The following is a 72,089-nucleotide window of genomic DNA, read 5'->3' as shown; positions in this document are numbered from 1 at the left end:
TTTAAGCTAGTAGGCTTTAAGGAATCATCATTCTATGACCTTGTATACTAAATAATACTTTTTCACTAAGTAACCATGATTCGTGCCTCATTAAGTTTTGAATTCTCACGTCTAAAAGTGAAAGGCTTAATTTAAGTAAGAACTTTTTCACCGAGTAACCGAGATTCTTGCCTTATTAAGTATTAAATTCTCGCATCAAAAAATGAAAGGTTGGGTAATAAGAAGTGGGAGTTGTCTTGATTTGAAGCCTAGTTTTCTTGAGCTTTTAAGTCCTTAGGGGTGTCTTAACACCTAATACCCTAAAGCTGTATAGTTTGGGGGCTATTGACCTAACGCTCGTTGCACAAGTCTTCTAGAGAGCTTAAAAGATCTTTATATTATACCATACTCTCATCTTCGATCCCATTCTTAAAAAAAAAAATTGAATAAAGGTTCATTTATAGTCTTGATGGTTGATATTTGAGATGTATGCTAGTTCGAGGCTGAATTGTGATCTTTACATTGACTATGCTAATATAACAACATATTGGAATGCCGGTTCACTCAAAAATGATGCTAGAATTGATTTTGATAGGCATGGTTAACGTTATTGATGTGTAGGGACCATAATTGCTTGTATGATGTTAAAATATTGAGAATAGCTTAGAAATGGTTGAAAATTTGCATACTTGAGGTAGCCTTCTCTTAACACTTTTTTAAATATGCTTTAATACTTCTTAAGTGAGGATGAACCTTTAATGTTTATAGGTATCATTTTTGGAAACCCTCACGAGATTTAACCCGTCCACTAGGGGAAACTTAGGGGTTTAAAAGGCTTAATGCATCTGCTAAATGAAACCGTGATCCCTACGAAAACGGCGTTATCTTTTTATTGTTTTATTGATTCTAGTTGTATAGTTGTTTCTTTTTATTCCCTTATTTGTCCATTGCTAAGGGACTATCAATATTTAAGTTTAAGGGTGTGATAAGTGCTAAAATATGCACATTTCAGCCCCTAACATTTGTTATAATAGAACCTTAATCTATCTTTATTATTCCGTCTTAATCTTAATTTGTTTTATTTCCGATTTCAGGTACATAAGGTTGAAACGAGCTAAATCTAATGTCTTAAAGCCATTGGGAAAGTCAAACAAAGTCTTGGCGAGGAAAAAGGAGGTTGAGCTGCGAAAAAGTTGAATTTTGATTTTTGTGACTAAGTTGTGTTAAATATTTCTTTTTTATTTTTTAATATAAACTGGATCGTATTCTTTATAAAACATCAAGATCAGGTTTCATTTTGTGTATTTTCAACATTAATATATTTTGTGTTTATCGTTTTATTTTAATAAAAATTTCATACTCTTATAAATTTTTGGTACATGCAAAATCTTTTGTATATAGGACCTTACATTTAAAAGTTCGCCTAAAACCCTTTAAAATTTTGGAAGTCTCAGGGCCAGCCCAGCCGACATGGTTTCAGAGAGCATTGTTTCAATTCATTGGTTTTTGGGTATATAAGATCACAGTGGGTTAATATATTTTGGGGTTGGGCAACACGAAAAGCACAGAGCTTTGAAGGTTAAAGAACAAAGAACTTTGAAGGTGGAAGCATAGACAGAGAGCCTTAAGGGTCGGTGCTTAATTGATATATATATATAGAGAGAGATATACCAAAGAACTTCATTGATAGATCATGACCGACGTTGATCAATAGACCCAACAAAGAGTCTTCAGCCAAGCCTGAAACTCCATAACTACAGGCAGGAATAGTCAATTTAAATTGCTAATATTTTGGAATTAGAAGTATTAAAAAATTAGGGATAAAATTATTTATTCTCACATTTTTAAGTAATTTTTTTAAAGTGTTATTGTGTGGGATTTGTCTAAATGTAAGGAGTGTTAATAAAATAAAATTAAAAATTAAATGCCCACTATCATTGGTCCCCTCTCAATATGTCAACTTTATCAATTGAAAAGGAATCATTAGTGAGAAAAAATAAAAACTGGACATGATAGTTAGGCCATATAGATTGATGTTTTAAAATTGAATTTAAAATAATACTGTTTACACCCTATTTTTCCACTTTCTAGTGGAAGATTGCTCGAGTCAATTTCAATGGAAAGGTACTACGATATTCCAATAGAAAGTCTTGGGACACATGACAATCAAGGAAGCAAGCGGTTACATGCAAAGTCATGGGACACATGGCAGCCTAAGAAGCTGGTTGATTCTAATGAAAATGTACCACGACGTTCCAGTGGAAAGTCTTGGGACACTTAGCAGCCAAGGAAGTGAGCGGTTATAAGCGGTTATATGTAAAGTCATATGACACATGGCAGTCTAGGAAGTGAGCGGTTACAAGCGGTTACATGAAAAGTCATGAGACATGTGGCAACCTAAGAAGCGAGCGGTTACATACAAAATGCGACACATGGCAGCCTAGGAAGCGAGTCGATTCCAATGGAAAGGTACTACGACGTTTTAGTAGAAAGTCTTAGAACACATGGCAGTCAAGGAAGTAAGCGGTTTCAAGAGGTTACATGCAAAATCATCGGACACATGGCAGCCTAGGAAGAAAGCAGTTACATGCAAGCTACCATTACTAAATTCTATAAATAGGGCATGATATTGTAATTTAGAAGGCCTGCTCAATGCCAAACACAGCATTTTAATACAATCTTATTTTACATTGCAATGCACTTTACTTTTCAGTAAATAATTTCACTGTCAATTCTTTTACTTTCATAAGTATCGTAGTTCTTCCTAACCAGTTAACTATCCCGAAGTCCTTGTTCAAATTCCAAGCCTCATCACAGTCGCCTGGTCTCGCAATCTTCCTTCTGGAATATTTTTTGGATCTCTCTTCGGAACTACTGCAGTTCCTGGCACGTCCATCCGGTTCCATCGGAACCAACTACTTTTACAGGCCAAACAAATACTACTAATAATTTAAATCTCGATTAATTTGTTTTCAATTCTACTTTCAATAAATTAATTTCTTACAACTTACGTAATGGTAACAAATAGATGGTCGTATTTGACTCGACACAGCCCACCCCAATAAGTTATTAGCCTTATTGCAAGATTTGAGTAAAATAAAAGAAATATTAAGGTTCCGTTGGTTTGGATGTAAAATATTTTTCAGAATATATATATATATATATTTGATATTTGATTTTTTTAAAATATTTAGTAAGAAAAATATATATATATTAAAATTTAATAAAAATAATTTATTTATAAATTTATTTTCGATGAACTCGATTTTAATTTTAAAATAGACTTTTATCGAACAACGACAAAATAAAAATAAAAAAAAGTTTTACCTTAAAACGAAATATATATATTTTACGGTTGCAACGAAGCCTAAACATTACTTTGAGAATCCAGCTGAAGGGGTACAGATGAACACGTGACAGTTCCATACTGTACAATATTATGCCAATCTAACTCCCGACGAAGACAGAACTGGGGAAATTATTAGGTCCAAGAGTTAGTCCAAGAAAAACAGCTGGCTCGATATGGACTTTTCAGACTGAGAGAAAAGAGCGGGAAACAACACGGGATTAGTTGGACGAGTCCTTCCAGTTGACGCGGTCTTTTGGTCTTTCCCGTATTTTAACATGCAAAGCATTACATTATTTCTATCAGGACTGACACAATACACGACATGTTAAAATACGGGAAAGACCAAAAGTCTTTCCCGTGTCGTTATGCCCAAGAGTCGAGAAAAACAGCTGGACTGATATAGACCTTTTCAGACACAGTACAACAGAGAGACAGTAATCTATAATAATTTGTAAAGCTACATCGACTGATTATTCTCGGAATCAATATGATAAAGAGGAGAGCTAGCAGCTCACACTTGCATACGTGTCAGCTGCCTATTGACTGCTGTTTTTTGGTCACCACACTGGATCCTCTCCTTCCTTCGCGCCCCTCTCTCCAGACCCATTCTACTTACCGGTGGTCTCCCTCGCTCTCCGCTCTCTTTCTCATTCTACTCACCGGCCGTCCAAGCCGCCGACCCTCTCCTCCAACGCCGAGCTCAGATCCAGATTCGTCCACCAAAGGCCGAATCAAGAACTGCAGCTTCAGTAACCCGATCTGTCCACAACCTCTACTCAGACATCAACAAAAACGATGACTATCTGTCATGATGGCTTGATTTCTTACGCGATGACAGCAAGAGGGTTGAAGGTGTGATTTTTCAGCGAAGGTTGCTAGCTATTGGTGTGGTTAGTCACCAAAAAAAACAAAAATGTCAGCAGCCTATTGGCTGCTGATACGTACGCGAGTGTGGAGCGACGCGGCCCTACCAGGATGTAACCTAATTTAAATTTATTGTAAGATTGATTTCTATTAGAACTAACAAAACACGGCAAGTTGGTGGGACCTATCATGATGTCTATCTGATTTAAATTTATTGTAAGATTCTTTTCTATTAGACCGACAAAAGACGGCAAGTTGGTGGGGGCCTACCATGATTCTCTCCTAGTTTAAATTTATTGAAAGATTGACTCCTATTGGAACTAACAAGTTGGTGGGGCCTACCATGATGTCTCTGGTTTAAATTTAACATTGGCTTCGTTTTCTTAGATGGATTTTTTTCAAAATTTAACATTGGTTTCGTTTGGTTGGATGGAATTAATTAGAAAAGAGAGAAAAAAAGATATTTTTTTTTTTTTTTTTCAAAATTTAGATAGACGGACATATAATTGTAATAGAAAAAATACTTTCCCACATTAAGTTACTTTCTCTCAAAACTTTTCTCACACAAAACATGAAAAATAATATTTTCTCGTGAAAACTACTTCTTTTTATTTGAAGTTCTTATTTTATCCAATAATTAAACCATGTAAAATAATTAATTTCTTTATTTTCTAATTGAGTTTCTTTTCTACTAAAGGCAAGTTTTTTAACAATTTATATTTTAGTAGACTCGATCTAGAAGGCAACTTCTCTCTAAATATAATCTCTTGCAATACTATTTGGATGATTTTTTTTTTTTTTTTTTGGTTCCAAATATATACATTGTACCATATATATTATACACCTCTATTATATAGATAAAGAATAATATATATATTTTTCTCTTTTTGTGTTCTTGGTTGAAAATTCATGAGCCCAAATTTTTTTAAATTTTTTATTTTTATTTTTATTTTTGAGCTTCGTTATTTCTCTGAAATGAATAGATAGTTCTGTTTCTACAATTCTACTTAAGAAGTTTAATTTAAACAATATAAATAATTATATTATTAAAATTTAATAATTCATCATTTATTAAAACTTTGAATAAAATAAACATCATTAAAAACAAATTTATTTATTTATTTAGTATTTAAAATCATAAGAATAATTTTGGTATGCATAATTAACTTCTTTTTATTTTCATGCTATCCAAACTAACAAATTAATATTTTCATATAATTTTTCTGAATAAATTTTCATACTAACCAAATATTTCATAGAAAATAATTTTTTTTTATTTTTTATTTTTTTTCTTTTTTTCTCAGTTATTCCTGTCTAATCAAACGGAGACTCGGTAAACATCAACAGGATGTATTTTAAAAGAGAGAAAATTTCCAAATATCTGATTGAAGCAAGTAACATAAGAGAGAACTTTAACTGGAACTTTCTCTCACTATCTTTGGAACGCACTTCTGTCAATTTAGAAAAAGGGCTTTATTGATGGCTGGAGAGAGAAATAAAAAAATTAAAGGTAAAATTATTTTTTGTTATGTTTTTAAGGAAGTTGTGATAAAAAAGTGAAAATAAATTTAAGTAATAATTATTTTTAAAAAATATTTAAAACTGATATTAGACCGTCACTAAAATTAATCCTAAATTTAAGTTAAAAGATACATCTTGGTAGGCCCCGCCAACTTGCCGTGTTTTGTCGGTCCCAATAGAAATCAATGTTACAATAAATTTAAACCGAGAGCGACATCATGGTAGGCCCCACCAACTTGCCCGTGTTCAGAAATCAATCATACAATAAATTTAAACCAGAGACATCATATGCCCCACCAACTTGTTAGTCCTGATAAAATCAATCTTACAGTAAATTTAAATCATTAGAGCCATGGACCTCAATACCTCATGGTAGGCCTCCACCAACTTACCGCGTTTTGTCAGTCCTATCTCTTTCCGCCCATAAAATGCACATCTTTTTCTTCGCATAAAAACAAGTATTTGAGTTTATCCAGATTTATCATCAATGTCATCAAACACACAAATGAATTCACCCAAAATTCATGTCTTTTATTATTATTATTATTTTTATGTATGTACATGAACTTGATTAAATGACTTTAATTACTCACAAAATTATAAAATGTAATGATAAAATTATAAAAAATAAAAAATTATTAATATAATCTCTTACTTAAAATATAAATTGCATCAATGCATATCATTTGGTATTGATGGATCTCATTAGCTAATTCATTGGTAGTCTCTATTCTTTATTTTTAATTTATTATTTAACAACCATTTTTTTAGAAATTTATCATAATAATGTACTTAAGTTTTGAAAAAAATATATATATATTAAAGATGTGGAGTTTGAAAGCTATTATGAGATATAATAATTTCATCCCTCTCTCTTTTTTTTTTCTTTTAAAAACCAAAATTTATTATTATTATTGTTGTTGTTATTGTTATTGTTATTGTTATCATTTCATTTATAAGGTACTGCTTAAATTATCACTTCTATTAAACATTTATATATTTTTTATTAGAATATAATCATTATAATTCTTTTAAAAGTTATTTTTATTTACTTAACTTATGTGGAATTTAAATTTAATTAGTAACAAAGTTATTTCCAAACTTAATAAAAATCAATTCTGACTACCACTAATGATGGCATTAATTGTAAATTTGGAGAAATTTCCACCAAAAAGATGTCATTTATGGAAGAAAAGATTTTTTTGTGAGCATGTGGAGAGAGAGAGAGAAAGAAAAAGAAGAAATGAATCATTTGTGTGCCCATGTGAAGGAAAGAAATAAAAATTGGAAAAAATAAATGAGGTGTGCAGATCAAGGCTGTCAAAGAGAATAGCATAACACGGATTGGAGTCCAGATTTTTCTATATTTTGTTTTTCTTAATAGAGGATTAATGTACGCCATAACTAAGTAATATTTTTTTCGTTGTAATATTTTCTTCGTTCTATATTAGCATGCTTGTGGTTTGAAATTTTAAAGTTGGACTTAAATTCTCTAAGTTAAAGATTCTCTAAGTTATCGTAAATTGAATTTCCTACCGAATGACACATAACATTAAAAACTTATCTACGGCTAGTGTTAAACCACTTCAATTAATTTAAAGAAACTTTGAAAAGTGCACCGTTTTGAAATTTGAAAAACTTACCAAAGTTTAAAAATTATACTGTTTTTAATTAAAGAAAATTAACCATACTCTAACGCTTAACATCGTTATCTTTCCCTTATCTTTTTCAAAAAAAAATCCTCCCTATCTTTCCTCTTTATTCTTTGGCACGTTTTTTGGCGCATAAAAGCTTTTGAAATATTTTGCGTCAAAAATGAATATTTATTGCCACGTTTTTTGGTAGGAATATTTCACACCAAAAATGAATGTTTTTTGCCACGTTTTTTGACGCCTAGAATCACTGGTTCACTCTCTTTTTTTTGAAATATAAATTACAAAATTCCTCTATTTAAATGACATCCAAGAAAAAAAGGGACTGTTACATAAAATAAAAAAAAAAAATCCTCTATTTTTGAAAAAAAAATGGATATTACATGGTTTAAATCTTTTTTCAGCAAAAAAAATCTTAATACAATATGTAGAATGATGGCAATACAAATACATGATATCTTGATCTATGTTACTGCTCCAAAATACTGTTTGTAATGATATTAATGTATCACCCAAATCAAAAAATAAAATGATTAAAAAAATTCTAAAATCTAAAAATTTCGTACAAATAATCCTTTGGAACAGGGGTTGTGTGAGTGATCAGTTGTCAATTATACATCAACCTTTGCAATAGCACAAATCATTGTAAAATAGAGCTATTGGTCAGGTAAGTCGAACCACTGGGACTGCTAGTTTATGGCAATTGAGGTTTTTAAATTACTTTTGGAATGATGAAAAGGGGTATAGAGTTTTGTTTGAGTTGTCACTTAAATTAGGAATTGAAAATTGCATAGAACAATAATTTACAAGAACTTTAGAGAAAAGGAATTTAGATAGAGAGGACTAGGGAAGTGAATCCACTCCAACCCCTTACACATGCTAAATATATGATTGATTTGGGGAAATAATATATATATGTAACCATGATATATAGCAACACATGGTTATTACAATATTTTCAAGAAATTCATTAAATCACAAGGCAAGAATAACCTATCAAAGTTTCACATACTTAAATTACCTAGACTAGGGTGTAGCCTTAGACATGCTCACTAAGCTAGAGATTATCAAGCCCTCAATCAAATGGTAAAAGCACATGGAGTCAAGAGACAAGATTAACCCATCAAAAGGAAGCCCTAAGTTATGGGTTAACAAATTTCTCAAAAACCATGCCATTAAAACCATTTCATAATCTTATTTCCATTGTCACTATGAAAATGATAGTCATACAACCACGAGAACAAATAATCTAAGACAAGACTAATTGATTCAACATGATCATTTATACAAAATAATATTCATTACACACTATAAAGTGCTCTAGATTATGAAACTTGGTCCATACATATATACATTCTCCAAAATAAATCAAACTTTAAACATGCTTACAAGGAATTCATCACCCCCTAGATAGAGAGTTAGTTACCCATGGATGCAAGGAATAAAGGAGAAGAAGAAACTTCACTCTCCATTTTCGCACCTTGAGCAAGCTAGAACTCAAAACCCTCATGAACACTCATTTCTCTCTCTAAAACTTAGTAAAAATATCTATATCCCATAATACAAGCTTCCAACCTCTTATCTAGGCAAAATTCTCCCTCCAACCACTCAATTTCGAGCTTCATCCCACCCTAGAAGCAATTTGGACCACAAAAATTACATAGGAAACAAGATTCAGCACAAAAACAGGAGCAGGTGATCTGCTACCTGCAGATTGGCAGGAGCCCATGAGGTGCTGGCGGGCGCCCGCGGATTCTCAACATCCGAGGGAACTCATTGGACAAAACGGCGGGCGCCCGCGATGGCTCGGCGGGGGCCCGTAGTGGAAAGCTTCTTACTAGGGGTTTTAGCGGGCGCCCGCGGTGGCGCGGTGGGTGCCCGCAGAAGCTTTAGCCGCAAAAACCATCATTCATTTCTTGAGCCACTTTGGGCCGGTCTGTTGACGCGGTTGCCATTCTGAGCAATATGCCACAAACTTCACACATATGATGACTCAAGAAGCTTGGCCCAAAAGACGGTCCCCAGCAACGGCGTGCTTTACTTCTTCAAGAGATTGTCAAAACCATTCCTTTAACCATATTTGGGGGAACCAACCTGAAAGTAAACGAGAATAAATAAATAAAACTAAACTATACATTATTATCAACTAATGGACTTAATTAATGCAAATAAGGGCGCTTGAATATGCAATATTCGGGCTTATCAGTGAATACCAACTAAGAAAAAAAAATCTAAAATTTGTTACTATTTAAAAGAGAAACATAGACGCAACTTATTTCAGATATGAATAAAGAGGAGAGAGATGAAGGATCTTTTTTCGGAAAAGATGAAGGAAAGATAAAGATGTTAAACGTCGTTAGAGTATGGTGAATTTTCCTTAATTCAAAATGGTGCAGTTTTTAAACTTTGGTAAATTTTTCTTATTTCAAAACGGTGCAATTTTCAAAATTTCTTTAAATTAGTTGACGTGGTTTAACACAAGCAGTAGATAGGTTTTTAATGTTACATGTCATTCTGTAAAGAATTCAACTTACGATAATTTAGAGAATCTTTAACTTAAAGGATCTAAGTCCAATTTTAAGACAACATATAATTAATGTATTATCTTCTTATAAATTTATAAATTTATTTTTTTAATTTAAATATGATAGTTACTAAATTTGAATTTTTTTTTGAAAACATAAAAGGTAATGATAGAAAGATAAAATTTATTTACTTTGATTTTTTTAATGTGACAACTAATTTAAAACATGTAAAAATGAAACAATAAATTATTAATATGGGACATGAGTAGTAATTGTTTGATTGTGTTTATTTGTAGAGAAATTTTTGTATATGTGTGATAGTTGTATAGTCCTAAAAATTACATTTGTAGCAGTCTTGTAATTAGTTTTAATGCCATTGATTTCGAGCCTTGTTCTTTCTAGTTTTCTCACCATTTTGGCTTTAGTTTCAACAAAGATTCCCAACTCAGAAAAAATCTTTACATTTCATCATTAGGGTCCTCATTGTCAAAGAACTGAGCGCCTAGAAATTATGAGAAAATCAGTTTTCAATTTAAGGCCTAATGATATCAGATTTCTACTTCTTAAAAAGATGAGGCCCATATGTGTGCAAGTACCAATTTAAAAAAAATCCATACATTTACAAGCATATTTGGAATCAAAACAATGTTAGAACATTGAAATAAATATGCCATGAGTATATATATATATATATATATATATGCAATGAATGTAGCTATTTTTGGTGAGTGTGCATTATATTGTGAAATTACCTTTTCACGTTTATTGATGAAAATTACCATTTTGATATTTATTGTAGCATGAAATCCATCTTCAACACGAAGGCAGTTAAATTTAACTGAATTTTGACAATTTCTCAACTAAACTAGAAATTAAAACGAAAGTGCATTAAACATGTTTTGATATATGAAGTTTGTGAACTTTGTCTTATTAACCTAACACCATGCAATCCTGCAATTGCATACAGCATATATAGTCCAATGTAGGAGTAAACCTAAGTTTTGTGTTCACGGTTCCTTCAAAGAGTTACCCAAGGGCATCTGGCCTTATCATTGAATCTAATGCCACTTAGAAGAGCTAAGGTATTGTGTAACAACCCACTCCACTACATGGTATGATATTGTTCACTTTGAGCCTGAGCACGCACGATTTTGCTCTTGAGCTTTACCCCAAAGGCCTCATACAATTTGGAGATAACACTTCACCTTTCCTTTACCAAGGTGATGTGGGACTGTACACCCGTAGCTCGCTAGTGTGGTAGTCTGACAGTGTCTCTCGCACCCGCCCACGGCACATCCACCCACAAGGTCATCACAATCCACTCCCCCTTGGAGGCCCGGCGTCCCCATTGGCAAATTTCTGGTTGGGTCAGGCTCTGATACTATTTGTAACGACCCACTCTACCACATGGTATGATATTGTCCGCTTTGAGCCTGAGCCTATACGGTTTTGATCTTGGGCTTCACCCCAAAAAGCCTCATACCAATTGGAGATAACACACTTACATATAAGTACTTCACCTTTCCTTTACCCAGGTGATGTGAGACTGTACACCCGTAGCTCGCCAATGTGGTAGCTTGACAGCGTCTCTTGCACCGACCCACGGCATACCCGCCCACAAGGTCATCACAATCCACCCCCCTTGGAGGCCCGACGTCCTCGTCGGCACACTTCCAGTTGGGTCAAGCTCTCATACCATTTGTAACGACCTACTTCACCACATGGTATGATATTGTCCACTTTGGGCCTAAGCTCGCATGGTTTTTCTCTTGGGTTTACCCCAAAAGGCCTTATACCAATTGGAGATAACACCATCACATATAAGCACTTCACCTTTCCTTTACACAGGCAATGTGGGACTGTACACTCATAGCTCGTTAGTGTGGTAGCCTGACAGTGTCTCTCGTAACCACCCAGGGCACACCCACCCACAAAGTCATCACAATCCACCCCCCCTTGGAGGCTCGACATCCTCGTTGGCACACTTTCGGCTAAGTTAGACTCTGATACCATTTGTAACGACCCACTCCACCACATGGTATGATATTGTCCGCTTTGGGCCTGAGCCTGCACAGTTTTGATCTTGGGCTTCACCCCTAAAGGCCTTATACTAATTGGAGATGATACACTTACATATAAGCATTTCACCTTTCCCTACCTAGGCAATGTGGGACTGTGCACCCGTAACTCGCTAGTGTGGTAGTCTGACAGTGTCTCTCGCACCCGCCCACGGCACACCCGCCCATAAGGTCATCATATATTGATCCCACACTACTAGGTATACATAGAAACCCACCTGACAGACGAAAGAAAGCTAGCAAAGAAAAGGGAATGAGCCTAGAACCTCTTAAATGACTAGCGGGGAAAAGTCACATCTAAGTTGTCCAAAATGTGGAACATTAGGTCACAAGAAGAACTTGCAAAACAACTATAACAAGTAGGGCTCCCATATTTGGAAGAGTACAGAGGAGGCAGAATTCTATTAAGGATGCCTACTGTTGGACTTTGTGAGTTGTGCAACAAAAGATATTGTGAAAAGTTTGAATTTTTATTTAGAGATGATTCAATCAAGTAGATCTCTATTGAATTGACTATTATAATATTATCGATTAATTAAACAATCACATGCAAAATAAAAGAAAGTAAAGTTTAGAGTGACACCGGATTTTAGCGAGATCAATTAAAAAATCTCGAGGTTTTGTGCGCTATCCTAAGCATAAAAAGATTCACTATGTATGAAGTAAAGTACACCGAATTTTGACTCGAACAGAAACTCCTTCGCTCTACCAAGACCCAATTTGTTGAATGCCTCTGATCTTACGACTTCCCGTCCAATAGCTCAGGACTTCAAACTTATGCATCGAACCTTGTAGAAGGATTGCTGGTAAATCAACAACACACTGCAAGTGTCTTGATCCCTTCAAAGCGTGATCTGAAATTCTTCTTATCTGAATCTGAATTTGATGTAGAAGAAGTAGATCTGGTTTCTCTAATCGTTGTAGATGCAATATTCAATAGACTTGAACACGATTAGGATTTGAACAACACCCTAAAATCACTCGTGTGTATATAGTGTGTGCTCTTAAAAATATCTTACAAAAGACTTTTAATGAAAATCAGAAATTTAATGCAAAAGGCCACACAAACATAGGTGAGAAAACATGTTTATATAGACTTTTAAAAACTTAGATATACTTGGAAAAGAAGTTAAATTCGTGCATAGGTTTTTGGTAAGAAGTCTTTACTAAATAGGAAGTTAAAACAGATCAGGAAACAAAGTTTACCAAAACTATCTGAAGACCTTGAACCGATTTAAGTTGGCTAGTGTTTGAAAAATTCGAAGTAATGAATCTTGAATCGGTTCAGCTATATGGAACTGGTTCAAGTTGGCCAATCTTGAACTAAAGGTTTAACACTTTAAAATTTTACAATTTTGAAAAACAACTCATGTATGCAAGTATCCTATCTTTCTAACTCAATTTCCTAGAGTGTTGTTCTTACCTTTTTGCAGGCTTCAAGCTATTGAACTTGAATAACTCTTCAATTTCACAACCGATCTCGATCTTGAATTTTAAACTTAAAAATACAACTCGATTGGATTGTTTTGATATTAAAATTAGCCAATTACAAAATATACATCTCACAGACCTAATGGTTGGGTTTATTGCAGTGGTCTTGCTATATTTGGAAAAGGTGGTGGAAGGGGTAGCAAGGATGGTAGGGCTAGCAATTTTAGTGGGCAACAAAAGCAAAAGCATAAGTAATTTTCTATAACAAAGTATTAATGTATTAAGTATTTTCAAGGTTTTGATTATATGTTATTTGGTGTAATAGGTGAGCATCAATTGGAAATGTTGGGCAATTATGTGAGGTAAAGTGATGAGCGCTGAATGTTGTACATTCAAGCCCTTAAAGTTGTATATAATAGTTCTTTAGTAGTGTTTATATAGTCATACTTGTACAATTTTCTTGGTTTCTAGTACTTTCAGGTGTTTGCCTTCAAAATCGATCAATTCAAGATTTTTCGGGATCTTAATGATGTTTCCAAGGATTGAGGAAAGTACTGACTTGTTTGGGACCAAGTTCGAGCTTAAATGAACCAAAAGTCACAATTTAAGGTCTGGGCGATTGATAACGCCCGAAAGAAATAAAAAATTATTATATTTGAAAGCTTGGGCAATCGATCTCATAGAGGAGGGATCGAGTGCCCGACACTTGATACCTCTCCGATTTTGTGCGGGATTACCGATTTATTGCTTTCTTCTAATCCTAATTGGGCCAGACTTCCTCCAAAAGGTGGAGCACAAGTTTATGGCATATCTTTGGCTAATATAGGTCATAATTAATGTTTATTGAAAGTGGAGGACATATAAGAGAAAGATTGGTGGCTTGAAGCAATTCTCTATTGTTGAAGCTTGAAGAAGGTGATTCCGATCAGATTTGTAATACATGGAGATGGCGTTCATTACACCATTGAAGTTTTTTACCTTCTCTATGAGTAGCTAAATCATCTCTTAGGAAATTGATGTAACCTTAGCCAAGTAACATGGTTTAATTGTTTATATTTTTGGGGATTTTTATATAAATGTGTATTGGTTGTATAATTGTGAGAATTGGATTAGTTGGACCAATGTTATTGAATTTTAAAGTTTAAAATCAGTTTTAATGAAATTATTTTCTTGTCTTAGAAATTTATTTTGTTTTAATTGAATTCAAATCATTCTTATTTTATGTGATTATTTGGATGATAATTATGCAATAGCTTTAATTGCTTGCACAAACAAGTATTTTGATAATTCATGATTAGGGAAGATGGGTAGATTAGAATGTTAGGTAAACAATTCGTTCTGAGCGAAGATGAGTTGTGTAAATCTTCTTGATGAGATCATTGTGTGCTTGTAGCCACATGACTTATAAAATACACATGATGATAATTTTTCCAAATTTATGATAATTGGCCATGATTATAGTGGTGAAATCAATCCCCTAAGTTCATTTCTCCCGGAAAACTCTCACCATTTAATTTAATTTTAATTTCAATTTAGTTTTCGTTATAATTTAGTGGTAGAAAAATACAAAATTTATCTTTCCATTTAATTTACTTGTATTTTTCTGCTACTAAATTATAACGAAAATTAAACTGAAATTAAATATAACGAAAATTAAACTGAAATTAAAAGTAAATTAAATGGTGAGAGTTTTCGAGGAGAAATGAACTTAGGGGATTGATTTCACTACTATAATCATGGCCAATTATCATAAATTTGGAAAAATTATCATCATGTGTATTTTATGAGTCATGCGGCTACAAGCACACAATGATCTCATCAAGAAGATTTATACAACTCATCTTCGCTCAGAACAATGGAAAACTCTCACCATTTAATTTACTTTTAATTTTAGTTTAATTTTCGTTATAATTTAGTAGTAGAAAAATACAAAATTCATCTTTCCATTAAATGAAATTAGGACTAATTTCAGAATAATTAACATTTATATAACGGTCTTCGACACCCTCAAAATAATCATATCCTACAAGAATTCATCCTCCTATTAGTGATTTTATCATTGAAAACACACACTTAACAAATTTTGAAGTATTGATACATGCATAGTTTTCTAGGTTGGTAATGGGTTATATTCATTTTTTATGTGGGCAAATGCATGTCAATTTGACCTTAGTATGCTGTCAATTTGACAAAACTCACGTTGACTATGCTGAATGTTGACTACGTTTATGTTGACTTTGATGTACATTACATTGGAAATTGTTACTGGTTCACCCTTGTAATTAACGTATTGGATTATGTCTTGAGTTGTAAACCAACGGTAAGGGGTTCGAAACTATTAGACTATGTTAGGTGTGAGTGAATGAAATTAAATGAAGGTAGAATGGATTGCATTCGTTTCCATTTTTTTATTTGGTGTGTCACATTAAAAGTGAAATGGCCATTCCTTATACATGTGTTTCCATTCTCTTGTTTGGTGTGTCACATTAAAAGTGGAATGGTCATTTCTAGGGAATGTCCATTCTATCAAAAAAGTGAAATGCTCATTCCACTTCTTGAGAGGTGGAATGACCATTCCATTCCCACTAAGAATTAATAAAATAATAAAATAATTTAAAGAGATAATTCACGCATACACACATTATATAAAATATAATATATATATATATATATATATATATATATAATATGTATCTATATGCTTGTTTATTCCCCCTCTCTCTATCTCGTTTATTTTTCTCTCTATTATCTCTTTTCCTTTTATTTTTGCAAATTAATTTTTTTAGTTAATTTTTTTTATTAATAATAAAATGTAATTTAAAGAAACAATATAAATTCATTCTATTCTAACTTTCTTACCAAACATAGGAATGAGAATGAGATTCCATTTTTACGCATTTCATATTTACAACTAAACGGTGGAATGAGAATTATTATTCTCATTCTCACCTTCATTCTCACCTCCATTCTCATTCTATTCCAATGACAATGTTTGACAAAACAGTGTTGATACAGCTGGCTGTGTTGGTGGCAAAGATCTGAAAATGAATTCTGGTGGATAGTAGAGCTTGGTGTCATGGTTTTCGGTGGGTAGCTTATGCCGCTTTAGTTGACTAGCAAGTAGGGCTTTTGGTTGCTGTTTTGTGACTGCAAACGTGTAAACCATGCATATTTGACTTGTATATATTAGTTCACTGAATGTATATTTCCATATGTACGTGGATTCTTGGAGACATGTCATATTTTGTTGGTCGAATGTATGCACACTGTTATTCAATGACAACGGATGTAGAATAGAATGTTGCTCATTTAATATCATGGAATGAATGCAGTGTCATTATTGAATGCGTTCTTTTATTTTGGTAGAATGGATGTTGAATGTAATGGGTTATATGTTAGTAATAAAGGAGTGTAACATTTTTTACTAGTTAGCAAATATATATATATATATATATATATAAAATGGGTTCAGAAGTTACATTCGAAACAAAACCTTACTATACTAAATCCATTTTCATACACTTGGTTCAAAATTACATTCTCATCCAAAACACATTATGTTAAACTCAAACATAAAGACAACCCAATAAACACTTCGAAATTTCACGTTCCTTGCAATATTTTAGGTTTCCACCTCCACGAAGCTGACATCCTCATCAAAAGTAGGTACCACCTCCAAATTCCTATCCACATTTTGCCACACTAAGTTGCTCTATTAATGTATGTTATGTTTTTTTCTCAAAGCCTTTCTTGTTGGAAACCCCGAATATATCAGAATCCACCACTAACCTTAAGATAGCTTTCACATCCATAGAACCTTTGTCCTAGGTTATCTATATATGTCATCGCTCTCCTCACTGGGGCTTTGATTACATAGTGACAATATGCATCCTGATACAGTCTAGCACGACGTGACATATTACTTGAGTTTCTTGAGCTTGGGAACAATCGTCCAGTCCTCTGATGGTATTGAGATCTCTGGAGCTTTGCAGGCAATGTGCTTGCATCTATTTGAAATTCGAATTAATACCAAACCAAAAGCTAAGAAAAATTCAAAAAACTAAATTTGAAAGATAAAATAACAATAATAGAGGGAATTGCAGAGAAGCTTGCTTACACTCAAGTAGTTGCCGACGAAAATTCCTATTCAAGCAATTGCTATGTCAACAGGATGTTCTGAGAACAAAAAACAATGACCAGTGTCTTAGTAACACATGAAATGGCCTAAGTAAAATTCAATGGCAAATGAATTTAATCGTCCATGTAGCCATCTCCAAGCTTGAAGTTAGATAATGCCTTGTTGTGTATCTTGTGGTCATGTAGATGCTCATACCACATGCAAGCATGTGCACATACTCACACCCACAGTCACATACTTAAGTACGATAAAAAGCAAATAAAAACTTGATATAAATGAATAGGCATTCTAATTAGAATCCATAAATGGGAGAGAAATTCAAACTTACATGTGCGCTGCCAAAGATTTTGAACTTGCATTAAAACATTCTTCTGCTTCAGCATCCTACCTCACTGAGGGTTGTCTTCTATATTCTTTTAGCATCGATCCCTTGTACCTCTTATAAATGGTGGCCGATTATTATACACCGGATATGAGCTATCATGGGCCAGTCCTCACCTGTTTCCTTTTGCAGTCTTCGTTCCAATTGAGGACATCCAGTAATCAACAAAAATTGGAGCTCATATGTGACTTCCAGTCCTTGGGGCAGCTTTGACAATTTCTGGCATCTTTTAATAATCAACTTTTGAAGTCTGGTGAGTTTAGGCAGATCTGTCGGCAATGATTCCAGCCCAGGACAATCATCGATGATCAACTCTCGAAGTGATGTAAGGGACTCCATAATCTCTGGAATAAATTTCAAATCCGAGCACTCTACAATATCCAACTTTTGAAGGGAAGTGAGATATCTGAAGCCCATTGGCAAATACATCAATTCAGAACAACGCAGAATACCCAAATGTTCAAGAGAAGTAAATTCCCGCATACCATCATCGTCCAACTTATTATCCAGAATACGAGAGTTGTATATCATAAGTTTCTTGACAGAATTGAAGTTTCCTTGGTTGTAAAAAGAACACCCTTCTGTGAATTCATTGATAACAAGGGATGAAAGTGATGTTAAGTGGGCCAGGGAGCAAGGTAGCTTCTCATTGCTGTTCCACATAACTAAGTCCTTGAGAACCGGAAGAATGGGGATGCGTTGGAGTTGGGGGCAACCTTCCACTGTGAGCGTGTTAAGGCAGGGAAAAACTTGTTTTGTGGTTGAGCTACTAGTTGATGCCTCCATATGGGTCTCCAACCATTCCTTCAAATTGAGCATATCGGAAAGTTCGAATTTTTCAAGTGAAGGGAATCCATTAACAGACTCCTTGCCATAGAATTCTTGGCCAATGGATTTTAATTCCGGCATCCCTTTGACACATAGCTCCTTAAGGTAGGGTAGCTGCCCCAGTGGTGGAAGTTCCTCACAGCTGCAATTCCTCATGGAAAGTTTAACCAGATTGCGGATGGTCGAATCTTTCATCCATGAAGGAAATTTGATATCTCCATTCCCTGTTATATCCAGAACTTTAAGTTTTGGGTGCGGGCATAGGTTTTCCAACAGCAGGGCACTCGATATTTTGGAACATTGGTCAACATTATCATGGCCCCATGATAATCCCAAATGGTGAAGTTTTTCTTTGTGGTACAGCTTCGCCTGGTGTGCTTCTTCGAGCCTATTCTCATTTTGAAGATTTTTAATCTCTAATTTGCCTGTAAGGTTTAGCCTACGCAGCTCTCCTAGGTGGGCACAACCGCGATTCTTGCCCAGAACAAATACCGGCATTGATTGAAGAGAAGTTAGTAGCCCAATTCCAGATGGCATATGAGATAATGAATGGCACAACACAATATCCAGATGCCTGAGGTTGGTCAAGTTATGAATTCTTTTGGGTAACACCTCAAGACGATAGCAGCCAAATAGCTTCAAAGTTTGCAAGTGTGTGAGGCTGGCTATGGAGCTGGGAAGTTTTTTAATGAATGTATGAGAGAGATCAAGATATCTTAAATGTTGTAAATTTCGAATGTGACTTGATAACTTCCCAATGCCACTACAACTTAAATCTAGAACTCGCAAACCCTTAAATCTGAAAAATGAATGATCTAGGGTGCCTGAGAAATTACCAGATAATAAAAGCAAAGTCCGCACGTATTTTGGAATATCCAGTGCTCTCGGGATGGTTGATAATCCACAACTAAAAGCCAAAGACACCTGACGCATATCTCTGGATTGCCTACATTCAACTCCAGCCTCTTTCTCCATCATTGACCCCGCAACAACTTGTGCAAAATAGTGGATTATGCCATGCATACGGCACTCTATTATGTCACCAGAATCGTTGCTGCTTAATTCGGTGAAGAATGACCTGCTCACAAGTTCCCGAAAATAATCGTTGCCAATATCCTCCAACGTTCTCTTTCCATCAAATGACTGAATGAGACCTTCAGCAATCCACATGTGAATCAGCTTCTCTTTGCTCAGTGCATGGCCCTTGGTGAAAATCGAACAATACGCAAAACATTTCTTCAAATGCGAAGGTAGGTGAGTATAGCTCAGCACAAGAGGATTACCGATTTCACAACTTACTGATGCCTTTCGAGGAATGAGAAGACCAAAATAAAGGAATTTTTCAAAAGAAGCCAAGTCCCTTTTCTCTTTCTCTATTCTCAGAAGCCGTCCTATAAGATCCAGCAGAAGAGGGAGGCCTCTGCAGCTTTGTAGAATTCGGATAACCATGGACATTTTTGGATTGCTTATAGCATTTGAGGAATCAGATGCTAGATAGTTGAACATATACCAGCTATTGACATAGGATAATTTTTTCAGTTCGTAGTGCTCAACATTGGCTGCTATATGATCATCTTCAACATGGAGGGTGGGAGTTGTTACTATAACTTTGGATCCCAAAGCAGATGCAGCGGAAAGACTTTTCAGTATTTCAAGGCAACCCTCAATATCCTTGTTATCTCCAATTTTGATGTCATCTAGCACAATTAAGGATCTTTTTGACCCCAAGGCAGCTATGACAAGATCAGATAGTTCACCCATCTCTTCTGGCTCGAGAGGAAACCCCGTCACAGATTCTATGATCCCTTTTGCAATCTTCACTTCATCAAAATCTTGAGCATCGAAGGACACCCAAACCCTGAGATCGAAATGCTTCAATACTTTCTCATCATCGTAAAGCATACGAGCCAGAGTGGTCTTTCCAATTCCATCCACACCCAAGATGGAAATGACGGAAAGCTGCATCTGGTTATTGTCTTGGATCAACAAACCCAACATCTTTTTCTTGTCTTTATCCCTTCCGAAAACCTTCTTTGATTGCAAGAGTTCATCAACCGCCGAAAGATTAGGAGATGAACGGCAATGGAAATGCTCCCTAATCACCGGGGCGGAGCTAGTCATATCTTTATCATGAATCTTGTAGATGTTTTCGATACGTAGAAAATCTTGGAGGATCAGATACAGCACAGAATGGAGTGGATCTGACATGCTGACGTTCATCATCATGCTTACCTCGTTCTTGGAAACACCATCCAGCATATCATCTGCAACGTAAGCTGCTTTTTGAACATCTGCTAGAAACAGAAGGGTTGTAATTCCCGTCTTACTTTCCCGTTCCACTATCAGAACTTCGGCTAAGATTTCTTCAATTACCCGCCGAAGCTGTCTCGTCTGTTTAGCTCGCGAAGACCGGTTACCAGCACCATCAAAAAGTGAATCCAATTTGCCTAACAAGTCATCCAGAATAGGAGACACAACAAAACCTTCCGAAAAAAAATAAAAAATAGGAGACACAACAATGTTATCACTCAAACTCTCCATTACAGCAGCTGATTCAAAATTCGATCCGTCTCCGGTAATCGCCTTATAATTCAAAATAACAATATCACGGCCAAACCCACCAATAATAATAATAATTCTACTAACGTTTCCGTCCGATCCAGTTAGTCGAAAAGTCAACTTAGGGTAGGTTGTTGGTCTTTAAGGTCCTTGTGAGTTTACGTGGACAGTTCCAGACTTTAGGGGCAGCGAGCCTGCATTATTTGCCACTCATGTTTTTTTTACCATTGCCACCAACAGGTCCCGCCTCCACAGTTGAGTTTTATTTTATTTATTTTCTTTTAAAAGCCAAGTAACATATACATACTTTTATTCCTAATCAGATTTGAATAGACTATCTTAGAATCATCTAAAGAAAAATGCACAAAATTGAAAATTAAATATGTCATTTTAATTATCTTCAAAGATTCAAATTAATTAATAAATTTTTTTTTCAAAAATAAATAATTAAATGTTCAAGTTTCTTTGATCTGTGATTTTTGTCAAAGCAAATAGAAATATATATATTCATTTTTAAAATCGATTCCATTTATAAAATAGAAAGATTATGACAAGAGGAGAATCACGGCGAATAACCCTTTCTTTTTTATCCTATGCCCTTTGAAAATAGGTGGCAGCACTTTATTTTAAAAAATATTTTTTTCTTTTGATAAAAGGTAAATATTTAAAAAATAAAATTAGAATATGAATGGATTTTACAGCAGCCGCCTACAAGGAACATCATGATGTATTATGCATAGGATTGGTGGTTGGGCCTTCCCAATCGCGGAAAATATTGCTATAACTTGCAAATAACCCAACCTTTACGTGTGGGGTGGAGAAGACTTATCTGATCTAGTTGAGAAACACAATATTGTTTTAGTGGAATATTTAATTTAAATTTTATTACAGTACCTTTAAAATATATATATAACTTAGTATTTATATCTTAAATAATAATTAAAAATTTTAAAATAGGAGAACTCGAACCATTTATGTAAATATGTGATGTCAAGAGAAATGTTCTACTCACACAAAATTAATCAAAATTTGCCATACCTATATGTACAAAGTATATTTTATCCCCCATTCACCGATTGAATCGGACGACCAAGTTGGTAACTTTTGCGTGTTTAAAATGTTTTGGACATACCTTTTTCTTCTGTTTTTCTGATGTCCACATTTGTCAATTGACTGACTGGTTCGCCAATTCCTAGCAATTTCCTTGTGTGTCATTTCCTCTTAATAATAAGCCAACTCCTCTCCCGATCGGTGTTGATCCAGCTGGAAAAATGGAAGTCGTCGGTAGAACTTCGTCTTCTTAGGTGGTGAGCTTTTTTATGTTTCTTTCCTTGCCTGTCTTCTGAAATTCAGCAATTGCAGAGAAAAATTGGCATTAGAGACGACATTTTAATTCACTTTGCAGTACAAGTAGATGACATTATGTGTCTGAAAAGTGAAAACTTACCATGTCGAGAAGTGCCTTTGTTTCTTTCTTTATGTTAAGAGATGTTTTTGTTTTGAAAATTGTATTGCTAATCTTTCCCGTAATAAAACTGAAATCCAACTGATTTGGTGCCTTTCGTCTCTGATTGGAAGAAACGTGGTCTTTAATGATGCTTATTCCTAATTGTTCTTCGTTTTTTTGATCTCTGGACAGGCATCCTGGAGCCCAAGCAACATGGTTGATGTTGAAGCAAGGACAACATTAGGCGCATCTGGTACAATTGTTCATATCTGCACTTGAATTTGGCAGTAGCTTGTGCGTGTTTTGGCAATAGGTACAGTCACTTGCACATTTGTAAAGGAATATAATCTAATTCTGGCCCTCTACCGCAGGATCTTGGGAAAGGACTCGAGACAAATTTAATCTTTGGTATTTCACAATCTCTGAGCACTCAAAACTCTTTTTTGTGCACATCTCATACAGACACACACACACATATAATCTGTTTGTGGCTTTATGTACTTCATATATTTATATTCAATCCGTGATAGCATGTGTGTATGCTCAATATACATGTATGTATAATATGTACATATACTAGTAAGTGATCTTAAAGCAAATGGTGGAAAACCGAAAAATTCTCAAAGTATATAACTACATAATGATAGATATGCCCACTATCCATTGTACCGGCATTAATAGCTAGGTGCGAGATCTTATTTTGGCGCATTAGAAGGCGAGCAAAATAAAGAATTTGAGTTAGGCGCTATTCAAGCAGCTAGACGTTCTTTGGAAGAGTTACTCCATTGTAGCATGTATTTCAAACCATATGTGCTTCACAACCATACGTGGAGGGATGATTAACTTTGGTAGGTTGCCTACGGTCATCTATGATTCGACCTTAACGGACATTGCTAGAAAATTGGTTAGTTAGCTAAGTGGCATGAGGGCGAAAGGAAGATCATCTAAGCCACGTCTCTGCCTTATATTCAATATAGACCATTTATGTTGCCTCAAGTGAGTTGCAATGTAAGTGTCGGTTTATTGTTAGATTTTGAACTGTTAAGCATAATTCTTTGAGGGATTAGAGATGCTTAAAATGTGACTTGATGGATCTTTGAGAGATTACAGATGCTTAAACAATGTAACTAGATGGATCTGAAGTATAACGAGACACTATATATTATCTTTGAGGGTTGATGTCTTAGTATTGTCTCTATATGAGTTGCTTGTTTAGAGCTCCCACATATTGATGTTCTCATCAATCACAAATTCCATTAGCTTGTATCACTTGTCTAAAAAATTAGGCATATTTGAGAAAGAGATATTGTAGCGTCGTGTACACTATGTGCGAGTAGGAGTTGTTGGATTTTGGGTTTGGACTAAAATCTGAGGAGCCCATGGGTCAGCCCGACCTGGTTAGGAAAATCAAGGTTATATCTGGTAGCTTTTTGATATCTGATATCTCTTCTTAGAGTTTAAAAATCAATACAATATTAATATATTATGTTGTTCAGTTATGAGATAGAGAAGATACGACAGAAAAACCCTAGCAAAGAAATCCTTCTCTTTTTCTGTTCATTGTTTGAAGACAAAGAAGAAGCTTTTGGATTGTGAATTTAAGGATTACACTCATATTCGTAGTTTAATTCCACTGCGAGATCAAAGGGAGGCTATGAAGGCATGTGAAGCATCCAGTTCATTTTCGTTTTGGGTAGAGATAATCTTGAGGTAACCTGATTACGCTGCCGCATTCACTAGTTTAATTTTTCTTACAATAACGATAAAATTATTGAACCCGCAACAACTTGTGCAAAATCGTGGATTAAGCCATGCATACTGCACTCTCTTATGTCACCAGAATCGTTGCTGCTTAATTCGGTGAAGAATGACCTGCTCACAAGTTCCCGAAAATAATCGTTGCCAATATCCTCCAACGTCCTCTTTCCATCAAATGATTGAACGAGACCTTCAGCAATCCACATGTGAATCAGCTTCTCTTTGCTCAGTGCATGGCCCTTGGTGAAAATCGAACAATACACAAAACATTTCTTCAAATGCGACGGTAGGTGAGCATAGCTCAGCACAAGAGGATTACGGATTTCAAAACTCACTGTATCAGCTTCATCAAGGAATTTTTCAAAAGAAGCCAAAACCCTTTTCTCTTTCTCTAATCTCAGAAGCCGTCCTATAAGATCCAGCAGAAGAGGGAGGCCTCTGCAGCTTGCTACAATTGTTTCTATAACTTTGGACATATTTTCTGGATTGCTTCTAGCATTTAAGGAATCAGATGCTAGATAGTTGAACATAGACCGACTATTGTAGTCGGATAATTCTTTCAGTTTGTAGTGCTCAACATTGGCTGCTATATGATCATCTTCAACATGGAGGGCTGGAGTTGTTACTATAACTTTGGATCCCAAAGCAGATGCAGCGGAAAGACTTTCCAGTAATCCAAGGCAACCCGCAATATCCTTGTTATCTCTAATTTGGATGTCATCTAGCACAATTAAGGATCTTTTTGACTCTAAGGCAGCTGTGACAAGATCATATAGCTCACCCATCTCTTCTGGCTGGAGAGGAAACCCCGTCACCGATTCTATGATCCCTTTTGCAATCTTCACTTTATCAAAATCTTGAGCATCGAAGGACACCCAAACCCTGAGATCGAAATGCTCCAATACTTTCTCATCATCGTAAAGCATGCGAGCCAGAGTGGTCTTTCCAATTCCATCCTCACCCAAGATGGGAATGACGGAAAGCTGCATATGGTTATTGTCTTGGATCAACAAATCCAACATCTTCTTCTTGTCTTCATCCCTTCCGAAAACCTTCTTTGATTGCAAGAGTTCATCAACCGCCGGAACATTAGGAGATGAACGGCGATGGAAGTGCTTCCTGATGATCTGGCTGGAGCTAATCATATATTTATCATAATTCCCCACCAGCTTCCCCCGGACCTTTGTCTTATTGAATTCCAGAAACAAACGACGAATCTTGGAGATTTTTTCGAGATGTGGAGAATCTTGGAGAATCCGATACAGCACATAATCGAGTGGATCTGAGCATTTCGAGGAGTAGCTACTTTTGATGCTGACGATCATCATCATGCTTACCTCGTTCTTGGAAACACGATCCAGCATATCATCTGCAACGTAAGCCACTGTTTGAACATCTTCTAGCAACGAACGGGTTGCATATCCCGTCTTAGTTTCCTCCATTACTAGAACTTGGCCTAAGGTTTCTTCAATTACCCGCCGAAGCTCAGTGAGCCGCAGCTGTCTCGCATGTGCAGCGCGCAAAGACGGGTTACCAGCACTATCAAAAAGTGAATCCAATTTGCCTAACAAGGCATCCAGAATAGGAGACACAACAATGCTATCACTCAAACTACCCATTACAACCGCTGATTCAAAATTCGATCTGTCTCCGGTAATTGCCTTATAATTCAAAATACCAATATCACGCCCAAACCCACCAATAATAATAATAATTCTACTTATGTTTCCGTCCGACACAGTTAGTTGGAAAGTCAACTTTTTTTTTTTTTTTTTTATTCAACTTTAAAGAATGTATATATATATATATATTTAGCACTGAAGAGACAGCAGCTTGTTGGTCATTTAAGTCCTTGTGAGTTTACCTGGACAGTTCCAGACTTTAGGGGCAGCGTGCCTGCAATTTTTTTTTCATTTTTTTTTTTTTTTACCATTGCCACCAACAGGTCTCGCCTCCACAGTTAAATTTTATTTTATTTTATTTTTTTTTAAAAGCCAAGTAACTTATAAATTCCTAATCAGATTTTAATAGACTATCTTCAAATCAAGTAAAGAAAAATGCAGAAATTTGAAACTTAAATATGTCATTTTAATTTTCATCAGAGATTCAAATTAATTAATACTTTTTTTTTCAAAAATAAATAATTAAATGTTCAAGTTTCTTTGATCTGTGAATTTTTGTCAAAGCAAATAGAAATATATATATTATTTTTAAAATCGATTTCTTTTATAAAATAGAAAGATTATGACAAGAGGAGAATCACGGCGAATAGCCCTTTCTTTTTTATCCTATGCCCTTTGAAAATAGGTGGCAGCACTTTATTTTAAAAAATATTTTTTTCTTTTGATAAAAGGTAAATATTTAAAAAATATGAATGGATCTTAGAGCAGCCGCCTACAAGGAACATGATGATGTGTTCTGTATAGGATTGGTCGTTGGGCCTTCCCAATCGCGGAAAATATTGCTATAACTTGCAAATTACCCAACCTTTACGTACCTTTCAGAAAACAAAAACCCAACCTTTACGTGTGGGGTGGAGAATACTTATCTGATCTAGTTGAGAAACACAATATTGTTTTAGAGGAATATTTAATTTTAATTTTATTACAGTACCTTTTAAAAATATATAAATAACTTAGTATTTATGTCTTAAATAATAATTAAAAATTTTAAAATAAGAGAACTCGTACACATTTATGTAAATATGTGATGTCGAGAAATTTTTGACTCACACAAAATTAATCAAAATTTGCCGTATCTATACGTACAGAGTATATTTTATCCCCCATTCACCGATTGAATCGGCCGACCAAATTGGTCACTTTTGCGTGTTTAAAATGTTTTGAACATACCTTTTTCTTCTGTTTTTCTGATGTCCACATTTGTCAATTGGACTGACTGGTTCGCCAATTCCTAGCAATTTCCTTGTGTCATTTCCTCTTAATAATAAGCCAACTCCTCTCTCGATCGGTGTTGATCCAGCTGGAAAAATGGAAGTCGTCGGTAGAACTTCGTCTTCGTAGGTGAGCGTTTTTATGTTTCTTTCCTTGCACGTCTTCCGAAATTCAGCAATTGTAGAGAAAAATTGGCATTAGAGACGACATTTTAATTCACTTTGCAGTACAAGTAGATGACATTATGTCTCTGAAAAGTGAAATCTTACCATGTAGAGAAGTGCCTTTGTTTCTTTCTTTATGTTAGAGATGTTTTTGTTTTGAAAATTGTATTGCTAATCTTTCCCGTAATAAAACTGAAATCCAACTGATTTGGTGCCTTTCGTCTCTGATTGGAAGAAACGTGGCCTTTAATGATGCTTATTCCTAATTTTTCTTCGTTTTTTTGATCTCTGGACAGGCATCCTGGAGCCCAAGCAACATGGTTGATGTTGAAGCAAGGACAACATTCAGCGCATCTGGTACAATTGTTCATATCTGCACTTGAATTTGGCAGTCGCTAGTGCGTGTTTTGGCAATAGGTACAGTCACTTGCACATTTGTAAAGGAATATCATCGAATTCTGGCCCGCTACAGCAGGAATGGATGTTAAGAGAATCGTTGGTATTTCACAATCTCTGAGCACTCAAAACTATTTTTTGTGCACATCTCATACACACAGACACACACATATATATAAAATCTGTTTGTGGCTTTATGTACTTCATATATTTATATTTAATCTGTGATAGCGTGTGTGTATGCTCAATATACATATATGTATGATATGTACATATACTAGTAAGTGATCTTAAAGCAAATGGTGGAAAACCGAAAAAGTCTCAAAGTACATAATTACATAATGATAGATATGCCCACTATCCATTGTACCAGCATTAATAGCTAGATGTGAGATCAAAGCACATTAGATAACGAGCAAAATAAAGAATTTGAGTTAGGCGCTATTCAAGCGCCTAGACATTCTTTGGAAGAGTTACTCCATTGTAGCATGTATTTCCAACCATATGTGCTTCACAACCATATGTGGAGGGATGATTAACTTTGGTAGGTTGCCTACGGTCATCTATGATTCGACCTTAAGGGACATTGCTAGAAAAATGGTTAGTTAGCTAAGTGGCATGAGGCGAAAGGAAGATCATCTAAGCCACATCTCTGCCGTATATTCAATAAAGACCATTTATGTTACCTCAAGTGAGTTGCAATGTAAGTGTCGGTTTATTGTTAGATTTTGAACCGTTAAGCATAATTCTTTGAGGGATTAGAGATGCTTAAAATGTGACTTGATGGATCTTTGAGAGATTACAGATGCTTAAACCAATGTAACTAGATGGATCTGAAGTATAACGAGACACTATATATTATCTTTGAGGGTTGATGTCTTAGTATTGTCTCTATATGAGTTGCTTGTTTAGAGCTCCCACATATTGATGTTCTCATCAATCACAAATTCCATTAGCTTGTATCACTTGTCTCAACAATTAGGCATATTTGAGAAAGAGATATTGTAACGTCGTGTACACTATGTGCGAGTAGGAGTTGTTGGATTTTGGGTTTGGACTAAAATCTGAGGATCCCATGGTTCAGCCTGACCTGGTTAGGAAAATCAAGGTTATATCTGGTAGCTTTTTGATATCTGATATCTCTTCTTAGAGTTTAAAAATCAATACAATATTAATATATTATATTGTTCAGTTATGAGATAGAGAAGATACGACAGAAAAACCCTAGCAAAGAAATCCTTCTCTTTTTCTGTTAATTGTTTGAAGACAAAGAAGAAGCTTTTGGATTGTGAATTTAAGGATTACACTCATATTCGTAGTTTAATTCCACTGCGAGATCAAAGGGAGGCTATGAAGGCATGTGAAGCATCCAGTTCATTTTCGTTTTGGGTAGAGATAATCTTGAGGTAACCCGATTACGCTGCCGCATTCACTAGTTTAATTTTTCTTACAATAACGATAAAATTATTGGCCATATCATCTGTTCTCTTGATAGCCAAGTTGTGGAAAATCTACCATTCTACTATCCTAGGGCTTATGCAATTTTTATTTTTATTTTTGCGCGAAACAACCAATTTTTGGATTCTTATTATACTGCTTTAGGAGAAACCCCAACTATAGGCTTATGTCGTGAACTATAGTTTTGAGAAAAGAAAAAAAGAATTATTATTGCCTGTAGAATATAGCCTACGTTTAGTAGAAATATAGTGAAGTGGGATAGGAAAACCATAGAGCATGTAATGAGAATGGAGCAAGAATAAATGGTCATTTTCATTTCACTTTTTGGTTACAATCTGAGTGATGTATTAAATTGTCAGTCCTATTCTTGTCTTCAAACTATTTTAAAAGCTAGAATGAAATAAGTTGTAAATTAATTTCTCGAAATTATCTCAGTCAATAAAAATTAAACTAATAGAATGACGTATACTTGTGTTATTAGTTAAAATAATGTTATATTTATAATGTGATATATACCGTTTGGTAACCATTTATGTTACAATTTATTGTTTATATAAACAGATTTTGAAGAAAAACATGTTTGTTATTTATTTATTTATTTTTTGTTTATCAATTATATAAATACACTTAAAAACAATTACTGTACACCAAGGCCAGTTTTTTAAATGCCAAAACGACGTCTATGCGTTTATGTTCATGTTTATAAATACTGTAGCGGGATGCGGAAGGCTTGGTATTGTATCGGTAAGTAATCTCACTGTATAGCTTCCTGATGTGAGCTACCTCAGACATTAGCATGTTATTGTTCTTCCTTAGGGATGGCAATTTGTACCGCCCTGCCGGTGCCCCGCCCCGTCCCGCATGGGTATGGTAACCATTTATATACTGTTGGGGCAGGTAGGATTCAATATTGAAACTTGTCACGGCTTACGGGGCGGGTACGAGGTTTGATAAAAATCCGCCCGCCTTATATATAACTTTTATAATATATATATATATATATATATATATATATATATATAACGGCACATCTCACCAAAGACCATGTGTTCCAAACCCTAAAGAAGCCCCACGTCTTCATTCTTAACTTCTTACCGACAATAATTGCTTCTCAATGAAACCCCTGGTTGTATGAGCATCTTTCTGCCATGATTCAAAGGAATTATCTACAAAAAGGGGACGAAGAGAAGAATAGAAGCAAAGTCTGAGGGTTTTGTGACTCGTTCAACACCTTCTTTTCCTTCTATTTCGAATTTTATTGAACTTTTTACATTGCAATAAAAGAATTCCAAGCTATTCTGTACTGTTGCTAGGGTTTTCAGAAGAATTGTCTCTCAATTACTTTTTCATTTAATCCCTTGTCTAATTTTGTTCCTTTTATGAATACCTTCAGTGTGTTTAGTTAATTGTGTTTCAATTTTCACTAAAATTTTAATAATTTTGTTTCCATACCTCAGTTATCTATCCGATGACTGGTGGTGTTGTTTATGGTACCGGCTGTGTAGTTGTTGAGGGTTATGTTTTACTCTGCTGGGATGATCTCAAAAAAATAAAAAAATAAAAAATAAATAATAAAAATTGCTAATGGAGTGGGGTGGGCACGGGTAGATCCATCTCCCAACGGGGCGGGGATAGACTCTGAAAATTCAACCCGTCCCGAGCACGGGGCAGGGATGGATTTGTCAAAACTATAATGTTTCCGATTTTTTGTCTTTTTTCATTTTCTGGAATTTTTTTGATTTTTTTAGGGTATTTTCGTGTTTTCTCATTTTACGTGTCGGATACTGTGGGTTGTGCCGAGTATGTCAGAATGTTGATTGGGACATTTCCTTGAGTTTAGGATTCTTGGAAATGCATCAGTTACCATTTCGGCATTTTTCTGTTTTTCAGACTGGAAAGTCCCAGGTGGGACCGGCTATTAGAGTCGTTGTGCACGGGAGTTGTATCACGGGTTCATTACATTTCGTGCATTGTTTTACTACATAGTTAATTGGTTATAAGATTAATAAGTGGTGGTAAAGTGATGGTGTATAAATGTTTTTATATATATATATATATATATATTAAAAAAAATTTATAAAAAGGAAGATATTTCTTTGGTGGTGGGACCCACCATCCTTTTTCCTTTTAAGGCTATTTAGGCCATCAGTTTTCTCTCTGTCTCGTAATATCTCTCTCCCTCAAATTTCTTTTGTTTTTTTTTTTTTTCTTTTCTTTTTCTCTTCACCTCTTCAAATCAATATTTTGATCAAGCCTTTGGGAATTTGATGTTGCCGCTTAAGGAAAAGTCAGAGAGCTCGTCGAGGGCGATGTTTTGATCGGAGCAAAGTTCAATTTGGTCACCATTTGGGATTTCGAATTTTGGGCCTTTTTTTTTTTGGGCTTTTTTTTCAATTTGAGGTAGGGGTGTTCTAATCCACATTATCTTTAATTTTAGTGAATTTTATTCTTTTAAATTGTTTCTAAGCATGCTTAAATTAATTATTTTGCTTATGGTATTGAGGGCTTTGTGTATCAATGTGTTTTATGTGATTAGTTGGTTAAAAATATATGTTAATTGGATTAATAAGATGAAGCATGTTAAGGTAAAATTTGTGTTTGCCTTGTATGTGCATAAATGCTGAGAATCTATTTTGTCAATACATGAGATGATCCTTTATGAACTTTCTTGAAAGTATGCTATATATATTGTTGTGGTTAATTGCAATTTATGGAAAAATTGTATTTATTGTCATGGTTGAGGATGGCATGAAGCATTCATGCATTTCATTGGGAATGTAAGGGAAATGCTGTTTTAAAAGCAAATGAAATAAATTTTGGGAAAATTGTTTTGAAAAGTGTTTGCGAAAATCGGACATTTAGGAGGTGCCTAGTGGTCCGTGGTGTTAATGTGATCTAGAGGGAACTAGGGAGACCCTAGTGTGGTTGAGTTACTTAGGCCTAGAACGACGCCATGGAGGTGCCACGTGGTCGGGGATAGCTAACTAATCCTTCTCTCGTGGCGTTATAGAGGTGATATGGGTCGGGTTGCATTAACAGTTTGGTACGGTAAAAAGGAATTGTTTCGGAAAACGGGGAGCTACATTGGCATGACATTGCATTTCATTACCATACATTGTGTAGTTTGTAGTTGGATGACCTGTATACATACTTGTCATAGTTGTTATTGCTGTGATATCCCCTATGGCATGATCCCGTTTACTTATATTCTATCCCTTGTATGGATTCAAAGGGTCATTAAGAGACGTGTCTTAGACACTTCCTACTGAGCGGTTGGCTCACCCCATTATTACTATTATCATTTTTCAGGATTCGGAAAAGAAGTGGCGGCTGACGCAGCCTTATCCGTCTGTATTTGTAAGTCTTATGTAATGTTAGTAGTATGATGCACTATAAACCTTGGGATAGCGTATATATAAATTGTATTGACATTGGATAGGACTTGAATGCCTTTAGACGACCTTGGATTCGGGTAAGGACCCGGTTAGCGATTCGGACCCCGGGTCGGGTCGTTACAAATTTGGTATCAGAGCAATGATTCAAAAACCAATAGGACGATGGGTAGAGGCCTACCTAGGTTGTGTGGAAGGTAGATTGCATTATTTATATGCTTATGTGTTAAAGTGTTTATTATTTGAGAAGCATGTTTACTTGCTTAATTGCTTATGTGTTTATGGTTTTAAAAAGGCATGTTTATTTGTTAAGTGTTCACATGCTTACGTGTTTAATTGCTAAAATGCTTGTTATATGGCCATGGCGATGAAATGTATAAATAATTGAAACATATTAATTATGATATGATGACAAGTGTGATTTAGGTGATAACGACAAGTGGTAGGCACGGTGTGTGCAGTTTTATTTTAAATGATAATGTGGCAAATAGTGAGCACGGTATGTGCAAGCATATTTCGTATGGTATTGTAACGGTTATTTAGGCATGGTTTATGCAAGTATTTTTTTTTAAAGGAAAGACGGGGTGTTTAAATTATTAAATGAAGGGATATGATTGTATCATGGTTTGGGGTACGGTTATTATATGTGTGTGTGTGTGTTTATGTGTGTATATACGGCAGAGTACTTGTTGTGACATTGATGGTTGTGCAAGTTTTGACGTGAGTAGGCGAGGAGCTCGGTTACTCAAGGGGTTGTTTGGATGCCAATTCTTATTGAACTAATGGCGTAGGTCTTTAGCTCGTGGATCGAGCTATTCAGTGCATGGTTGCTTCATTTTTCTTGTTATTTTTGGGGCATAGTGCTTGGGGCACAACTTTCGAACGATTATGTATGGGACAGTGCAATGTTTGGGGTGAGACGTACAAGTTTCAGGTGTTAGTGTATAGGTTTTGTGACCGGAAAGGTCAATTGTGTGATGTGAGGTTTTCGTGAGGTATGTATGACTTTTAGGGGTCAGTGTTTGTAACTTAGGTTCACGGTTTGGTACTGAGGTTCTTTTCGAACCAGTTTGTGGTGGGTGTGATAGAGGTTGCTCGAGTCACGAGTGTAGTCTGTGGGTTGTAGATGTGTATTTCGAGTATTCTGGTACGGTCCAAGGAAGCGTTTTGGTTATGATTATTAAAGGGACTTGTTGGGCTCTGTGAGTCTAGGGTGGTGTAAGCATTGACTGGAGTTATGCTAGTGCCTGGTGATCAATTGTTTGATATGATTCAGTTCGTGGGTTGTAAGAATGTCTTAGGGACTGGTTCGTTGAGGAGTGAACCTCATTTCGTACAGCTACAGGAGCATGTTGCAGGTAATTGACTCTCAGTGAGTTGATTGTATAGCTCGGTGGATAAGCGGGGTTATAGGTTGTCACGGTTCGTTGAGAGAGTCTCAAGATGGTGTGTTGTGGTTAGTTTTAGTTGTGTAGTGCAGGGTTACATGATAAGGCAGGTAGTATGGGGTCACTGAAGTGATAGTTGTTTGAGGATTTGAAGAGATAGACTAATGATTAGAATGTTTGGGATGAGAGTGACCTCGTAGGTTTAGCTGGTAGCCCCATTTGACTTTTGTCTGGGTCAAGGGTGTTATGAGGAATGGTGAAGAGGAGAGGTAATGATGTTGAACCTAGAGTGTGAAGTTTTCTTGTTTAGGCACATAGGTTACCTTAGAAAGAGTGGTTTGAGTAGCTGGTTAGGCGTTATTGATTGATTGCATTGTTGATGGTTTTGAGGAAACAATTGGGTGTTAATCATTCTGGTTTTTGTGCTCATTTTTCCTTGGGGATTTGTCGGTATGGCATTGCCGTATAAAGGTTCTTTTCTAGTGGTAAATAGTGGTCGTCATGGGGTGTATCGAAAATAATGTTTATTCTCTTGTTATGATAGCATTATCTTAAGGATGTTTGAGGGAGAATCGCTTACTAGTGGCTTGATGATCTGGTGTGTTGAGAGGTTCGAGTTGTCATTCGGGAAGAATGGTATTAAAGGTATTATGGTGTGATGTTTAGTGCTGATGAGCGGAACGGTTTAAGGTATGATCCAATGGTGGATTAGCGAGTATGAGTTGTTTGTTGTGTGTTGTCAGGTAGGTGATAGAATTGTGCGTTAGTTGAGGCAATGCTTAGTCTTTAGAGCCCGTAAGGATGATGTTGCCAGATAAACACCTTTTTTCTTTTGACGAGTAGTGGGTTCCTGTGATTGAGGTCACGAGTCTTGTGTACACGACGTTTGAGGCAGTGTCGCCTGGAAAGGTAGAGATGGAATGGATGGTCATCTGTCATTGTACATCATAAAGGTTTTCATTTGGGAGTGACTGGTTCTTGATAGAACAGGACGCAGTGTTTGATGGGTTGTGATTGTTTCTAGTGTTAATATGCCGTAACCATTGATATTCTTGTCTGATGGTCGTATTGTGGGATATACCATAGTACTCGATGAATGGGTAGTATGGATCTAATTAGTTTTGGCTAGCATGGGTATTGCGGTGTACCGTATGCGAGGTTTTGGCATTGATAACGTATGACGGTTCGTTAGTGACAAGATCGCCTAGATTCGAGTTCGTAGTTCTGTACGGGTATCCAGTTGGTTCTTCTCCTTATGTGTAAGGAGTTTAGTTCATTTTAGGTGAGGTTGGGTGTCCACGGTTGGACGATTAGTGAGTAGCGTGTGATAGGGTGTCGGGTGCATCCGGGTACGAGTTGTAAGTCTTTGGTGAGTGCGGGGTTCATTACCCTTCCATTTGCTCTGGTCCTGACAAGAACATTGTTTGTCGAATATCTTGTCCTCCATCTTGGAGTTGTGCGCGTTCACGGATGAGCTGACTCGTGCGTGGTTTGTTATACTTTTAAAGTTCACCAGTAAAGGTTTGGTTGAATGGGTCAACTCACTCCCGCGGAGGGAGGTGGAGTCTCTGGTTTTTGTTGCGCTTGTTTTGAGAGTGGTCTTAACTAGTGGTGTGTGAGGCACGAGTTGCCGAATAGGATTGTGTGTTTCCAGTGTCTGGTACTAGCGGTGATGGCTAGGGGACGTGTTCTAAACTGTAAGTTTGAGGATAATTAGGTGATGTGATGTGATGTGAGTCATGCACTCGGATGTTTTTATAGGCGTTTGAAATGTGAATGTATGATTCCTTTGAGTAGTAATTGAATTTGGTTTCGAGATTTCAAGCATGAGATAGCCTTATGAAGTATTTTAATGAGACAAGAATTGGATGGAATGGTATCATGGAGTTAATCTCTAGTATAGGTTGTAAGGAGCAGACTGGGAATATAGTATTTGATGTCGTGTTACTTTTGGCTCGTTACGAGTTGTAAGATTAAGACATGATTGGAATTTTTAGAGCAGGTATGTGATTGTATAGTTGTTAAGGATTACGTAGCGCAATGGATTAATAGTGAACGAATCTCTTGGTTGTTTTGTGGATTGTGTGAAATTTTGTTTGAGGTTTGGACCTAAGGACAGGAACGACGTCTGTGTTGAGACCGGATCGATGAGGAGAGTGGCCTGTCCAACCATTTCTCCTCAATTAGTCCCTCTTTTGCATGATGTCGGGTCAAAGGTCAATGATTGTTTCATTTTGTCAGGCACAGTGAAAGTAGGGTATTGCGCGTGGTGTCGGTGTGACAGTGTGGATTAGGGAAGTTTGTCTCGGGTGACGAGGTGTGTTGGGTAGGACCAAGTGTCCGATAAGGGTTGTGGTCTGATTATTTGATCGTTAAAGTTCTTGTTTTGAGGATTTGTGTCCCGGGTATAGGATGATGCGTCTTATTGTTCAGGTGATTCATGATTATGTAGTTGTTGGGAGATCTGTTGTTTAGTCATCTTGAGGTTGTTATGTATCATGATTGCCGAATGGTGCGAATATGTGATAGGTGTAGCTGTGCGTTAGATAGCGAGTGCTTGGTCTGACAGGGATGTGTAGATTTGAGTTTGAGGTTGATTGTGAGATGGACGGGGTTTCTAGTTTGGGGTTTTGTGTGTCAATTAGAAGATGAGTGGAGTTTAGATGTTGTTATGTTCCGAGGTATTGTGATCGTTCTTCTTTTAGACTTTGGAGTCTTTCGTGGTAGTGTAGAGTGGACCGATGTCTGTTTTAAGCCGGGTGTAAAATCCAGTTGGTTTGTGTTATGATGTTGTGAGTGATTAGTACCCTCATAGGGTGGTGAGCATTATGTTTTAGTGGCAGTGGTGTGCGATTGCCTATTGATGTCTAGCATCAGAGGCAATAGGGTTGATGAGCACTTAGTCTTGCAGTTTTGTGAGGTGTTTATTGGGAAGGTGTGTAGCTGCGGGCCTCTTGCTTTAAGGAGGGAGATTTCGACGAAGAAATCCTTTTAAGGAGGGTAGAATGTAATGTTTTCGATTTTTGTCATTTTCATTTTCTGGAATTTTCTTGATTTTTTTAAGGGTATTTTTATGTTTTCTCATTTTGCGTGTCTGATATCGTAAGATGTGTCGGGTGTGTCAGAATGTTGATTCGGATATTTCCTTGAGTTCAGGACTTTTGGAAATGCATCAGTTGCCATTTCGGTATTTTTCTGTTTTTCGGACCGAAAGGTCCCAAGTGGAACCCGCTATCAAAGTCGTCGTGCACGGGAGTTGTGTCACGGGTTCATTGCATATCGTGCATTGTTTTATTGTGCATATTTAATTGGTTATATGATTAATAAGTGGTGGTAAAGTGACGGTATATAAATGTTTATATATATATATATATATATATATATATTAAAAAAAAATTTATAAAAAAGGAAGATATTTCTTTGGTGGTGGGACCCGCCATCCTTTTTCCTTTTAAATGGCCATAAGGCCATTTAGGCCATTAGTTTTCTCTCTGTCTCGTAATCTCTCTCCCCTTTAAATTTCTTTTTTTTTTTCCTTTTATTTTTCTCTTCACCTCTTCAAATCAAGATTTTGATCAAGCCTTTAGGAATTTGAGATAGCCGCTTAAGGCAAAGTCAGAGAGCTTGTTGAGACTGACGTTTTGATCGAAGCAAAGTTCAATTTGGCCACCGTTTGAGATTTTGAATTTTGGGCATTTTTTTTGGGTTTTTTCTTTAATTTGAGGTAGGGGTGTTCTAATCCACATCATCTTTGATTTTGGTGAATTTTCTTTTTTTAAATTGTTTCTAAGCATGCTTAAATTAATTGTTTTGCTTATGGTATTGAGGGCTTTGTGTATCAATGTGTTTTATGTGATTAGGTGGTTAAAAATATATGTTAATTGGATTAATAAGATGAAACATGTTAAGGTAAAATTTGTGTTTGCCTTGTATATGCATAAATGCTGAGATTCTATTTTGTCAATACATGAGATGATCCTTTATGAACTTTCTTGAAAGTATGCTATATATATTGTTGTGGTTGATTACAATTTATGGAAAAATTGTATTTATTGTCATGGTTGAGGTGGCATGAAGCATTTATGCATTTCATTGGGAATGAAAGGGAAATGCTGTTTTAAAAGCAAATGAAATAAATTTTGAGAAAATTGTTTGCGAAAACCGGACGCCTAGGAAGTGCTTAGTGGTCCGTGGCGTTAATGTGATCTAGAGGGAACTATGGAGAGACCCTAGTATGGTTGAGCTACCTAGGCCTAGAATGACGCCATGGAGGTGCTATGTGGTCGGGGATAGCTAGCCAATCCTTCTCTCGTAGTGCCATAAAGGTGTTATGGGTCGGGTTGCATTAACAGTTTGGTACGGTGAAAAGGAATTGTTTCAGAAAACGGGGAGCGACATTGGTATGACATTGCACTTCATTGGCATACATTATGTAATTTGTAGTTGGATGACCTGTATACATACTTGTTGTAGTTGTTGTTGCTGTGATATCTCCGATGACATGATCTCGTTTACTTGTATTCTATCCCTTGTATGGATTCATAGGGTCATTAAAGGCATGTCTTAGACACTTCCTACTGAGCGGTTGGCTCACCCCATTATTAATATTATCATTTTGCAAGACTCGGAAAAGAAGTGGCAGTTGACGCAGCCTTATCCACCTGTATTTGTAAGTCTTCTGTGATGTTAGTAGTATGATGCACTATAAACCTTAGGATAACGTATATATAAATTGTATTGACATTGGATAGGACTTTAATGCCTTTAGATGACCTCGGGTTCGGGTAAGGACCCGGTTAACGATTCGAACCCCGGGTTTGGGTTGTTACAAAAACTTTGACGGGGCGAGGTGTTTAGGCAAACCCACCCCGTTGCCATTCTTACTCTTCCTCAGCCTCTCTATCCTCGAATAGCACCGTCACAAAGTTGTTATAGACGTCACTGCAACCATTGTTCATCGTTGAAACCCTAATTGTTGGAGATGATAATAGCGGCAAGTCACACCAATTGCCATTCTAGTCCGAGTCAAGCAATGAGACACTGACTCGACCTGTGTAGGAGAAAAGACCTTGTCTGCTTATCGCAGAATGGTGGTTGAGATGGTGGTGGCGGTGGTTGGTGGCCACTTGCAACTAAGATGTTTTCCTTTAGTGAATCTCACACATAAGATGTTTTTCTCCCTTCATGAAGAGCTTATTTGAAAACTCCCGGCAGTGGTACGCAGCTGGCGTTGCTGGCCACCAGGACTTCGTCCTTGACTCTCTCAACCACCGAGCCATCGTCTCCATCTTCGACCCTTCCGTTCACTCAAACTCTACAAGCATGTTCTGGCAAGCTATTGCTAGTGATTTGTACCAAAATTGACTTTATTCCCCTAAGAATTGCCTTCTTTTCTCTTTAGGAAGTTCAAATTTGTTCGTGAGCACTCAAATTAAGGTTGCAATTTTCCTGTTGAAATATCTTTATTATTATTATTTTTACTTTTATTAGCTATTTGTAGCCTTTTATTAGGTGTTTTTATGTAAGATACCTGTAATTATGGGATCACGTAGATAAGATCCCCGTAATCATGGGATCCCATAGATAAGATCCCCATATTTTCTGTTTTTCTTTGATTTTGTTTCCTTTCTTTGTACCCTATTCTTGTATATAAATATAGATCTGGGCTCTCAGTTTGAGTAGCCAAAACCTAAAACTTTTTCTTTTTGGTATCAGAGCAAAACAAAAAACATTCGCCTCCCCATCTTCCTCCCCAACGCCGCCACCTTCTTTCTCCCTCTCTCCATTTTCCTTAACCTCCAGCGCACCTCCATCTCCTCCCAGCCCTTGTGCTGGACCCCTCGGGTAACCCTTTTGTTTTTGACTTATTCTATAGGAGAATTCCCTTAGTTTTTTTTTATGATCTAACTTTCTGGTGATTTTTTTTCTTTGTGGGCTACTATTGTTTGTTCGGTAGCATATTTGGAGGAAAAAGCCGATTTTTCCGACCTTGTTTTTCTCTTTCCTCCCTATTTGATGTGTGGACCAGACTTATTTTAGTACTATGAGTGATTCTAGTAGCCAAAAGGACACTTTATCTTCGGGTCATAGCCGCACTGCCGCAATAGCCGATACTATTGGTGGGTATACTCCACAGATTGTTGTCCCTGCTGCTTCAAACAGTTACAATCTATGGGTATACTACTCCACATATTAGTCAGCTTCAGGAGTAGTTCGGAGCCTTATCTACCAGGGCTAACCCTTTTTCTTGCACGACTACTATGGCTACAGGTACTCCTTCTGCTTATCATGTTAAAACGGGAAAATCTACTTGGGTTCTGGAATCCAGAGCCAATGATCACATGACTGGTGAGTTGTCATTATTTTCTACTCTCGTTACCCTTGTTAATCAGGCTGTTAGTCTAGCCGATGGGTCAACCACCATTATTCGTAACAAAGGAGATGTTCATCTATCCCCTGATATTATTTTGCCATCTGTTCTTTATGTTCCTAACTTTGCATTTAATTTTCTATCGGTTTGCAAACTTGCTAAATCACTAAACTGTGCAGTGATTTTATTTCCTCGTTACTGTGTTATAAAGGACCCGTTCGATGAGGATTTTTGGCAGGGGATATGAACACAATGGCCTCTACTATTTTAGGGTTCCTCCACCGACACCTCTTCCACTTACTTTAAGCCTTCAAGCCTCTGTTCTTCTAGTTTCCAGGTCTTATGATTTTTCTTTTCAAACTTTAAGTTTATGGCAAGCTCGCCTTGGGCATGTAAACTTTCGGTATTTATAATTATGTTTACTTTTCCCTTCATTAATATCGGCTTGTAAAGATAATAAGTTTCAATGTGAGATTTGTGAGCTTTTTAAACATACTAGAACGAGTTATATTTCTCTTATGCATCCACCTAGTATGTTTAATCTCATACATTCTAATGTGTGAGGTCCTTCTCTTGTTACTGTTTTTTTGGGACATCGTTATTATGTCACATTCATTGATGATTATTCCCGTTGTACATGGGTATATTTACTGAAAAAGAAATCTGAAGTTTTTCCCTTGTTCACTCAATTCCTCCAAATGATCAAAACTCAATATAAAACTATTGTTAGGAATATTAGGTCTGACAATGGTCGTGAATATGTTTCCAATGAGTTTCGGTGTCAACTTAACCAACAGGGTATTTTTCATCAGCTTACTTTCCCATATACCCCTGAACAGAATCGTGTTGCAGAGCGTAAATACCGCCAACTAATGTCAGTTGTTCGATGTCTTTTTAAGTGGTATGAAAGTGCCAAAGTCATACTGGCACATGGCAGTTGTTACTGCTACTTTTCTCATTAATCGTACCCTTAGTAGAGTCTTAAATGGTAAGGCCCCCTTACAAGTGCTTCAGGCCGATCTTACTTTTTTTTCCATCATGCCTCAGGTGTTTGGATGTATATGTTTTGTTCAGAATCGTAGCCCTTCTCGTACTAAACTTGATGACAAGGCATTAAATGTATCTTTTTAGGATACTTTTGCATGTCAAAAGGTTACCGGTGTTATGATCCAGTACACAAACACATGTATCACTCTTTTGATGTCACATTTCATGAGCATACCCCTTTTTATGGTTCTAACACTATCTTGCAGGAAACTTCTACTCTCGATTAAGAGGCTTCTCCTCTTACTCGTCCTCTTCTTATTTTTCAAGAAGAGTCTTCTCTTGTGGTTTCCTCACCCCCTTTACAAGTCTATTAATGCCGCCCTCGTGCTTCGCCTCCACTGCCTTCATCCTCCTCAAATTCAGGTTTAGGTACATCTCTTTCTCCCTTACATTGCCCTGACCTTGTTCCTGTTCCCGAGTCTCGGTATCCCACTCGGGACTGCAAACCCCCTACTCGATTTGGATTCGCTTGTAGTACTGATCATCCTATTTCGCAGTATATATCTTTTGATGGTCTTTCAGGGTCTTACTGAGCCTTTCTAAGCAAACTTGATTCCATTTCCATTCCCAGAATGTTGTCTGAGGCTCTCCGAAATCCCAATTGGATGTCTGCTATGAGGGTAGAAATGGATGCTTTGCAGCATAATGAAACATGGAGCTTGTATCTCTCCCTCCTAGTGAAAAGACCGTTGGTTGCAAATGGGTATTCAGTGCTAAATATCTGGCTGATGGCTCTATTGATCGGTATAAAGTCCGTTTGGTGGCCAAAGGGTTTACTCAGATTCCTGGTAAAGACTTTAATGATACCTTCGCTCCAGTGGCTAAATTGACCTCAGTTCGTTTGCTTATCTCCCTGGCTGCCTCTCACAATTAGCCTCTTCATCAGCTTGATGTGAAGAATGCTTTCCTTAACGGTGATCTTCTTGAGACTATTTACATGGATCCTCCACCTTTTTTTCGGGCTGAGGGGGAGTATGTTGGAAAGGTCTGTTGATTGCGGAAGTCTTTGTATGGATTAAAACAATCTCCCAAAGCTTGGTTCAGCCGCTTCTGTGATGTAATTCTATCCATGGAGTTTGTTAGATGCCATTATGAACATACTTGTTTTATCCACCATTCTTCCACCGGGCGATGTATCATTTTGCTTGCCTATGTTGATGATATCATCATTACTGGCAATGAAATCCCTGGGATTGCTCAAGTAAAGCTTTAATTGGCTAAAGCTTTTGATAGGAAAGACATTGGGCAGCTCAAATATTTCTTGGGAATTGAGATTACTAGATCTAAGTAAGGTATCTCTTTATCACAAAGGAAGTATGTCTTGGATCTTCTTCAAGACACAGGTATGCTTGGTTGTAAACCTGCTTCCACTCCTATGGATCCTAATCTAAAGATAATCCCTCACAGTATCAGCGCTTGGTAGGAAGATTGATTTATCTTACCAACACTCGTCCTGATTTGGTTTTTGCGGTTAGTGTTGTGAGCCAGTTTATGCATGCTTCTCATACAGCTCATATAGATATGGTATATCTTATTCTTCAATATCTTAAGTCCTGTCATGGACTTGGATTATTCTATTTTTCTAGCAAGCAGGTTGGGCTATCCTGTTTCAGTGATGCAGATTATGCTGGGTCCAAGATTGACAGACGTTCCACATCTGACTTCTGTACATTCTATGGAGACCATCTTATATCCTGGAAAAGTAAAAAATAACTAGTAGTTTCGAGATCTTCAGTAGAGGCTGACTATCGTGCCATGGCTCAGGGTACTTGTGAGAATCTTTGGCTTCGATCTTTCTTGGAGGAGCTAGGGCTAGGTGAAAAACAGTCCTCAAACTTGTTTTGTGATAATAAGTTAGCCATCATGCTTGCTTCAGATTATGTTCTTCACGAGAGGACTAAACATATAGAGGTGGACATTCATTTTATCAGAGAGAAGGTTCGTTCGGGAATTATCAAGCCGTGCTTTGTTCGTTCCTCTAATTAGTCGGCCGATGTGTTCACCAAATCTGTTGGTCCATCTTTACTTCATTCCTCAATTACCAAGCTGGGGTTGATTGATATCTTCACTCCAGCTTGAGGGGGAGTGTTGAAATTTCTCCATTATTATTTTTTTTTTTACTTTTGTGTTGCCGAGTATCCTATAAACACACCTCTAGATCGTCAATGCTCATGAACAAAGAAGACACATCCAAAAACTCGTGGAGTAATGGAATGAATGACTCTGCGACCTTGAAGTAATTTAATAGGATTATGAAAATCAAGAGCTCGCGGGGGCATCCGGTTAATAAGTATGCATTAGTGAGAATAGCATCACCCCATAAAGTCTTAGGAAGATGCATACTAAATAGTAAAGAGTGAGATACTTCAAGAAGATGACGATTTTTCCTTTCGGCCACACCATTCTGTGCTAGAGTATCAATACAACTTGTTTGATGAACAATTCCATACTCAGCTAGGTATATGCTTAAAAAGCACCCTTAGTACACTTCATTCCAATGATGGTTTGAATGATCTTGATTTTAGCATCAAACTGAGTACATACTATCTTGTGAAATGTTTTAAAACCTGCAAATACTTCACTTTTATGACGTAATAGATATACCTATGTTACCTAAGAAAAATAGTCAATAAAGGTAACAAACCATCGATATCCAGAAAGAGAAACAATCCTGGACGGTTCCTATACATCAGAATGAACAATCATTAAAGGAGTAGTGCTTCTAATATTACTAATAGGATAAAAGTTCCTTTGATGTTTTGCAAACTTAGAAGCATCAGAAACAAAATTCTCTGTATTACACTGCTTAACCAAAAGAAGAAAAAGTTTCTTCAATGCACTAATGGAAGGATCACCCAAATGCCAAGGCCACTGTCATATTTGCTGAAGTGCAGATGAAGCATCAGCATGAAGAGCCACACTAGAAGGTGTGTTGTCACCGGAAGAAGAGGTATCTTGCAGATATAGTGGATTTAGTCAAAAATAAAAATAAAAATAATAATAATGAAAGGGAAAAAGAAAACATTTTTTAAAGGAATGCAAAGCCTTTTTATAGGAAGATGGGGTATAACGGTCATATTGGAGGGTACTTTCGAGATTAATAAGAAAATATCAATCATATGCATCTCAATATGGACAAAAAAGTGGTCAGAGGTGAAATGCAGGGGGTCAAGTTGCTCACTTTTGAAACTACAGGAACTAACTTGCTCACTGTTGAAACTATAGCAACTAACTTGTTCACTTTTATGCCACAAAAGGGTATTGTGTTCATTTGGTGAAACTTCAAGGGTTTTTTTTTTTTTTTGCACTTTTGCCTTAATTATATTTAATTTTTAAGATCTTGGTGATAAAAAGAAAAAAATAATACTTGAGGAAATAAAGAAGGTGAATATTTGAAATTTATTTTTGCTCCACCCCCAACCCCCCCCCCCCCCCCCCCCCCCCCCGCCCCCCCCCGGGCAATAAAATAAAAAAATCCAAAGCACTTATTTATTTGCCCCAATAATTATGAATGTCATCTCAAAACTCATACAAAATTTTAATTTAAGCTCAAATCTTGTCCAACGAAAAAATAAATTCATTGTTTTAAGTTTTTACTACTATATTGTTGTTTTATTTACATTTACACTTACATATACACAACTATAATATTCATTATATGAATTCAAGAGTTAGAAGAAAAAATTTATTAATGTCTCCTCATAATATTTAATAAAAATACATGAACCTTCCTCGTTAGTTGTTTTCATACGGAATAGTAAAAATGAAAGTATGATATTATATATGCTAATATTTTTAGTTGTCACTTGTTTGATGACATATTTTATAGCTATTTCTTGTACAAGTCATTAAAACACTTTTTTTTTTTTTTTAATTGGTACTCACACACACATGCCTTCACGAAGGCTTGAACCCCTAATCTCCCTTATACCGCTAGGCCACTAGTTCGTTGGTTATTAAAACACTTCTATATTTTGTTCTGCTAGCTAATTCTATTTTATTTAGCTAAAATATTATATTTTCTCTTCACATTTCTATATTTAATTCTTGCTAATTTTGTTTTGTTTATTTTAAATATTATATATTTTTCTTAGCATTTCTGTAAATTGTTCATGCTAAGTGTGTTTTGTTTTAGTTAAAATGCTATATTTTTCTCTTAATATTTCACTAAGTTACAATGACATATTTTTCCAAAGGGAAATCAAAGTAATAAAAAAAATATGTATTACTTTCCCAAATTAAAACTGTTGTTGAATAAAATATAATCTTGAACAATGTTTTTTCTTCACAACTTTTTCTTTTATATGTAACTTATCATTTCATCTTCTCTCTCTCCCTCTCTCTCTCTCTCTCTCTCACTCTATATATATATAGTTCATTTCATTTATTACTAACTTTTTAGGCTATTAATTTTATCATTGTAATTTGCTCAATATATTCATTAATAAGAATAATATTGTAAAGGGGAAGGGCAATATTGCCTCCCTTTTTCAAAATCTTTATAAATTAGTTTACAATTAACTAAACCACTTTCAGACATTTAATTGTTTGGGACAATGATACAAATTTATGGATATGTAAATGCTTTGTTTATCAAATATGAATTATAATCATCTGATGTATGGCCATTTTAATAATTTTTTCATTCTGTCTCTAACTTTTGCAGGTATGGAAGTGTTGGCACATATAGTGCCTGACTTCACTAAAGTGCTTTGTCCAACTCGTCAGAGTCGACATGACAAACCCCTTAAAAAGACATTAGAAGTAAAAAGAGAACATTTGCTGAATGTGATAGATTCCGTAAGCAAAGAGATAAACAAAGCACTTTTGCAAGGGAAAATGCCACCAAGAAAATTGCACAATTGGGTTGAGGAGGCAAAGGATATTGAATTTCAACTGAATGGCATACAATCTGAACACAACACCAAGAGTTCTTCCCTTAAAGTTGAGCAGCTGACGAATATGCAAGGCAAAGTTATTGATCACTTGAAGAAATCCCCATTTAAGCATGGACTGGTCTACGAAGGACCACTAAGTGCTCCGGTGATAGAAATTAGGCATTCCACTAAATATCGAGTACAGATATTGCCCGATCGACAAAAGAATGGTGAAGAGAGTAGGAAAGGTGCACGCACAACAAAAAAACAACGCAGTGAAAAATCCGAGATCATAGACACTTCATTTATTGAAGACGAAAAATCTGAGATCATAAATGCTTCATGTAGTGATGACTCGACGTCAGTACTCAAAGATAATGTGAAATCCAAATCAGATACAGAAGTTGATTTGTGGAACTCTTCATTTTCATATCCAACATTTGAACATCCACCTGTTGCAGTAGTCAAAGAAATGAAATCTGAAATAGAAATTAAAGAATCTGGGGTGCAACATCTACAGAGAAATGAAGGAAAGAGAATTGATGCTGCTGGTTACAAAGAGACGGAACCTTGTCCATCAGTTCAAAATGAAGCCGAACCGGAGGCAATACCATTTCCTGTAACAGAATCTGGTTCATTGCCAGATCCAACATCTGCAATGACAACTGAAACTGAAGCGGAGATTTTACCTGTTAAAAAAATGGGTTTTGAGAATTATGCATCTGAAGGAAAAACTGAAGGGTTGCAATCCATTCATGAAGTAGAAGAAGTTGAGATTAGTCCTTCCGAAGCTGAAAGAGAAACTCACGTGGCTTCTGATTTTTGCGAGGGAACTCTTAGCAAACGCACGACACATGAAGCTGAAATCAAACGTTTGGTTTTAAGCTACGACAGATTGAAGGATTGTGATATAAAGAGATGCTTCTTGCATTGTGCATTAATGATTGAGAAGGATCATGAGATTAAGGTTGATGATTTGATAGATAAATTTATTGAGGAAGACTTAATTCATGGAACTTCATCCAAAGCACGCAAGAAGGGACAAGATATAATTAAGAGTCTTATTGACTCTTTACTATTGGTCAGTAACGATGGTGGGCTGTCTATAAGTATGCGTGGTGTGGTTAAAGATCTGGGGTTATGGATAATGACATCAAAAGAAGAACCATACCAAGGAAGTATCACAAAAGATGTTATCTTGTCAGCAGCTGGTGCAGGACTAACTGAGCCACCGCCTAAGGAGTTATGGGAAGGAAAGAAGATGATCTTCTTGATGAATAATGACTTCTCCAGGCTACACGAGGAACCAGATTGTCACGATCTTTTGACGTTGCTCCTCCAAAATAACACGATTTTGAGATCAATAACTGACACATTCTTCAGTCGTATGGCTGTCCTCCGAGTTTTAAACCTATCAAAAACAGGAATTAGGTCTTTGCCACCTTCTCTATGTGGACTTACTAAACTTCATGATCTTATTTTACGCCACTGTAATTGCTTAGATGAGCTCCCACCCGAGATTGGAAATGTTGGAGCTCTTGAGGTCCTTGATCTCAAAGGCACTGAGCTTTACCACCTTCCTGATGAGGTTGGCAAACTGGGATCTCTCAGGCACCTGCAGGTCTCCTTCTACGAAGCTATTGACCCAAGGGAGTATGCTAATCTGCCGCGTTATTTGGTTTCCCGTGAAACTATATCAAAGCTCCTCAAACTGCAAGAACTACACATTGTTGTTCATCGAGGGGATCAGCGGTGGAATATGAGTGCAGATCATATAGCATTTGATGTGGGCAGCTTGAATGAATTGACCAGTCTTCAGCTCTACTTTCCAAATGTATTTCACTCGGAACCCTCCTCAGACAAAGATGTTCTCAACAAATTTATCGAAAAAAGTCAGCCATGGATAAATAAATCCTTGAGCAAGTTCAAGTTTATTGTTGGCCAGAACATCAAACGCATCAGTTCCCGAGTCCCTGATGATATAGAGTTCGATTTTGATCAACACGATCGATGCTTGAGATTTGTGAACAGTGAGGACAAACGTAAAGCAGTTTTGGAAGTACTTGGGCGTGCCACGGCATTTTATCTAGATCACCATCGCACGATCCGAAGTCTATCAGAATTTGGGATTACTAATATGGAGGAGTTGAAATTTTGTATACTGAGCGAGTGTCCCAATATTCTTGCTGTAATAGACTGTGAGGAAAATAGTGAAAGTGCATTACAAAACCTTGAACACTTGAGCATTCATTATTTGTGGAATTTGAAGAGCATTTCCAAGCGTGCACTGCCCCCTGGATATTTCAATGGGTTGAAATTTTTGTCAGTGCACTCTTGTCCTAAGCTGGAGTTCATTCTTGAGAAGTCCATGCTTCCATGCCTTTCTAACTTGGAGGAGTTGGTGGTCGAAGATTGTGCATCACTGCGGAAGATAATAGAAGCGGAGGAGAAAACGGAAAATGATGATTTTGTCATACTTCCTAGTTTGAGAGACTTATCACTTCTTTATTTGCCTCAATTAGTTAGCATCTGGAATGGAATTCGCTTGTTATCGAAGAACAAGCCCACGATTCATCACTGTCCGAATTTGAAGAATGCTCTCGGTTAGCAATGGAGGAGATAGAAGTATAGAGATCTGCACATGATTCTTCTAATCATAGAGATCTACGCATTGTGATGATCCCAGGGGAGGGTGAAACATTGCCATTCAGAATTTACTCGTTTTCCCAATAAACTTCAATGTAAGTTATAAGAATATTGTTGTGCTGTCTATCTTTTTCAAATTGTAATTTTCCTTGAATGTAAATAAATTACCCTGAAAGAAACCTTCAAAGTTAATTTCTTTCAATTGATTAGGAAATATGATTGGAAAGGCACGCACCACAAGAGCAATATAATTTTCACTGGACCAAAGAAAAGAAAAATCAATTACCTGTTGTAGCAATTCTGTTAGGTGCTGCATGGAGGGATACTAATATAAAATAGAATGTTCATTTATACATATGACACAAAAAGATTCATAAAATAGGTGTTTGGGCAAGTCTAACGAATTTAGTTCTCAAAATGACATCTTTTATTTGCCGTTTGTTTTTTAAAAGGTCCTTGAACATATAAAAGTTGCATTGTGAGGGTTGAAAAGGTTAGCCGTGCAACAGAATGACTTTAGAAGCTCGACTGAATTGATCCTCGTCTTGGATTTGAATATGGTGACGAGCATGAGATGCATCACTCAAATATAGAGGCAGGCAGGTTCCGTTCACTCAAATGTTCCAACTCTAGTGTCTTAACAATTTGGGCAAAACAATTCTTCAATGTGATCATCACTGTAATAAGCTTGAGAGTGTGGTCACGGACAAGTGTACTCAATTTGTAGTCTCCATCCGTGGCCACAGCAGCAGCAATGTCGCACCAGACATACCATGTCATTGCCACGCCCACTCAATAAAAATGCATCATATTAGCTTGTTATAATTTTTACGCAAAAAATTGCTATGGTGCGTTTTTATTGTGTAAACATAACAATGACGTACCAAAGGTGTGTAACCTAATGGTATTTTTCGGTCTTCCAAAGGAGAAGATTGAGGGTTCAAGTCTCTACATGGACATCGTAAGTATTGTAAGTGTGCGAGTTTTTCTTCCCAATTAAAAACAAAAACATAACAATGGTGTGGTATGGGTGGCGCAACCAAAATCTTCTGATAGACCACTTCCAATTCCATTCTTCTCCTAACCTTGAGGTGGTTGATGAACTTATGTTGCTCTTGCAAACAAAAATGGTTTTCGGAAGGAATGATGACAAGAAGAGGATGTTGTATTTGCTGATCAAAAACAATAACCAGATGAAGCCTTCCGTCACGCCAATCTTCGGTGAGGATGGAATTAGTGTGTTTTAGTGTGTGTTCCGCATATGGCACACGCAACAATTTAAGTTTGAGTTTCAAGGGTCATTTATGCAATTAGGACTAGACTTAGTGGGAAGATCTTAACTCGAGTTTAATTTGAATTGCACTACGAGCTCCAAATCCTATTTTTCTAGTTAAAATTTTCATAAGCTACATTAAAATAAATAAATATTTAAAAATAAAAAATGAAGAAGAAGAAAGAGGTGTTGGTGTATAAGTTTGTCAGGGTTGATTCAGGTTATTGTTTCGAAGGTATGGTGGCAATATTTCAAATTACCTGTCAACATTAATCAACCTATTCATTAAGTAAACTAGTTGAACCTAAACTTGTGTTTTAGACTCATTTGGTAAACAAACTAAGCTTGTATAAAGCTTATACATGTTTACTCCATAGTTTTGAAGCTTATTATACTGTATAATTTTATGAGCACATAATCAGCCCATGTCACATAAAGTATATGTCTGATGAGCCCATTAAGTCGGACAACCACCCATTCTTACTAAGAAACTGAAAGAAACCTCAAAAACGAAAGAAAAGAGATACTTGTTCCAAAGAAAATTAACAAAACAAACTGGCAAACTTTCTCCCTTTTAAACAATAGAGATTAGCATAAAAGGCTGTAGCCAAAGTACCAAAAGGTGGAGGATCCAAGTTTCCAATATAGGTGTGTGTGGGGGGGTATATTTCTTCCCAGAAAAATAATGGACATTAATTTAGATGGTATGATTTTTACTCTGCAAATGAGAAGTTGAGTGTTCAAATCATGTTTGAGACTATTGTGATTTTGTGTACGTTTGCTTGTACTTTTGATAGGGGGGCTAAACAAGAGGAGCTTTTGTGGGTAGCATCATATATCTAAATTTGATTCACTTAATCTCAAGTTTATTAGTTAGGGGAAGCTAAACAAGAGGAGTGTTTATGGTTAACATCATATATCTAAATCTGATTTGCTTAATTTCGAGTTTAGTTTTTTTTCCTGAATGAAGGATTTTATAAAAATATAAACAATATGATACATGAAGAAATGAGGGCATACCCTCATCGAAAAACAGTGGAAAAATTGCACTCCCTACAAGGGAAAAACATAACAAACTCCGAAAAAGAAAAATAAATAAAGTTAAAGAATGTCCTAAAGGCATACCCCCATGACATCTAAAACCTCAAACAAAATACTCTTTGCTAGCTCTTTGGACTCTTTGAATTTATCATTATGTAACCTGTCATTCCTTTCCATTCAAATGAAATAAAGTGTAGCAGTGAACAAAATTCTTGCCATCTTATTTTTTCCCTTTCCTTGGAATTTTTGTTTAAACATCAAAGCAAGCTCATTGACTTCATAGCATCTTTGCAATTTCCCGTCACAAACATATGATAGAGTAAACCACACCTTCCATGTAAACTCACAGCTGCAAAACAGGTGATCAAGAGTTTCTTCACAGCACAAACACAAATAACATCTTGAAGCTAGAGAGAAACCTTTCTTCTTCATATAGGACTGAGTAAGTACAGCATTCTGCATTACCAGAATTGAGTTAATTGACCATCTCGGTCTTCCTCCACTCCAGCACAACTTATACCAACTAACCACCTGAAATTTAGTTCTACATGCCTCCCAAGCCGATTTAAAACTGAAATTATCTTTCCATTTCAAAGTATCTTCCCCACCATGTATTTTCTAATTGTGGAACACCTGCATAACTTCCTGATTTGTATTCAGCAATCTCTCATCATCCCATTGGTTATTAACAATGAACTCACTTAAGCAACTCATCTTATTGCTGCTGAGATATCTCAAAAGCCTGTGACTAAATAAATCACCCAAGAACTGACCTTCACACCAAGGGTCTATAAAGACCTTACTGTTCTGCCCATTCTCGATTTTTATTTTTATTTTTATTTTTTTATTTTTTAATTTCGAGTTTACTTACTACTATATAGGAATGCACACTGTTCGGATTGGACGATTTGGAAATATTTTGGAGCCAACGGTTCCATAAAAATTAGAACCGAACCAAACTATGAAATCGTTGGAAACGAACCAAACCAAACCATACTAAATCGTGAAAAAATAGTTTGATTCGATTCGACTTCACTTTAGATTTTTTTATAATTTAATCTAACATATATACATATATAATTAAAAATATATATCATATATAATATAATTTTTTATTATATATTTTGTATATAATTGAGTAGTTAAAAGGCGAATCATATAATTCTATTACTCCAGCAATCATCTCGGTGCCTCCGTGTGGTCAATGGCTTCATCATGTGCTACTCCTATAAGCAACATAGTCACATTTCACCATGTATGAGTCGTATGACCTCAAAGCCCTTGTTCATTTTTTATTGAAATGATTCAATTATGAACTGGTGTTCTGTTATTTGGTTGAGATTGCAAAATTAGTGATTTGTATTTGGAAGCCTCCCATGTATTTGCAATTTTTTTTTTTTTGGCATTTAACCCCTTGTGCTACCTTTGGGGTAAAACATTTATTATTTGAAAAAATCCACCAGGTAATAAAAAAAAAAAAAAAAAGAGTAAACTACAATGACCTCCCCTTGATGTTTGGCTTAATCGCAACTAAACCTGAGGTTTGTTATTTTTATTTTTTTTTTAAAAGACCCTATCTTACATTTTGTAGTAAATTTATTTATTTACCCTTATTATTATAATGTTAAAAAAAATTATCTAAAAATAGAAAATGACCATTTCGGCCACTAATATTTACCCAATAAATTTTTTTTTTTTTTTGCCTGTTTTCCCACTATTTCTCTCTCTTCTCCATTGCCACCAACTAGGGCTACAACTCGGGCGGGCCTAACCCGAAATAACCCGAGCCCTGCCCGAAATTTTGTGAACTTGGGCAATGTTTTTCTAATTTTGGTTTGGGCCTAGGCTATATATTTTGAGCCCGAAATCGATTCGGGTTGGGCTTAATTGGGTTGATATGGATGAAGCTCGAAGCCCAACCCGAGCCCATATATATATATATATATATATATATATATATATATATATATACTTAAGTTACAAGAATGTAGTAGATAAATTGGTAATGTGCTTGAAATTTATGCTTAAAGTTCTAGGTTCAAGTCATGGGTGCAACATTAATTGATTTATTTTTTACACACAAATTTTTCTGAGGTGGGCTTAGTGCGGGCTCGGGCTGGACATATTACGTATGAGCTGGGCTTGGGCAGCTCGACTTGAGCCTGGGCTGAAGATTTTTTATATAAACCTAACCCGAAATGAGTGCTAAGCCCGCCCGAGTTGCAGGCCTACCACCAGCATCAACTAATATTATACCCAATAAATTCCATTCAATTGCTGCTATTTTAGTACTGTACCCATTTTGTGCAATGATGAGCGCTGAAAAGTGCATATTTTTTAACGACCAAACTAGATACCAAAAGAATAATATTAAAATAGATAAAATTTCGGCATGACCTCCACAGAAAAAGTCCCTCTACAACCTATTGAAATACCAAAAAAAAAAAAAATACAATGGCCTCACTAGGCCCTAAAAATAACCCGTCCTGTCCTAACACACAATACAAGTATTACATCATATTCCCAAAATAATTACATACATATCAAAAATTCCCTTCCTCCATCTCATCCAAACAAGGAACAGTCCTGTTACAACAAGTTACAGACCATAAATGTAGCTAAAGTTTTAAAGTCCATAACTTACAACATTATACTAATTAAACTAAAGTTTTTCAAAATAGTTAAGATTACATTTACAAAATACTAGAGTTTAATACAAAAGATAACAAAATAAAATGAGTCTTCAAACTCGTCTAAAATTGTGGTGGATCGTCGTCCGCCACCTCTTTTCTATGTCCTGAAAAATGTTAAAAAAATAATAGGGTGAGCATAAGCTCAGTAGGAAGTGTCTAAAACACACTTCTTTTGATCCCGTGAATCCACACAAAGAATGGATAAAAGGGACGGGATTGTACCATGGGAAATACATATTCTCAACCACAACAACAAATATGTAGCAAATGTCAACCAATCACAGATTTACTAAAATGCCATAAAGTGCAATGTTATGCAAATGTCGCTCCCCATTTCCGAAACAATTCCGTTTCAACAACTAAATCGTTAGTGTAATCCGACCCAAGGCACCTTCAAAGCGTCACGAATAGAGGGTTGACTAACTATCCACGACTACAAGGCACCTCCAAGGCGTCGCAACCGGCCTAGTTAGCTCAACCATACTCCTTTCTAGACTACACTAACAACACGGACCACTAGGCGCCTCCTAGGCGTCCGGTTTTCGCAAACACCTTTGAAAATATTTTCCCAAAAATAATTTCATTTATTTTAAAACATTTTTCCTTTTTTCTTTCCCAATTGATGCATGAATGCTTCATGCTTCTAATCATCAATTTAACTATAGGCTTTCACACATTCCATTCACATCATTATCACAATTTAATAAAAATTTCTAAACATTAATTTATTTTATTTATTTATAACCATAGCATCAATTTTTCAAAGCAATAAATAAATAATCATAGATCATACAACATATCAACACTAAGCATGTTCATTTACCGCAATGAAAATAGACATATATATGAACTCAAATGACACATAGAACACATTTATCATTTTGATTATACATAACTACAACAACAACAAACTAGATAATCAAAAATTAGCATGCTTAGGATCAAATTTAAGGAGAAAAATTCACAAAAGACCCAAGAAGTTGTAGATTAGAACACTCCTACCTCAAATTGATGAAAACCCCCAATTTGAGCCCAAGAACCCTAGAATTTCGAACTCCCTAGAGTGCACCAAAACTGAAATTGTTGGTACTCACACATAGAGCTAACCGTGCTCTTCGATTTGCCGCAAATGGCACCCAAAAATTCCAAGTATGGAAGGAGGAATCAAAGCTTGAAATTGGAAAAGAGAAAAGAAAAGAAAAGGGAAGCTTCTGGACAGAGATACACAGAGGGAGAAAAATGGATCTGGTTAATGGCCATTAGGCCTTATGTGGTGTTTAAAATGTTAGTGGGGCCCACTACCTTTTTTTTAAAATTAAAAAAACTAAATAACTTTAACATATATATATATATATATATATATATATATATATATATATATATATATATAAAACATTACATTCTCTCTAACTTTAAAAGATTTCGTCCCCGAAATCAAGCCATACCTGAGGGAGAAAACAACTTTGGATACTTGGAGCAAACCTCCTATTCGAGCTCCCAAGTTGCCTCCTCAACTCCGTGATGCCTCCAAAGAACTTTTACCAACGGTATCATTTTTTTTTTTTTTCCTCAACACCTTCTGCTGTGTGTCAAGGATCTGAACTAATCCCTCCTCGTAAGAAACATCCTCATCAAACCGTAGGACTAGGAACTCAACAACCTTATTGCCTTTGACCCGACGCCAATAGGCAATCACACACTGCCGCCAGAAGGACCCAATGCTCACCACCCTATCAGGGTACTCACCGCCCACAACATTATACACAAAACCCACTGGATTCAACACTCAACTTAAAACCAACACTGGTCCCCTTTACACAGCTACACAAGGCTTCGGAGCCCGAAATAAGAATGGTCACTAGTCCCCTGAACATGACAACATCCTAACTCAACTCATCCTTTAAAGGATACATAAAATCCTAGACAAGGAACCCTATCCATCTCATAATCAAGCACAAACTTAAATCTACATGTCACTGTTAAACCAATACTCGCCATCAAACACACATCTACACCATCTCATAATCTTACCAACGACTACTACCCCCAATATACGACAATCATTACACCAATAACCTCAAGATTACTAAATAATGAATCCCCAACAGCTACATAGACATTAGTCACCAAAACAGTACAACACACTATCCCATACCCAGGACACAATCCTCAAAAACAGATCCTCAATAATCAAGTGGTCGCACCACATACCTTTATCGGATACTTGATCCCGCCTAACACACCTCGTCACTTGAGACTAACCACCCGAATCCATACCGTTACGCCAACATAACACATGATACCATGCTCTCACGGCCCCTGGCAAATCGAAACAATCATTGACCTTTGACCCGACATCGTGCTACAGAGGGACTGATTTAGGAGAAATGGTTGGCCAGGCCATTCTCGTCATCAATCTGGTCTCAATACAGACGTCGTTCTTGTCCTCAGGTCCAACCTCAAACACACTCTTACACAGTCCACAAGACAACCATGAGATCCACTCACTATCAATCCATCGTCCTACGTAACCTCAACAACTATACAGTCATATACCTGCTCTAAAAATCCCAATCATACTTTAATCATACAACCATAAAAAAACTAAAAGCAATACGGCACCAAATACCATAGTCATCAACTAGCATAAAAGATCTCTAATCTCCTCTTAACACCCATACCAGGTAAACAACTCCATAGTATTACTCGATTCAATTCTTACCTCATCAAAACACACAATGTAATTATTTCATGCCTGAAATCTCAAAACCAAAGTCAATCATTCCTATTATTCCTCAATAGAATCACACATTCACTTTCTCTAATAACGAAATTATAAGACAACATCGACACTTGTCCTCAAGGCACTGCTCGAATCAAATGGCTATAAAAACTTCCGAGTACATGACTCACATCACATCATCTAATAGTCCTCAAACCGCTGTTCAATACACATTCCCTAGCCATCTTTGCTAGTACCAAACATTGGAAACACAATTTGTATTCGGGAACTCGTACCTCACATTCCACCTATCAAGACCACTTACAAAACAAACGCTACTAAAAACCAACGACTTTATCTCCCTCCGTGGGAGTGAGTCGACCAAACTAACCAAACCTTTATTGATGAACTCTAATAACATAACAACCACACACAGGTCCGTCTACCCACGGACGCGCACAACTCGTAAATGGAGAACAAGACTCATGACAAATGACGTCCTTACCAGGATTAGATCAAATAGAAAGGGTAACGACCCCGCTCTCACAAGAGACTGACCACTCATACTTGAATCTACCTGACACCCTATCACACACTACTTATTAATCGTCCAACCATGGACACCCAATCCCACTTGAGACGAAATAAACTCCCTACACACAAGGAGAAGAACCAACTAGAAACACACATGGGGCTGCAACCTCGATTCCAGGCAACCTCACCACCAAAGGACCGTCACGCTCTATCAACACAGAAACCTCACATACGCTACACTGTAACGCCTACACTAATCAAAACTAACTAGATAAAAGCACCAATGCTCACGGCACACTATCACTAAAACCCTTCGGACACCACGTCTCGTTCTACCTAGAATCAGTCACTTCCAACCAATAACCTCTACGCCATAAAACGACACTTTACCATCCATTCATCTCTACCTACCCAAGCGACACTACCTCGATCACCGTGCACACAAAACCCATGACCTCAGTCACAATAACCCATTGACACTTCAAAAGAAAAAGATGCCTACATAGCAACACCTCTTCATCTGGTTCTAAAGACTAAGCTGACCACAATTGCCTCAACTGGCGCACAACCCCATTACCTACCCGACAACATACAACAAATAATTCATAGTCCCTAAACTACATTCAGATCATACCTTAAACCATTCTGCTCATCATCTTTAAACATCATACCATAACACCTTCACTGCCACTCATCCAAATCAATAGTTTAAACCTATCATCCCACCGGACCATCAAGCTATTACCAAGCAATTCTTCTTCCAACATCCTTAAGATAACACCATCGTAATAAGAAAATAAGCATTACTTTCAATACTTCCCATAATGACCACTATTTACCATTAGAAAAGAACCTTCATACAACAATGTCATGCCGAAAAACCCTCACAAAATGAGCACAAATCTCAAAATGCCCAACACCCAACAGTCTCCTCAAAACCGCCAACTATGTAATCAATCATTAATACTTAACCAGCTACTTAAACCACTCTTTCTAAGGCGATCTACATACCTAAACAAGAAAACTTAATACCCTATGTTCAACACCATTACCTTCCCTCTTCGCCGTTCCTCAAAACACCCTTGGCCCCAACAAGGTCAAATGGGGCTAACAACTAAACCCACAAAATCAAACTCGTCCCATTCATTCGAATCATCTGTCTACCTTTTCGAATCCTCAAACACCAAGCACAACTCCTGATACCTCAGACATAACATAAAATCTAACTCTAGTCCACAACTTTCAAATCCTAGAACACAGTCTATTTGGTAACACCGTACCTACTATCAATCACTTCATCCGTAAACGACCAAGTACTTCAATGACCTTATACAACCTGCCTTATAGTGCAATCCTGCTCTATACAACTAAAACTAACCACTATACACTACCTCGAGACTCTCTCGACAACTGTGACAACTTATAACCCCACTCATCCACCGAACCATGTAATCAACTCACAGAGAGTTAATTACCCGTAACACACTCCTACAATTATCCAAAATGAGAATCACTCATTGATAACCCAGTCTCCAAAATAGACTCTTACAAGACACAAAATGCTCCTCACCCTACAACCGGTCCTATATTACCCCAGACCTACAAAATCCAACAAGTACCCACGACAATCAGAACCAACACGCCTCCTCAGACCGTACCAGATGATACATATCTACATCCCATAGACTACATTTGGACTCAAACAACTTCTGCCACACCTACCATGACTAGTTCGAAAAGAACCTCCGCACCAAACTGTGACCCAAGTCACAAACATTAACTTTCAAGGTCATACCTTTCTCCCTCGAAACCCTCACTCACGCACTCGACCTCTACGGTCACAGGAACCCATCCACCGATGCATGAAACTTACACTCTCTACAGACACAGTGCCATAAAATATGAACCCGTTCTAAAGTCGTGCTCTAAGCACTGCATAAAATGCATCAAGAAATCAAAATGACTACACACCAAATAACTCAATCTATTAGCTAAAAGCCCACGCCATTTGTTCGATAAGAACCGGCACCTAAAAACCCTAGAGCAACCGAGCTCCTCACTTACTCAGGTCAAAACTTACACAACCAACTCTGTTTCATCCAGTATCTAACAACCATGCCAATGCTTAACCGCATATACATATAATTACATTGAGTCATATATATACACACAAAATGACTATATTCCACAATACCATATGAAACATGCTTGCACATACCGTGCTCACCATTTGCCATATTATCACAAAAATGAAACTCCACACACCGTGCCTACCACTTGCCGTCACCACATTCCTCAAACCTGTCATCTTATCACAATTAACATGCTTTCAAATAACATATACACTTCATTTATATATACTGGCATTTAAACACGTAAGCTTGTAAACACTTAGCAAATAAACATGCCTTTTAAAACCGTAAATACATAAGCAATTAAGCAGTTGGACATGCTTTTCAAACAACTAAACACCTTAACTCATAAGCATATAAATATATAATTCAACTTCCCATGCAATCCTAGGTAGGCCTCTACCCGTCGTCCTAATGGTATTCGAACCATCGCTCTGATACCAATTTTGTAACGACCTAACTAGATACCAAAAGAATAATAATAAAATAGATAAATTTTGGCATTACCTCCGCAGAAAAAGTCCCTCTACAACCTGTTGAAATACCAAAAAAAAAATACAATGGCCTCACTAGGCCCTAAAAATAACCTGTCCTGTCCCAACGCACAATACAAGTATTACATCACATTCCCAAAATAATTACATATATATCAAAAATTCCCTTCCTCCATCTCATCCAAACAAGGAACAATCCTGTTACAACAAGTTACAGACCATAAATGTAGCTAAAGTTTTAAAGTCTATAACTTACAACATTATACTGATTAAACTAAAGTTTCTCAAAATAGTTAAGATTACATTTACAAAATACTAAAGTCTAATACAAAAGATAACAAAATAAAACGAGTCTTCAAACTCGTCTAAAATTGTGGTGGATCGTCGTCTGCCACCTCTTTTCCATGTCCTGAAAAATGTTAAAAAAATAATGGGGTGAGCATAAGCTCAGTAGGAAGTGTCTAAGACACACTTCTTATGACCCCATGAATCCACACAAAGAATGGATAAAAGGGACGGGATTGTACCATGGGAAATACATATTCTCAACCACAACAACAAATATGTAACAAATGTCAACCAATCACAGATTTACTAAAATGCCATAAAGTGCAATGTTATGTAAATGTTGCTCCCCATTTTCGAAACAATTCCGTTTCAACAACTAAACCGTTAGTGTAATCCGACCCAAGGCACCTCCAAAGTGTCACGAATGGAGGGTTGACTAACTATCCACGACCACAAGGCACCTCCAAGGCGTCGCATTCGGCCTAGTTAGCTCAACCATACTCCCTTCTAGACTACACTAACAACACGGACCACTAGGCGCCTCCTAGGCGTCTGATTTTCGCAAGCACCTTTGAAAATATTTTTCCAAAAATAATTTCATTTATTTTAAACCATTTTCCCCTTTTTCTTTCCCAATTGATGTATGAATGCTTCATACTTCTAATCATCAATTCAACTATAGGCTTTCGCACATTCCATTCACATCATCATCACAATTTACTAAGAATTTCTAAACATTCATTTAATTTATTTATTTATAACCATAGCATCAATTTTTCAAAGCAATAAATAAATAAATAAATAATCATAGATCATACAACATATCAACACTAAGCATCCTCATTTACCGCAATGAAAATAGACATATATATGAACTCAAATGACACATAGAACACATTTATCATTTTGATTACACATAACTACAACAACAACAAACTAGATAATCAAAAATTAGCATGCTTAGGATCAAATTTAAGGAGAAAAATTCACAAAAGACCCAAGAAGTTGTAGATTAGAACACCCCTACCTCAAATTGATGAAAACCCCCAATTTGAGCCCAAGAACCCTAGAATTTCAAACTCCCTAGAGTGCACCAAAACTGAAATTGTTGGTACTCACACGTAGAGCTAACCGTGCTCTTCGATTTGCCGCAAATGGCAGCCAAAAATTTCAAGTATGGAAGGAGGAATCAAAGCTTGAAATTGGAAAAGAAAAAAGAAAAGAAAAGGAAAGCTTCTGGACAGAGATACGCAGAGGGAGAGAAATGGATCTGGTTAATGGCCATTAGGCCTTACGTGGTGTTTAAAATGCTAGTGGGGCCCACTACCTTTTTTTTTTTTTTTGTTTTATTAAAAAAACTAAATAACTTTAACATATATTTCTATATATATACATTTATATATCCGTAAAACATTACATATTTAAACCCCTTAAGCTTAGGCATTCTAGTACCTTTATCTATCTTACTTTACCGTTTTAGATTGATTTCGTATTATTTCCATTTTCAGGCACTTATCCCGAAAATCGGCTAACTCAGCTACATAAGAGCTTAATTGAAGCAATTCTGGGATTAAACAAAGAAAGGAGCAAAGTGGAGAAAGAAGGAAGCAAATGAAGCCAAAGGTGACAAGCAGCAAAGTTCAATCGATCCAAGTTCAAGGTTCGATCGATCGAACAATGATCGATCTTAGCACTTCATGATAGATCAAAGCTTTGGCCCAAAAGCATAAAGTCCAAAAGTTCGATCGATCCAACACCACTCTTCGATCGATCGAATACTTTTGTCCTTATTCAAATGATTGATCCAATCCATAGCTGTATCATCCTCTAACCACTTTTGTCCTTTTCCCAAAAATATCTCCCAAAATATCTCGAATTTGTCTTTTCCCAAAAAGCTCAACCAGTTAGATCGATCCAGCCTAAGTTCGATGGATCTCAGCTAGTTCGATCGATTCAAGTCCAAGGTTCGATCGATCGAACTTCCTTCAGTGCGAAAAAGTTAAATTTCCATCTCATTGAAAGTTGTCCTTTATCCAATCATTAGGGAATATTGTGTGCACGACCCCAGCTCATTTTGTGTGTCATTTTGACCTACTTATATAAGGATAAGGATTTTTTTTTACAAAGAAAGCCACATATCATTCTCATATTATCTCTTGGAGAGGAAGCTTAGAGGAGGAGGAGGAGGAGGAGGCTAGAGACACCATTGGAGTTCTTCATCAACAAGGAGCAGATTTCAACCATGGAGTTAGCCCTTGAGGGTTAGAACATCATCACCATGAGTGGCTAGACATCCTCTTGGGGCTAGAGTTAGCCCCAAGCATGCTTTCTATATCTTAACTTGTGTATTATTGAGGGATTAGTGTTGTAATTAATGTTTTGACCCTTTGATATATATAGATCTTGTTTATTCAATGATTTATGTGGTTTAATGCTTCCAATTTATCATTTCATTTTATCCATATGTCTATCTATGCTAGAATAGATGTTCATGTGCTTGTCTCTAGATTTTGTGTTATTAGTGCATGTCTATGTGTATTGATGCTATAGATTTGGAGATTGTCAAGACATAGTGCTTAAAAGAATGCTCTTGTGATTTTCTTGATGGTTCATACTTATTCCTTGATGGATTGTGCCTCTCCCCTAGTTTATTTTCATGGTAGTGTTGTAGATGTAGTGTAGTTGTAGTGTGGTGTTAAATGGGAGGACAATCTATGCTTGTTGTTTGATGATCCAAGCTTTTGAATGCAAGTAGCATATGTCTCTATCCTTGTGTTGTATTTGGATTGTGAGCTTAATGAAAGGATTAATAACTTGTTTTGATCTATTATGCCTCTCACATGTTGTTTAGACAATATATGCTTCATTGCTTAGATATATTGTGCCTTTCACATGATGTTTAGACAATACATGCTTAACTAGTCATCCTTGCTTGTTGAATCAACCAAACTCACACACACAAATATTACAACACACCATTTGCCCTCATTAATCACTTGTTAATGATATAGAAATGCATTGCTTAGCGGTGATCTCTAAACCCCAAGATCTCTCTCTCTCTTACTTACTCTTAATTGCATTCTTTGTTATCACTTAGTTTAATTTAGTTGTTCTCTAATCAACCAACCAACCAATTATTTGATCACTAGACCTACTAGCCCAAATAGCGATTCCACGACCTTGCTCGATCTTCATAATCCCTTGGGACGATCCCTACTCGCCCTAGCTATATTTATAGTGAAAGATAGTAGTGGCTTTTATAAATGTAAAACTCTCGGCCCTCGCTTTAGAATCCGCACACTTCCAAACTCGATTGTGGTGTGGTGACCCTCAAGACGACACGCTGCACACCAGTTTTTGGCACCGTTGCCGAGGATTTGATTGATTAGATTTGGGAACGTCGGATTTGTGGAATCAATTAGGATTAGTACTCTTTTGATCTTGTCTTTACTTTATTTTTATTTTTCTTTTTTGTTACTTATTGTGTTGTTCTTAAATAACTAGGTGCATTGTTGGAGAGGAAGCAAGCAAAGGAGCATTTAAGCTAAGCAAAGAAGAAAAAAGCTAAAAATTCTAAAAATTTGCTAAGCTAAGCTATAAATTTGGAGTTGAAGCGCTAAAGGACCTTTGTGAGACTTTCTTTACTCAATCCCTTAGTTAAATCTTCGGCCCGCGTGGAGGCTTATTTTTAATTGTTCTTGCATTATTGTTGTTAAAGCATGGGAGTATTAATTAAGTGTTTGTGGAAGAAGTCTAATTGTAGTGTTATGAAGGCATAATGTTTGTCATTCTTTGTATTTGTTGTGTTTTGGATTGTGTATGCATGGACGTCGTTCATTGAGACCAACTATTGTCCCTCTTGATTTGCATCTTGAATCTATCATTAGAAATCCTAGGGGAAGAGGAAGTTCAAATAGAGCCAATCTATCAATAGATGACCATAATAATGATCATGTTGAGGACCTTGGTCACATAGACCAACAAGGTATCCTTCATCCCAATGTGCACAATGAGAACATACAAGTACCATTAGGCATGCCTAGGCCATTCATTCACCAACCACCACAATAACAAGGCTAAGTTCCATATGGAATGCCAAGGCCAATGTATGCTCCACAACCTCCTATCATCAATTAAGGAATTCAAAACCAAGGTGTTCATGTTGCACCTTAAGTAGCTAATCCACCTCTTGTTTTAAGAGACCATTATGTGCCTAATGAGTATAATGCACCTACATACATCCAATTGCCTTAATTTAGAGCACATCATTATGAAATTAAGCCACAAACCATTCAAATGCTTCCTAACTATCATGGACTTCCAAGTGAAGAACCTTACAAGCATTTGGATGAGTTTCTTGAAGTATGTTCCACTGTAAAATATACGAACATGCCGAAAGAGGTTTTAAGACTCAAACTTTTTCCATTCACCTTAAAAGACAAGGCAAAGTATTGGTTTAACAATCTTAGGCCTTTTTCAATCACTTCTTAGGCAGAATACAACAAGAATTCTTGAAGAAGTACTATCCGGTTTCTAAGACCAATGCCATGAGAACCTCAATTCGAGAATTTTCACATGGAGATGGAGAAATGTTTCATAAGGCATGGGAACGCTTCAATGAATTGCTTAGGAAGTGTCCACATCATGACATGGCCAAATGGCAATTCGTTCAATATTTCTTTGAAAGCTTATCGGACAACTATAAGGGCATGGTTGATGCTTCCATGGGTGGCTCATACATTGATAGGCATGAGGATGATGTGTGGCGTCTCAATGAGAGCATGAGTAAAAATTCTTTGCATAGAACACTATCATCCAAGAATGGTAGAAATTCACAAGGTAGGAAGAGTGTTGGCTTACATCAAGTCAACCATTCAAATAAAATAGTCGCCGAAATGAAGTCTTTAGCTCAAAGGTTTGATCAATTTTTGATTAACCAAAACTCGGCGAACCAAGTATCTTCCTTCCCTAACCATTCTCATCGTGTATCAAATGAAACATGTATGACTTGTTCTAGTGTTCTTCATTTTACTTCTCATTGTCCTCACGGATAAGTCCAAAATGAACCTAATGAACAAGTCAATGCAGCTTTTGTGAACCAAGGGAACAATCCTTATGGTACTCACTATAATCCAACTTAAAGGAATCATCCGAATTTCTCTTGGAAAAACCAAGGAGAGGGCTCAAACTCTTCCTAAGGCGGTTTTCAAGGGAAGTACATTCCACCTCCAATTCAAAACCAAGGATCCTAAGGTTATAGACCTTATCAATCACAAGGGAATCAATTCGCTAATTCTCATTTTCCCAACCAATCTTGTTCCTAAGGTAATACTAGAAGTCCCACCTTTGAAGAAAAAGTTTTGAATGCTTTGGGCACTTCAGAGGCTAACACTCAATTGCTTCATTCTCACTCTCAATCTATTACGAAGCTAGAAACCCAAGTAGGGCAAATAGCAAGCACTCTCAATGCAAGAGAGAAGGGAAAGATGCCTATGAATGCCCCACCTAAGCTACAATGTGTTATGGAAACCCATTCCTCATCGGAAGGCCACACCATTGAACATGTTAATGCGGTGACTACCTTGCGGAGTGGTAGGGTTGTGGACATTTAAGTTGGAATGTCCAATGAAGAGAGTGAATAGGTGTAATCTCAAGTTGTCAACCATCTCATTTTATATCCCATTCCTCCTTCATTGCATATACATGACCTTGTGAATGAGAAAGTTTTGAAAAATGTGTTGGAAAAACAAGTTTTGAAAAATGATGTTGAAAAGGTTTTGTTGAAAAATGATTTGAAAACTTCTTGTGTTGAAGAGAGTTCAAAAGAAAATTTTGAGAAAGTGTTTGAACCAAAAGTTCCATTTCCGGATGCCTTAAAAGGATCCATTTCAAAAGACAAGCGAAAGGCAAAAACTAATGAAATTATGGAAATGTTTAGGCAAGTGAAAGTTAATCTTCCACTATTGGATGCAATCAAGTAAATTCCGGCTTATGCTAAATTCTTGAAAGACTTGTGCACCCAAAAGTAGAAGAACAAGAGCCAAGCACCAAGAAAAGTGGTTTTGACCGAGCAAGTAAGCTCAATTTTGCAACATAATACTCTTCCAAAGTTTAAGGACCCCGATTCACCCACTATATCTTGCATTATTGGTGATCATATCATTAATCGGGCCTTTTTGACTTAGGAGCAATTGTTAACCTTCTTCCATACTCGGTTTATGTCAAATTGGGCTTAGGTGAATTGAAACCGACGTCGGTAGTTTTGCAACTTGCTGACCTATCCATTAAGAAGCCTAGGGGTATAATTGAGGATGTTTTGATAAAGATTGACAAATTCTTCTTCCCGGTTGATTTCGTTGTCATCGACACAGAATCGGTTCCCAATCCTAAGAGCCAAATTCCCATTATCCTTGGCCGTCCTTTCTTGGTAACCGCTAATGCCAACATCAATTGTAGGACAGGGATAATGAAGATCTTATTTGGCCACATGAAGGTGAAGTTGAATATCTTTAATCCCATACCCAATTCATTTGACAAATATGAAGGAGAAGTTAATGTTGTAGATGAATGTCATGATCTTCAATGTCAAGGAAATGAGCTTTTGTGTAAAACCAAAACTTCCAAAGGATCATCTTCAACCTTGCATTCTAAAAATCTTGTTTCAAATTCTTGCTTTGAAAGGGCATGGAAGCCCAAAGGTTGTGATTGCATAGACAAGGGACCAAAGATTTCTTTTGAGCTTAATCCAACAAGTTCTTCAAAGAACCATTTGTTGGGTGAAGTTCAAAGCATCTATCACCCCAACAAGGAGGGGATGCATTATAAGATCTTTGATCCGGGCTAAAAGAGCCCAAGGTCTTGCTAGAAACGTTAAAGACTAGCAACGACATTTCGTAGGGTGTCAAAACCCTATTCCTCCCCCATTTCTATCTTTCATTTCATTTCTTGCGAAGTCTAGATACTTGTTTTTGGTTTTCATATGCATTGAAAGGAACTTTGGTGAGGATTGCATGAGCTTTCATGTCATTATTGAGCATTCCGCATAGTTCGATCGATCTCAAACCTGAGTTCGATCGATCGAACTCCATTCTGCGTCCAACATTTAGAAAAATTTTCGACCTGCAGAAACCTGCATCCAAATCACCTCTCTGTCCCATCGTTCGAACTAACTCTTAGATCGATCAGGAGACCTTCGATCGATTCAACTTCTAAGTTCGATCGATCTCATGATTCACCACTTAGAAAAAATTTGAGCCTGCAAAAACTTGCATATTTTTGCTCTTTGTCTGATTGATCGAACTCTTGTTTCGATCGATCTCAGTTCTTCATTTCATTATTTTGACTTTGCTTTGACTTTTCAAATTTTTTTTTAAAAAAAAAAACCCAAAAATATTTTATTTTACTTTATTTTCCAATTTTTAATTTTAATTCCAATTCTTTATTTTAATTTTTTATTTTCAAAAATTTCAAAAATCCAAAAATACTTTGAAGAGGTTCATCAAAGTTCGATCGATCTCAGTTGAAGTTCGATCGATCGAACTCTGTCGGGAATGTTTTTAACAATAGAATCGAGGGTTCTCAAGATCGATTACTTAGATCGATCTCACCCTCTTTGCAAACCCTAACCTTCATCGCCGCCATATCCAATCTCACCTCTCCTACCTCCGGTGAACCTCTGGCGTCATCAAGCTCACCCCGAATCACTCTCTTTCTTTGTTGCATCTCGGATCTCATCTTCTAGGCATCCTTTCCACTTCTCTCCTTCGTTGAGGTAAGATCTGAGGCACCATGATTGATTTTCGGCTTAGATTTCATGTATCCATGCTTTAGATGTCGAATCCATGCTTATTACATGATCAAATCCACCATTATTGAGCTTCGAAGCACTGTATTTCCATATATATATATATATGTGTCGCTTCGTGTATATATTTTGCATATTTTCGGATTTTGATTTCATATTGGGAGTTTGGGCCTCGTTCAGTGTGGGTATTGTTGATTTGATGTGTTTTTGGGCCCACGAACACGTTCGTGTGGGCCCCGTGCTTCCAAAAGTCATAGATCTGTGACCTTTGAGTTTTCAACGTCGCACAGTTCGATCGATCTAACTTGTATCTTAGATCGATCATGAGAGATCGATCGAATTCATGTCTTAGATCGATCGAAGTTGTGAGATCGATCTCACTTATTTTCGATCGATTCAACTTTTGTGATCGATTATGATCGATCGAACTTCACAGATCTCACACACACACTTCATTCATCATATCTTATGTTCATGCTATCTCATATATGCCCAATGCCTGTGATATTCCACATTGGATGCAATTCATACTCACATTGTTTAGTATGTTTCATATCCTATCACTTGCATAGATTCATGTCACATTTGTTTTCTCTATTTTTACTTGACATACATGTTTCTATATCGTGCTTAAAATTTCTTATTCTGGCACTAACTCCCATTGCAAGTTTTTCTTTTTCTTTTTGCAGGCCATGGTTAAGAGGAAGACCGTTGCCAACATGCAACACAGGCCCACCCGACATATTAGGCCACGAACAGAGGAGCCAGCAGAGCCCTCTAATGCACATCAGGAGCCAGCACAAGCTACCCCACCTCAGTCACCATCTCATGAGGCTGAGGATGACAATATACCGTTCACCTCTGCGGCTCATCCTGCATTCACTCCATCACCATCTCCACCGCATCATGGAGCTGAGTATTCACCTATACCAGCTCAGCCAGCTCCACCAGCTCAGCAAGCTCATCTGGAGCGTGATAGGCCCATGCCTCGATATGCACATATGACAATCAACCATGAGTCAGGGTTCGACACGGCCTTTTTCTTTAGATTAGTGCTGACCCGATCCGCCTACCATGATATCATTCAGAGGGGCTTGGCCGCTTTTCTTGCCCCCGTCACAGAGCCGGTCTACCCATGGCTGATACGGTTGTTCTACCAGAACCTTTGACCATCGCTGCGTACCACTGCAGAACTAGTCACTTCTGTCGATGGCCATCCGATCACCATCACAGTGGACTCTTTAGCTTGCTCTTGCAGCTGTCCACACAGATGTCTTCCGGAGCTTCAGGACACATATCCGAGGCTATACAGGCCTTCCTATGCCGACATGGCAGTTTTTCTCACAGGTCACCATGCCAGTGGCGAGATCGTCGCCACTCGAACATTCCTTCTAGACGACCTATGGTTCACTGATTCCATTCTCTATCGGAACATATACATGGCCAGGCACAAGATTCAGAGGAGAGGCAATTATCTGACATCCCTCTACTCCTTCTACACCGGGCACTGGGTGTCCATTCCCGCACTCATCTGGAGCGTGATGAGGAAGCTGTATGACGAGTATATCAGCAAAGAGACGCTCAGACGGGCTAAGTTTCTTCCTTTCAGCCACCTTATCACCCAAATTCTCATCGATTAGTGCTACCCCATTCATCCTCGGGAGCACCTCGAGAGAGGTTCCGGTCACTTCCTCAGGAAGGACTGGAACAAGAGTTACCGCTCTATTATTACCAGACTGCAGGACCACGCGGTAGTGGCTGCAGCAGAGTTAGAGCTAGATGAGGCACAGGCCCAGGCAAAGGCACAGGCACAGGCCCAGGCACCAGCAGCAGCAGCTCCCGCAGCGGAAGACGCACCAGTCGATCCAGCTGCTGAGCATATAGATATTGACTTGGAGTGCCCTGTAGATGATACAGAGCAGTACTATCCAGCCAGGTCGCCCATTCATGAGTAAGAGCAGACTCAGGAGCTTTCTTTTGATTTATCTATGCCTGAGGTTCTAGATTTGACCCCCGGCTTTGGAGTATGCCTGCAGATGCTTAACGATGCTGTTGTTAGCATCTGAGCTGATCTCACAACCCGCAGAGCTAATTTTGCTGCCTTCCGCACTGATGTCACGACCATGTTCCAAGATCTATCCAGAGACATCCGCGGAGCCTGACCTGCCCGTCCTACCTCATCCTCTTGAGTCCCAGTTCCTTCTATCTTATGATCCCTCTCTCTTATTGATACTTTACTTTTATCACTGTACATTATTATTTTTACATCCGGTCTTTCGACTTTGATATTTTTGTTGTACCTGCATTTTATCTGTTTTATATATATCTGTTTTTGCTATGGATGTCATATGATTATATTCTCATATATGTATGTTTGTCTCCATCAGGTGCATCACAGTGACTTCAGTGAGAGAGTGCTACCCAATTTTCAGGACCACACTTATACCTCTCTCATCTATTTATCTGTTTATTCTATTTACACTTGCATGTCCACTGTGCACTGATTATCCCATTTTGTTATCTGATGAGTTTATCCAAGTGCTAATTTTCAGGACCACAGTTCATCCCAAGTTTGGGGGGGGGGGGGGTATGCCACCCACTTCAGATACTTCAGTCCTGATCCTTCTTGCTTAGTTGCACTAGTATACTCTTTCCTTTGTTCTTTTTGCACATTGAGGACATTGTGCAATTTAAGTTTGGGGGGAATGGTGCTTTGCAGTGTTAGCTTTAAATTCAAAATTTTAAAATTTTGAGCATGACTTGTGTATTTGAGGGATATTTCTATGATTGGTCCATATCTAGCTATGATTTTGATCTTCTGAGGACTATATTGCTTAAAATTTAAAAATTGCTTGACTTAAGAATCCAATACTCCTTGTATGCCTTATGGATGCCATTTAGGGGTAAATTTTTCGAAAGATTGATATCTTGCTTGTACTTGTGGTTCACATCATCTTGATTTTATGATTGTTTTGAGATTCACTCTAGGATTCTACACTAGCACAGGCGCATACTAGCATTCATTTGTGGGGTACATGCTTTGTTGATTATTGAATTGGTTATATCCCAATTGGGCTAGTAGTGCATTGAAAGCTTTCATTCTTGATAAAGGTGGATAATAACCCTTTTTCACTAAGTTGCCAGGATTCTAGCTTCATCAAGCACTGAACTTCTCGTGCCGAAAGGTAGAGGGCCCAAACTCTAGGTTATTAATTGAACTTGCTTACAAAAAAAAAAAAAAAAAAAAATTTACAAAAGCAAATAAAAAAGTGAGGACTTCTCCCAAAAAGTGAGAAATGGGAAATGATTGGATAGAGGTTGTCTTGATTTGTAGCCTAGTTGATTTGAGCTTGTGAGTCCATAGGGGTATTTGAATGCCTAATGCCCTAAAGTTGTCTGGTTTGGGAATCATTGACCTAACGCTCGACCTCATGAATCGCTAGAAAGCTTAATAGATCACTGCATTGCACCATGCTTCCATCTTTGATCCTATAAAAAAAAAGAAAAAAAAAAAGAAAAAAAAAAAGAAAAAAATCTAGTGAAAAGAATAAGCGTACCTAGAACAATAAAACTTTAATAAAAGGTCCACTTTTTGTTTTGACGATCGGTACTAGATTTGTGTGCTAGTTTGAGGGTAAGGATGTGATTAATTCTTTAGTTGGCTTAGATAGCAACACATTTGATGCCTGTCCACTCAAAAGAATTCTAGAGTTGTTTTGATTTGCATGATCATTTTCTTGATGTGTGGAGGACTATATTTGTTTGCTTGATATTGAGATTTTGGGAGATTGCTTAGAAATGTTTGAAAAATTGCTTACTTGAGGTAGTTTTCTCCTAATGCTTGTTTATAATATTGGTGCCTTTTTTGAAAGAATGAGCTTAATGTTTGTGGGTACCATTTCTGGAAACCCTTACGAGACTTCACTCGTCCACTAGGGGTAACCTAGGGGTTTAAAAGGCTTGTT

General features: G+C 36.8%; 3 protein-coding genes and 1 pseudogene across 10 annotated transcripts; 1 reads left to right on the top strand and 3 right to left on the bottom strand.

Moving 5' to 3' along the window:
• Positions 1–16,880: 16,880 nt before the first annotated feature.
• LOC132302256 (putative disease resistance protein RGA1) lies at positions 16,881–21,461 on the bottom strand. Its single transcript, XM_059799110.1, has 3 exons — positions 17,866–21,461; positions 17,517–17,575; positions 16,881–17,406 (listed from the first exon to the last, which is right to left on the bottom strand). Exon 1 carries the CDS (start codon positions 21,286–21,288, stop codon positions 17,977–17,979), a length of 3,312 nt encoding a protein of 1,103 aa, XP_059655093.1. The 5' UTR covers positions 21,289–21,461; the 3' UTR covers positions 16,881–17,406; positions 17,517–17,575; positions 17,866–17,976.
• An 843-nt stretch (positions 21,462–22,304) lies between these two features.
• Positions 22,305–49,377, top strand: LOC132302199 (disease resistance protein At4g27190-like). Of its 8 annotated transcripts, none has more exons than XM_059799091.1 (6): positions 22,305–22,610; positions 22,946–23,006; positions 23,125–23,161; positions 27,866–28,068; positions 32,733–32,780; positions 46,287–49,377. In XM_059799091.1, the coding sequence occupies exons 4-6, from the start codon at positions 28,047–28,049 to the stop codon at positions 49,103–49,105; spliced, it is 2,889 nt and encodes a 962-aa protein (XP_059655074.1). In that variant the 5' UTR covers positions 22,305–22,610; positions 22,946–23,006; positions 23,125–23,161; positions 27,866–28,046; the 3' UTR covers positions 49,106–49,377. The 8 variants fall into 8 exon arrangements, with proteins under 8 accessions (XP_059655074.1, XP_059655078.1, XP_059655062.1 ...); XM_059799095.1 differs by having other exon boundaries at positions 22,946–23,047; XM_059799079.1 differs by having other exon boundaries at positions 22,305–22,613.
• LOC132275516 (putative disease resistance RPP13-like protein 1) lies at positions 24,505–26,130 on the bottom strand. The gene has a single exon (XM_059777012.1). The coding sequence runs from the start codon at positions 26,128–26,130 to the stop codon at positions 24,505–24,507; it is 1,626 nt and encodes a 541-aa protein (XP_059632995.1).
• Positions 49,378–64,872: 15,495 nt separating the features above from the next.
• On the bottom strand, positions 64,873–64,971 carry LOC132283988 (small nucleolar RNA R71; annotated as a pseudogene).
• Between the last annotated feature and the right edge of the window lie 7,118 nt (positions 64,972–72,089).

The sequence above is a fragment of the Cornus florida genome, unplaced genomic scaffold, assembly GCF_030987335.1.
Source record: "Cornus florida cultivar Cherokee Brave unplaced genomic scaffold, ASM3098733v1 CherokeeBrave_3.0.0_Hap2_Chr01, whole genome shotgun sequence".
In the NCBI taxonomy this organism is placed as follows: domain Eukaryota; kingdom Viridiplantae; phylum Streptophyta; class Magnoliopsida; order Cornales; family Cornaceae; genus Cornus; species Cornus florida.
The sequence above is the reverse complement of the archived record's forward strand: the minus strand, read 5'-3'. Positions and strand labels throughout refer to the sequence as shown.

What these genes read in the sequence shown, in the direction of transcription:
- LOC132302256 (XM_059799110.1), bottom strand. Translation starts at nt 21,288, where the DNA reads ATGGAGAGTTTGAGTGATAACATTGTTGTGTCTCCTATTTTTTATTTT.
- LOC132275516 (XM_059777012.1), bottom strand. Translation starts at nt 26,130, where the DNA reads ATGGGTAGTTTGAGTGATAGCATTGTTGTGTCTCCTATTCTGGATGCC.
- LOC132302199 (XM_059799091.1), top strand. Translation starts at nt 28,047, where the DNA reads ATGGATGTTAAGAGAATCGTTG. An exon ending in GGATGTTAAGAGAATCGTTG is followed by an intron (nt 28,069 to 32,732) that starts GTATTTCACAAT and finishes ATCATTTTTCAG; the next exon opens with GATTCGGAAAAGAAGTGGCG. An exon ending in AGCCTTATCCGTCTGTATTT is followed by an intron (nt 32,781 to 46,286) that starts GTAAGTCTTATG and finishes TAACTTTTGCAG; the next exon opens with GTATGGAAGTGTTGGCACAT.